This window comes from Zea mays, chromosome 5 (genome assembly GCF_902167145.1).
Source record: "Zea mays cultivar B73 chromosome 5, Zm-B73-REFERENCE-NAM-5.0, whole genome shotgun sequence".
NCBI classification, from domain to species: domain Eukaryota; kingdom Viridiplantae; phylum Streptophyta; class Magnoliopsida; order Poales; family Poaceae; genus Zea; species Zea mays.
This window is the reverse complement of record NC_050100.1, coordinates 319,606-390,705: the sequence shown is the minus strand read 5'-3', so window position 1 is coordinate 390,705 and position 71,100 is coordinate 319,606. Positions and strand designations below refer to the sequence as shown.

At 45.9% G+C, this 71,100-nt stretch overlaps 2 protein-coding genes and 1 pseudogene across 8 annotated transcripts; 2 read left to right on the top strand and 1 right to left on the bottom strand.

The window, feature by feature from the left end:
- Window positions 1–24,734: 24,734 nt before the first annotated feature.
- Window positions 24,735–25,747, bottom strand: LOC103625697 (uncharacterized). Its single transcript, XM_008646083.3, has 2 exons — window positions 25,426–25,747; window positions 24,735–25,343 (listed from the first exon to the last, which is right to left on the bottom strand). The coding sequence occupies exons 1-2, from the start codon at window positions 25,616–25,618 to the stop codon at window positions 25,192–25,194; spliced, it is 345 nt and encodes a 114-aa protein (XP_008644305.1). The 5' UTR covers window positions 25,619–25,747; the 3' UTR covers window positions 24,735–25,191.
- A 22,881-nt stretch (window positions 25,748–48,628) lies between these two features.
- LOC103627936 (BTB/POZ and MATH domain-containing protein 1-like) lies at window positions 48,629–51,093 on the top strand (annotated as a pseudogene).
- A 4,224-nt stretch (window positions 51,094–55,317) lies between these two features.
- Window positions 55,318–67,946, top strand: LOC103625696 (putative ubiquitin-like-specific protease 1B). 7 transcript variants are annotated; one of them, XR_004849299.1, is made up of 14 exons: window positions 55,666–56,061; window positions 56,531–56,702; window positions 56,782–64,206; window positions 64,280–64,420; window positions 64,499–64,553; window positions 64,664–64,735; window positions 64,917–65,023; window positions 65,108–65,167; window positions 65,257–65,468; window positions 65,554–65,626; window positions 65,730–66,322; window positions 66,694–67,027; window positions 67,095–67,418; window positions 67,519–67,946. XR_004849299.1 is itself a non-coding variant. In XM_035958909.1 (14 exons), the coding sequence occupies exons 6-11, from the start codon at window positions 64,506–64,508 to the stop codon at window positions 65,970–65,972; spliced, it is 1,017 nt and encodes a 338-aa protein (XP_035814802.1). In that variant the 5' UTR covers window positions 55,666–56,061; window positions 56,531–56,702; window positions 56,782–63,080; window positions 63,171–64,206; window positions 64,280–64,420; window positions 64,499–64,505; the 3' UTR covers window positions 65,973–66,322; window positions 66,694–67,027; window positions 67,095–67,418; window positions 67,519–67,946. The 7 variants fall into 7 exon arrangements, 5 of the variants coding, with proteins under 5 accessions (XP_020393396.1, XP_035814802.1, XP_020393398.1 ...); XM_035958909.1 differs by having other exon boundaries at window positions 56,782–63,080; window positions 63,171–64,206; window positions 64,664–65,023; window positions 65,108–65,188; XM_020537807.2 differs by lacking the exon at window positions 55,666–56,061 and adding an exon at window positions 55,318–55,480 and having other exon boundaries at window positions 64,664–65,023; window positions 65,108–65,188.
- The last annotated feature ends 3,154 nt before the right edge of the window (window positions 67,947–71,100 follow it).

Genomic DNA, 71,100 nt, shown 5'->3' with positions numbered 1-71,100 from the left:
TCCGTAGGCGTAGGCGGGTGCGTATTCATCGTGAGCAAACCACATACCAATGCGTGGCAGCGGGCCCACACTCGATGGCCAGAGCTACCGAGTACACTGCCGAATGCGCGAGAGTCATTGGAACTTCGAGTACTCTTTGTTTGATAATAAAAAGAGAAAGGAGTAATGTCTTATAAGGATAAATCATGTGCCTTATTCCTGCATTGCATATGCTTTATCTTATGTTTTCTTTACATTCCCTTCAATCGTTTTTTTTTCACATCTTCATCCTCTAATCAACCCCATTCTTCGAAGGGGAAAAATTAAAGTATGAAAACCAAGCTTGATCTAATCATGTTGCCTTGTTTTTGATATACTGAATGAATAAAAGAACAAGTGGTCAATATTGGCGCTCACCTCCGGTGAACTCACGACGACAGCAATAAGCTTCATCATGCATCCAAAGAAAACAATTGGTGTTGTCCTCGTTCACCTGAATCCCAACCAAGGAGAAGAGGTGGTTCTTCGAGAAGCACAAAACTAGAAGAGGAATGTTATCAACCCGACACCACAAGATGATGAGCTTGATCAGGAGATTCCCAACCTTGAAACCATCCACCAACAAGTTGAAAAGCTGAAAGAGAAGATGCTTCGACTTTCTGAGCTTCAGAAGCATATTGATGAAGCAACCGAGCAAATGCACAACATTACACAAGACACTGATCAACAAGAACACCAATACCACTATACGGATTGTTGGTCACTTGTTCACAAATGCTGTGAATCAAGAACAAGCCAACACAATTGTTAAAGGTCAAGGACCTTCGTCCTCTGAAGTATTATCTCCTCTTGGATATAATGATCTTCTGATGAAGGTCATGAAGGACGTGCCTTCATGATTCATAATAATTGTGATATGAAAAGACAATGAATGTAATCAATTGGCTCATACACATATGTATTCCATAACACACATATGAGCATTAACAGAATTTATATTACACTGGTACCTTTGGCTTGTTCGAAGGTGTTGATGAGAGAGCAATTACAATTCAGCGTGAATAGTACGGGGATACTGTTCACCTATTTATAGGCACGAGATGCAGCCATGGTAAAAGTACATTCATAACCGTATCATTTGTTCATAATTGTAACATAAATCATTAAGGACTAACTAGTCTTTCCTCCTCGGCTTGAGCTAAGCCGAAGTTATCGTCCTTCGGTGATAGCTTCGGTAATCGTCGTCGTTGCTTCCAGACAAGACCTTCGTCTCAAGGACCTTCGATAGAGAGAGAAGAGAGAGTTCTCAAAATCACTTTTCCGTTGTTGTCTTTGTCTTGAGGACCTTCGGCGGAGAAGACGACCCCCAAAAGTAGCCCCTTCGCGGTGCTAGATCGTTTTTAATAACGAGTTCGATCCGCGAAAAATATGAAGGCTTCAGAATGTCGAAGGTCCGAAAAACACCTTCTTTGAGCTTGTTATTAAAAAACGAATAAAATATTCACAACACTTATTGGTCCACCGATCAGTTAGTACGAGCGTCTTGGTGGTTCGCCTTCTTCTCCTGCAGGGCTATATAAACAGATAAGTTGGTGAGAAGTTACCACAACATTGATTGCTATTGCGCCGTTGTGCTGCTGAAAATTTTCACCGAACCTGAAGCTTTTTGCATTACGTTTCGAACAAGCATTTCACCGCTGAAGCGCAACTTCGTCTGCTTGAGTCTGAACAACGAAATGACCAGAGTTAGATCAACTGCTAGGGTGACCCGCGAGGGAGATGAGACTGAAACGACTGAGACAGCTCCCATCTTAGAAATGATGAGGCATTCTAGGTTGGTTGTGCGGAAGAAACTATTGCCGAAGGTATTACTGATGCCGAAGCTGAACAAACCGTGGCTGAAGATAAAAGTGAAAATGAAAGTTAGGATGATGATAGTATCATATGTTCGACTAAGCCCAGCCATATTGAATTTGGGAGATCCACAGTTAAATCCGACGATTTAGTTCTAATGAAGAAACTGTGATATTTTGGAGAAAACGATGATGAACTGGTTCGTTTCGTTGGAGAGGAGACGATTCCAAAGCTGAAGGAGGATGAGGTTGTAGTCTTCAGGAGCTTCTTTAGGGCAGGACTTCGGTTCCCCCTTTATGAGATGATTGGTGAGGTTTTGAAAAAGTTTGAAATCTACCGACACCAGCTGACCCCCAACGCCATCGTTAGACTCAACGTGTATATTTGGGCTCTTCGAAGCCAAGGAAAAAGTGCCAACACCGAAGGGTTCTGTCGGGTGCACGAGCTTCATTATCAGACGAAGGGAGAGCCGATGGCCTGCACAAGAACTTCGGATGCTACAACTTTGCATACCAGAAGGACACAAAGGCCCCCGTGATTGGTTATCGCACCAAGTGGCCGACCGGGTGGACAAACGAGTGGTTTTACGTGAAGGCCGATGACAAGAAAAGAGAGAAGCTCATGAGCATGGTAATGAGTCCCTTGAAACTGAACTTCGGCATGACTCGACCTCTATGCAATATGCAACTAGGGTCCCCATGCCAACTTGCTGAGGTGGAGTTTAGAGTTGTGGCTGAGCACATTAGCACCAGGGACTTGGTACAAGAATACTTGGCGAACAGGATATTTCCAACCTCTGGTGGTTGGGGAATGCCGAAGAAAAAGAAAGAAGGAAAGAAGTATGAACTTGTTCGACTCCCTTACAAGTTTAAATTCTAGAAAAAATTTAGCAAACCATGCACTGAATGGCTAGAGTTGATAGAGACGATGTGCAATGAAATTCTTGGAAATTATACAAAAAAAAGAGGATCAATTGATGACTGCTGCCTTCGGCACCTGTCCAAAATGAAGGTTGAACCGTGTGATGGACGCTCTAAATTTTGAGTATCCTGATTACGAGAGACTTGATGAAGGGGCCTGAGGAGCTAAAAGGAAAAGAGTTGTCAGCATTCTGAATAGACAGGCTTTCCGGTCAGTCAAGGAGGACCATAAAGCTTTGAAGAAGCAAAAAACTCTATCGGAACCAAAGGATTTGGCTCCTAAGAAGCGAAAACTCGTTAGGATATCTTCTGTTGAGACGAAGGTACAAGATGTGCCATAGAAAACTATAGATCCTTCTTCACCTTCTGCTACTGATGTTTCAGAAATTTTGAAGGTAATGACTGAACCCGTCCCATTCATAATGCTAAGCCCTCTAAGGTTAGATCTGACTAGCCTCTTGCAGTCAAAGGAAACTGTTCCGACTGCCGAGGGGAAAGCCGAGGGGTAGAAGAAACGGTGAATGATGAATGTGATGCAAGCTATTGAACAGACTCCGTCTCCAGCTTCGGCGGATAAAGCTATTATGTCTGTCGATGTTGAAGATGCCCCTGGAGCCGAAGCTGATAATCTTGCAACCACAATGTCAGAAATCAACAGACTTATATCGGATGTGCTTGCTGAAAAAGATGTAGCCGCAACACCTTCTGATAAAGGGAAGAGAATTGAAGAGACCTCTTCGAAAGATAAGAATTTTGACCTTCGGCACATGGGTGGCCAACAACTTTCTGAAGAGGACATATCAGAATTGAAGGAGTTTGCCATATCCTGCGGCTACCAGCCCGGATCCATGCTCTTTGGCGGGGTTGATGAAGAGATTTTGGGATGCATTCGCGATCGCGTCGGAGCTAAAATCATAAGCATTTTATCGAAGAGCATTGGATTCCCGAAGCTAGAAAAGGACATCAGTTGCTATAGACGACAACACATCATTGGTAGCTTGTTTTAATCAAACTTCAAAGTAAGATTCTATTACAACTCATTATTGGTATCTTCGTGCCGATTTAAGTATTCTAACCATAATTCGTTATTCAGAGTCTTTTGCTGAGCAAGGTTTTGAAGATGCAGCAAGATGATGAAGATAGAAAAAATGAAATCGTTATCGAATGCTTTGAAGATAAGATTAAAAAACTTGAAAATTTTTTGAAGGAGAAAGACAACCTGCTGCGTTTAGCCGAAGGCTCACTCGCCGAAGCGCATTCTCAAAATGAAAAATTGAGCAAAAAGCTAGAAGAAGCTCGGACACTTTTGGAAAAGAACTCGGATCGCTTTAACCGCGAGTCCAAGGTGCTGAACACGAGAATTGAAACATAAATTGAAAAGAATGTTAAACTGAGCGAAACAGTCAAAATTCTTTGGGATAAATGCTTCAGTTTTGCTACTCAATGTATTGCTCGGCTGAAGGGGATCTTCAATTCTGTCAGAGTCGTATCTGAAGAAGTTACCCTTTCTGCTGAAGACATTCCCGGAGCTCTTGAATGTATTGAAAAAGAAGTTGACGTTCTCGACGAAGTCATAATTGGCCACAGTGATTTCTATGCGCTAGTGGCCTCTCGTGGTACGGCTGCTGCTTTCATGAAAGCCGGATGCAATCATGTGAGAGCCGTTAACAGGCCAAACTTCAGCCTGTCGCCATCTGACCTAATTGATATTCCATCCAAAGCCCAAAGCATAGGCAATAGATTTATCACCCAAATCTGGGCGAAGGGCGGCCGAGAGCTAGCTGGAGACGAAGCTCAAAACCTACTCAACAAGGTATAGAAAATCTCTTTACCTTTACGCTTTTATTTTATATTTTTTATTACCATATTTCTCGATACCCTTGCCTTTGTCATTCTTCAGGGTGACGATGCCAAAAGCTAGTGAGACAAAGCTAGATCTGAAGCATTGAAGAAGACTCCGGAAGTTCCCTTTGTTAATATCTGTAGAAACACTTTTGGAAGCTCTTTGTGCAAAGAAGTGTATTATTTGACAAAGAATTGTAATTGAATGTGAAAAGACAATTGTAAATATTTGTAAATGCTTTGTAATGCTCATTTACCTTTCATTCGTGTGTCATCTGCTTTGCTATGGACGAAACCAATGCTCGTAGCTTTTTGAGCCAAAGGCGAAAAACACCTTTCCTTCATTTCGTTGACATCGAAGCACCTTTTGAGCAAAATCAAAGATCGGCTCTCTCATATACAACAAAACTTTATTTGAGATGAAGCATCTTCATATATACGAAGTGTTTTCTCATTGGAGGTAGAAACCCTCGCCTTTCCTGTTAATGTTTTATGCTTTATGTCATGATGGTGAATCTACAGATGCCTAATGCATGTTTGTATGAATGCAAAAGATGATGTGATGAAGTATGCAAATGTATGCCGAAGGTAAAAAACTTACGTGAATACACACCTAGACTCTGCATCCCCTTAATAATGACTTTGGAGTCTCTTCACCTTTTACTTAGGTGGTACTTCAGCTCTGCATTCCCTTAGAAACGACTTTGGAGCTAAGCTCTGCATCCCCTTAGGAACGACTTTGGAGCTTCTTCACCTTTGACTTAGGTGGCATTTAAGCTCTGCATCCCCTTAGGAACGACTTTAAAGCTTCTTCACCTTTCACTTAAGTGGTATTTTAGTTCTACATTCCCTTAGGAACAACTTTAGAGCTTCTTCATACTTTTTTACACTCGATGGTGTAATCTGAGATCTTTATATTTTACATGTGGGGGAAGCTGGCCCTTGTATTGCACAGGGCTGCACAAGAAAAAAAATGAAAATTACAACCTATGGCCCCATTAAAAACCTTTCTCCCCTCTTGAAAGGAAAAGGGTGCCATAGGGAAAAGTAAGAAAATTACAATGTTTACACATAATATCTCTGAAGCTCATCTGCATTTCAAGATCTTGGAATGTCATTGTCGTCCATGTCTTTCAACCTTTAAGATACAGGTCTTGACGAAGACACCACCAAGAAAGGACCTTCCCACTTAAGCTGAAACTTACCCATTGTATCCGGGTTGGCCACTCTTCAAAGCACCAAGTGTCCTAGCTTGATATTTTTTAATCTTGCCTTCCGATCCCGCCATTTAACTATTTTGGCTTGATATTTATTGATGTGATATATTGCCTGAAGCCTAGTCCCTTCTATGGTGTCTTTTGTTATTTTACAATCCTCTTCGTCTTCTGCCGAAGCTGAGGTCCTTATTGAACCTGTTCTTGCTTCTTCCGGCGTTATTGCTTCATCACCGAATAAAAGATTGAACAGGGTAAATCCTGTTGACCTTGAGACAACAATGTTGTGGTTCCTTACCACTTTTACCAATTCATCTGGCCACTTTCCTTCTAGCAGATTCAAGATTGACTTCATTATTCCTGTTATAATGATTCTGCTCCTTCTATGATCATGTAAGGCCTTGTCCTGGCTTGCATTCTTTTTATGTAAACTTCGTCGTCCAAAGGATGATTACCTTGCAAGAAAGATACAATCTCAGTCCTCCAATCTTCACTGTGTATTGGTGAGATTGTAAGCACCACTCGCTCCATAAGCTTGACTGAAGGTGCTTTTATAGTTTCAAAGAATACTTCCAAAGGGATTGGGAGCCCCTGTGTCGCTGGTTTAGCTAATAAATCTGCATGCTCATTTTCTCCTTTTGGGATATTCTTCACTGAGACGCCTTCGAAAGAGGCTTCCATTCTTCGGACTGTATCCAGATACTTCTCAAGCTTCAGATCTCTTGCTCTGCTGCTTTTGTCAATATGGCATATGATAACCTATGAATCAGATTTGAGTACTGCCCTTCTTATTCCCATCGCCTTGAGCTTTCGAAGCCCCAAGAGAAGGGCTTCGTACTCTGCAATGTTTTTTTGTACAGTTGAACTCCAATCTAGCTGCGTAGCAGGTTTTGATCTTAGATGGTGAAATTAGGATAGCAGCTGCACCTGCGCCTAAGGTCCCCCATGACCCATCACAAAACACTGTCCAAGCTTTGTTATATTTTGTGCTTTCTTCATCCTGAGCCCCTCGCGTGCAATCAGCAATGAAATCTGCTAACGCTTGGGATTGGATCGAAGACCTATGAACATAATCAATAGTGAATTCATTTAGCTCTACAACCCACTTTCCAACTCTTCCCGTGGCCTCTCTATTCCTAATAATGTCCTTGAGAGGTTGAGATGAAGGTACTATAATATGGTATGTCTGGAAATAATGCTGAAGCTTTCTAGAGGCCATCAATACAGCATATAGTACCTTCTCCAGCTCTGTGTAATTTCTTTTTGATGAACTAAGTACTTCAGAGACAAAGTATACTGAAACTTGCTTTTTTGCTTGGCCATCTTGTTTCTCCTACACTAGCGCTACACTGACTGCAGCGTGGGAAGCAGCTACATACAGTAGCAATGGGGCTCCTGATGAAGGTGGAGTCAATGTTGTCAATTCTATTAGATATTGCTTCAGCTCTTCGAAAGCCTTTTGCTGAGTTGGTCCCCATTGAAAGACTTCGGCTGATTTTAGCACTTCAAAGAATGGCAAGTTCCTCTCTACTGATCTTGAGATGAATCTATTGAGGGATGCCAGTCTTCCTGTTAATCTCTGAGCACCTTTCCTTATGCTTGGTGGCTCCATCCGAAGTATAGTTTCTATTTTGTTTGGATTTGCTTCAATTCCTTTTGTTGACACAAGACACCCAAGAAATTTCCCCTTCTTCATCCCGAAGACACATTTCCCTCGGTTGAGCTTGAGACCGACCTTTCTAAATTTTGCGAATGTTTCTTGTAAATCGGCAATATGATTTAATTTTCTTGCTTCGTGCTTTTCACTATGACGTCATCGACATATGTCAGAACATTCCTGCCAATCTAAGAACTAAGGACTTTAGCAGTCATTCTACTGAAGCTTCCTCCGGCATTCTTGAGCCCCTTGGGCATCCAAAGGTAGCAGTAGGTCCCACTAGAGGTTATGAAGCTTGTCTTAGGCTCATCTTCCGTCTTCATTCAGATTTGATGATAGCCTGAATAGCAATCCAATAGACTCATGAGCTTCGAAGTGGCCACTGCATTAACAAGGGAGTCTATTCTTGGCAAGGGGAACTCATCCTTCGAACACATTTTGTTGAGATTCGTAAAATCAATGCACATTATCCACTTCCCATTAGTCTTTTTCACCAGCACAGTATTGGCTAGATACTCTGGATATGTCACCTCTCTGATTACTCTAGCACTCAGGAGTCTTTTGACTTTGTTTCTTGCACCTTCGGCTTTGTCATCGGACATCTTCCAAAGCTTTTGCTTCCTTGGCCTGATAGCTGAATCTACATTAAGTGAGTGTTCAATGACATCTCTGTTGACACCACAAAGATCATTGGCTAACCAAGCAAAGGCATCCTTGTTGTTGAATAGGAATCTCAACAAAGTTTTCTCTTGTTCACCAGACAATTCGGACCCCAGCAACACCTTCTGCTCGGCTATGTCTTCGCACAGAAGCATCGGCTTTGGTTGATCTGCTGAGGCAACCTTATCTCTTTTATGTTTATACTGTTGATGAGCTTCAGCTTCATCTATGTTATGGATGGCCTATGAATCTGTCCAGTTCCCTTCGGCCCTTCTAGCAGCCTCTTGACTTCCATGCACAGCGATGGGACCCTAGTCAGATGGTATCTTCATGCACAAATATGATGGATGGAGTATTGCTTCGAATGCATTTAATATCCCTCGACCAATGATTGCATTGTAGGGATATTCCAAATCAACAATGTCAAAAACAACTTGTTCTGTCCTTGTGTTGTGAACATAGCTGAAGGTGATTGACATTGTTATCTTCCCGAGTGCCACTATCTGTCTTCCTTCGAAGCCACACAAGGGGTGTGTTGCGTCATGTATCTTATCATCCTGCATCTGCCTGAAAGCTTTTGCAAAGATGATATCTGCTGCACTGCTTATGTCTAAAAGGACATTGTGAACTAGAAACCCCTTGATGACACACGATATAACCAATGCATCATTGTGAGGATAATCCTTGAGCTGAAGGTCTTCCTGGGAGAAGGTGATTGGTATATGAGACCCCTTGGACTTGATGAAGGGTCCCTACACTCCAACATGTTGCACCCTTCTCTATGCTTCCTTCTTCTACTTCTTATTGGCTGGTTCAGAACTTGAGCCGCCTGTGATTGGGAGCACTAGCTTCATAGCCAAAGGTGCCACAACTTGGTTGCCTTGCGAAGCCATCGTCGCGGTCGTGGAAGTGAGTTCACTGGAGGTGGGCGCTAATGTTGGTCACTTGTTCTCAATGATGTGAATCAAGAACAAGCCAACACAATTGTTAAAGGTCAAGGACCTTCATGCTCCGAAGTATTATCTCCTCTCGGATATAATGATCTTACGACGAAGTTCATGAAGGACATGCCTTCATGATTCATAATAATTGAGATATGAAAAGACAATGAATGTAATCAATTGGCTGATACACATATGTATTCCATAACACACATATGAGCATTAACAGAATTTATATCACACTGATACCTTCGGCTTGTTCGAAGGTGTTGTGCGAGAGCGATTACAATTCAGATTGAATAGTACGAGGGTACTGTTCACCTATTTATAGACACGGGACGTAGCCCGGGTAAAAGTACATTCATAACCTTATTGTTCATTCATAATTGTAACATAAATCATTAAGGACTAACTAGTCTTTTCCTCCTCAGCTTGAGCTAAGCTGAATCTGTCGTCCTTCGGTGACAACTTCGGTAATCGTCGTCGTTGCTTCCAGACAAGACCTTCTTCTCAAGGACCTTCGACAAAGAGAGAGAGAGAGAGTTCTCAAAATCACTTTTCCGATGTTGTCTTTGTCTTGAGGACCTTCGGCGGAGAAGAAGACCCCCACATGGATCTTCGGTATGAGGGTCACAATCATGATCTTCGGCACGAAGCCTACAACCATGATGATTTCCTGTATGATGATGCTTCCCTCTTGGTTGTAGAGCTACAGGCCATGCCTTGGCCACCATTATATAGACCACCTTAACTGCCAATGTACGATGGTAATTCTAACCCAAAACAATTCATGATGGGCTACGAAGCTACAATATCTTCGTATGGCAACAACACAACAGTAATGGCCAAATCATTTGTCATCACGGTCAGGAGCGTCGCCCAAACATGGTATTCCTCTCTTTGTCCGAACACAGTAAGCTCATGGCAGAAGCTGAATGACATATGCTAATGACAAGCTTCCAAAGCTTCTAGATGAATCCAGTCACTACTAAAGCCCTATTCCTGTGCACCTAGGACCATGATGAATATCTGTAGGCCTTTGTCCGAAGGTTCCTTCGGCTTCGAGCTCAGGCGCTAACAGTCCCAAATGAGATAGTCACCGAAGCTATGATCAAGGGGCTTCGTCGAGGACCAGCCGCTCATTATTTTGCTAGAAAACTTCCCCAATCCCTAGATAAGCTTCTTCGAAAGATGGATGAATATATCATAGAAGATAATGACTTTCGCCAAAGAAGGGAAGAAGCCTAGAGTTATGTAGAGATGCCTAGGGGATTCAGAGGAAGGTTCCATCCAAAACATATAAAAAACATTCATAATTAGAACCAGAATGAAGACAAAATAGCCAGTCCCAGGGGCAGAAGAATTAACCTCAGGCAATGGACTCAACAACAATCTTCTCAGAACAACTTCCTCCCACTAGCTCCAAGAGGAAGAGGAGGCTGAAACTTTGGAGGAAGATACAGCTCCCAACCAAGGAAACGGTTCTACCTCTTATGTGGAGAGAACAAAGGCCATACCATGAAGAGGTACCAAGTAACTATACAAAATCAGACAAAGCAAGTTTTTCACACATCTTCATACTACCCCCTACATTCCAGAACATGACCATCACCAGCATCCAAAACCACAACCTCCGGGCTCCATTGCTTCGACAAATCTATCACCAAGTCACTGGGTGATGCCCCAACCCTTCATACTAGGACCTTTTCCATATGAACAACAACTTGCAGGCCAATCACAAGTCCAATGTCACACCCAGATTTAAGGGCAAATCCAGGCGCGAATCAAATGTGTGCTAGGATCAAGTCTCACACATATGATGACTCATGGTATAGGAACGAATGTCACATCTTTACTATATGAAATGGAAATGGGCTTAACCATTTCCTATAATCGATTTTGTTGGTTGACGTCCATCACAAACCACGTGGACTAACTAGTTTGCCTAGTTTTCATTTATCTCAGGTGCATAAAGTTCAACACAAACCAACAAAGAAAATAAGTTGGGGAACTCTACAAGGTTTGGAGCAAAGATAAGCATTGGTGCTTCCAGTGGCGCACCAGACACTGTCCGGTGCCAAAACCGAGCACCTCGTGAACTGACCGCTCTCGGGTTTTTCTGGGAGTCGCTCCACTATAATTCACCGGACTGTCCGGTGTGCACCGAACATGTCCGGTGAGCCAACAGAGCAATGATCAACTATACCGGACGGTCGACTGCGATGAACAGTGCACAGTGCAGAAGTCAAAACTGCAAAATCAGAACGCACCGCACTGTCTGGTGCCGCAAGAGGACAAAGTACTTCAATGGTCAATCGCTCCAAACCCAACCGGTCTGCTGACGTGGCAGGCACCGGACAGTGAAAAGTGCCATGTCTGGTGCGCCACCGGATTGTCCGATGTGCCCGTCGATAGCAAAGGCAGCCAACGGCTAGGAAGTGGTTGGAGGCTATAAATACCCCCCAACCACCTCCATTCAAGGCATCCAAGTTTTCTGAACTCTACATTCAATACAAGAGCAAAAGCATTCACTCCAAGACACATTAAAAAGATCAAATCATCTCCAAGCCTCAAAATCAACTCAAACGTTTAGTGACTTGAAAGAGGGTGTTTAGTGTTTATTTTGTTGCTCTTGTTACTTGTATTGCTTTCTCCTTCTCATTCTAATTCTTCTAAGTGCTTTGTAAATCTAGCAAGGGACACCTAAGTGTGTGGTGATCCTTGCGGGGTCTTAGTGGCCGATTGAGAGAGGGAAAGGGTTGGAATAGACCCGGCCTTTGTGGCCTCCTCAACGGGGACTAGGTTCTTTGGAACCGAACCTCGGTAAACAAATCACCATGTTCATTTGTGTTGATCCCCACTCGATTTGTTTCCCCTCTTTCCTCTCTCTAAAGTTTCCTTGCTCATATTGATTTGAGTTGGCTCCCAAAGTTATCCGCATTGATTGAGCAACTCTTAGCAAGGAGAACTATCTTCCGCACTCCAAATTATTTCCTACACTAACCCTAGGCATAGTGCGTGTTCAAAGTTTATAAATTTTAGGTTTCGTCTATTCACCCCCTCAAGGCAACTTTCAATTGGTATCAAAGCCCGGTGCTTCATTAGAGTCTAACAACTGGAAGTGATGTCGGGAGAACACGCCAAGAGGGAGATGGTCACCGGTGAAAAGCCTGAAGCTCAGGAAGAAAGAACGATGAACGGACTCTGTCGAAGGAATCTGCTCCTCCATCAAGTCATATAGGAAGGGTGACAAGAAGAAAAATAAAATGAAGAAGGTGGTCCACATCCAGCATCGAGTCTACAACTTCGAAGCGCCAAGAGTGCAAGAAGTATAGTAAGATGCCTCTACGCTATCCTTGTATTCCAAAACACACTCCTTTACTTTCGGTACCCCTAGGCAAACCACCATATTTTGATGGTGAAGATTATTGTATGTGGAGTGATAAAATGAGGCACCATCTAACCTCACTCCACGAAAGCATATGGGATGTTGGTCACTTGTTCTCAAATGCTATGAATCAAGAACAAGGCAACACAATTGTTAAGGATTAAAGACCTTCGTCCTTCGAGGCATTATTTCCTTTTGGATTTAATGATCTTCGGACAAAGGTCATGAAGGATGTACCTTCATCATCTTAGTATATAATTATGAATATGAATATAAATATAAATAAGAACGCGAAAGAACATTAAAGAGTAGAAGATGTTGATCATATCTTCACAATTTATTTATATTCATACCCACATATAAAATTTAACATTAATGATATTTATAATACAATGGTACCTTCGGTTCGCCAGAAAGTAGGAATGCAAAGATGACGCGAGAGAGATTACAATCCAGCGTCAACAGTACGGTATTACTGTTCATGTATTTATAGGCGTGGGACGCAACTCGGATAAGATTACATTCATGCCCCTGACATTTACTCTTAATTATAATACGACTTATCAAGGACTAAGTAGTCTTTTCCCCCTTAGGTCGGTTTTGCCTTTCATCCAAGCCGAAGCTCCTTTAGTCACAGCTTCGACATCCATCCATGTCACCTTCAGGTTGTATCTTCATATCACACACACCTTTATCATGAGAGAACTTTCATCCCAAAGCTGAAGCTTCCTGTAATAGTCTATATCACACTGAAAACATATGGTTAGTCACGTTTTTAGGACCTTCGAAAGATGAAGGCCCTCAACAGTAGCCCCTCGCAGTATTAATTTGTTTCTTTGTAACAAATTTAGACTGCGACGCGAACGAAGACCTTCAGCCAAGGTCCGAAAAAACACCTTCCCTTCTCTAGAATAGCGAAAGACACTGACATGTAGGACCCACCAAGTTGTGAGGCGCTGGGCATATAAATAGGGACTCGCATTGATAGCATTTTGCTGCACCATTTTAGCTACGTATACTGTGTTCATCGTTCTAAATTTTCTTGCTCTTCCGAGTTTTGATTGAATTGTGAGCTTCGACATTCCAACAAGACTTGATGGCTGACGAGAAGAAGACTGATGACCCAGCTCTCTCCAGGTTTTACAAAGCCATGGAAGAGACTAATACAGAAAAGATTGCTCGTGAGACACTTGCTGGAATATCTGAAAGTTCTAGCAACAGTGAAGATTTTGACATAGAGAGTGGGAATGAAGGTGCTGAAGATCGGCCCTGGCAACCAAGTCATACTATCTTCGGGAAATCAACCATCAAAAAAAGTCAAATTGATGCAATGATGGGAAGGTACTTCCGCGATATTTCCATTGTGAGGGCTAGGGGAGATAGTAGTGCCCCATTGCCCGAAGCTGATGAAGTAGTTGTTTACAGAAGTTTCATGAAAGCGGGACTTCGGTTCCCTTTAGATAAATTGTTAGTTGAAGTTTTGAAGACTTTTGAAATATTCCTTCATCAAATCAGCCCCGAGGCTATTATTAGAATGGGGATTTTTATTTAGGCCATGAGGAGCCAGGGGTTAGAACCAAATGCAAGATATTTTTGTAATATTCACAAACTGTCATACGAGATAAAGGCCACTGGCAAAGAACAATATCACAATAATTTTGGTTGCTACAGCTTTGTGCCTCGCTCTGGTGCAAGCTATCCAGTTCCAACGTTTCGGAAGAGGTGGTCAGGGTCCTGGATGCAAGAGTGATTTTATGTGAAAATGACCTGGTCAAAAGAGAAGATATTAAGGATATCATTCAACACCCTATCTGGTCTCGCTTCGGCATCAGAAGGCCGTCTCTTGCTCTTGGGAATGACGTAGAAGCATGCCAAGCTACGTATAACACAATTTGCACATATATTGGCACCAGGGATTTGGTCTAGGAGCACATTACGTACAGAGTGTGGCCTCTTGGAAGCGGCTGGGAGATGCCGAACGAAGCTGCCTCTGGGTCCAGCCAGGATGATTTAGTTTACCTAAAATACACCTTCAGATACAGATATCAATTCGATGAGCCGAACGATGACTGGCTAGACTATATTGAGGCAACTAGTGATGAGTTGGTTGGTGCCTACATGAGGGCCGAGGATGATGCCCTGACAGTGGCCTTCGGAGGATGAGGCAAGAAGAGATTGAACAGAGTCTTTGATGTTATTGGTTTTATGTACCCAGACTATTGTTATCCCTCGCGAAAGCAGGGAAAGAAGAGAAAGGCTGCTGCTTCAGCTATTTCTACCACGCCGAAGGGAAAAAAGGTAAAAGTTTTGACACACCAGCCCAGGTATATTGAAATGGCCCAAGTGCCAAAGCTTGCTGAGGGGCCTTCTTCTGCTGTTGAGCCAGAGTACTCTGCTCTTGCTGAAGCCAAGGGAGAATCGGCCGAAGTGCCGAAGCCGATGGTGATAGCGGAACAGGAGAAAATCGAGATGGTCGAAGTGCCAAAGCGACCTGCCGAAACTAAGGAAAAAACGGCCAAAAAACCAGAACCAAGGAGGTTGGTAGAGCAACCAAAAACCCTAAGCCCACCACAAGAGCTGGAGCTGCCGAAGGTGTCCAAAATTCCTGCAATAACTCCAAAAAGGAGGAGAATTACCAGCGTACTAGACATTGTTATGGAATCTTCAAAAATACAAACCCCCGCTTCAACGCCTGATAGAAAAGGTGAAATCCCAAAGAAATCTAGCGAAGCTGGTTTGTCACTAGATACTGTCGAAGCTAGGACATCAGCTCCCATCAAGGCATATGCTTCGGAAGCTACTCCTTTGACCTTGGAAGAAGAAAATGTGCCCAAGAAAGTTAAGTCTCCTACTCCCAAAATGCTTGTTGAAGAGCTAGACTTTATTGTGCGACATGCTTCGGGGAAGCAGCTATCAAAAGAGTAGATTGCCAAAGCTAAACAATACGCCAGGGATCTAAAGTACCCGAAGAGATCCTTGATATACAACGGTACTGACGAAGACGAATTTTGTATTGCCTTCCGGACGATAAGGAGGTATCTGTCTGCCGGGAGATGGCAGATAACATAGTATATCCGAAGCTTGAGCTTGGCTTGTCTGTAATGTCGAAGGATCAACTTGCAAACAGTCTTGCTTATAACAGTCTGAAGGTGAGATCATTTAGCTTATAAACAGATTATCTTTTGTATCTTCTCTTATTATTGTGTGTTGACCCTTTTTTATTATATATTTTTTGTAGGGCTTAATCCTAAGCAAGGCTTTGAGCGCACAAAAGAACGCAGAAGATGAAAGCTACCAAATAGCCCTTGGTAACCTTCGGTCAGAAGTTATTACGCTAAGGAATGAAGCCCTTGAAAAAGATAAAATATTGTTTCCTTAGTGGATAGGCTAAAGAGCAGCGAGGCAAAACTTAACACACTATCCGAAGCTCATAAAGCCGAAGTTGAAAGCCTAAAGAAAAAGCTTGCTAAAATAAATGAAGATTTTGAGGTTGCTAAAGCAAAGCAAGAAATAAGTGAATGGACAAGTTCAAGATTGCAAAAGAATGTGGATGAGCTTCGAGAATCCAAGGAGAGATGTTATGAAAAATCCTTGGATTGCGCCAAGAAACTGAAAGACAATTTTACAAAGGTGGGTGCATACTCATCGGAGCAAAAAATTATTCGAGGCGATCCCGAAGTAGTCATTGAATGGATCGGCAAAGAAGCTAAAGCTTTTGAAGAAATACTTAGCGACCATGGGGATTTTTGCGCCTTCGCCGGTGCCCGAGGGGTTGCAGCAGTTTTGGAAAAAACTGGCTGTGAACATGTTAAAGTTGCAGCCAAGGCAGAAGTTACCTTCTCCATAGACGATACAAGGGAACCTTCAGCCGAAGCTACTCTGATGGGTGGGAAATTTTATTCCAATGTTTGGATGAAGGGCGGCCGCGAGATAGCAGACAAAGAAATAAAGAAAAATGAAAAAGAATCCCATGATGCCCGAGTAGAAGCAAGGGAAGCTGAAGAAGCTGTCGAACGTGCATTAATTATAGGTACCTCCATTTAATGCCCTTCTGCTTTATTATTCGTTTATGGCTTCAGACCCTAATTATTATATACTTTGCTACAACCGACCTTTCGCCACCTTCGGAGCCATTCAATCCTAAGGTTGACCCCGTCATAAAAGAGGCTTTGGTTGTGATAAAGGTCGCCAATACAATCGTAGACGAAGTTGTTGACAAGCTACTGAATGAAGCTGCCGAGAGAATACTCAAAGAAGACTAGATTCTTGTTAACTAGAAAATGTAATATTAATGTATGGATCAAACATCAGACATTTGTATATATATGAATGTATTTTCTTTGCGATGTATGAAATTTGTGTACATACCATTTTTGAGCCTTCGGTGAAAAAACACCTTCCCTTCTTTTCATGCTTCGCAAAGAATTAAAACTTCTATGCCACAACTGTTGTTCAATATCGCTGTTGACGAAGATTTATGTCTGCAAAGGTATACTTCGTGCTTCAACACATTTTTCCGTAATCCACATATCTTCGTAGGATCATTTCCCTTTCCACAATTTTCTTAATGATGCAATATGATGTATGAAGTGATGCTATGCAAAATGATGTTACGGTATGATGCAGCATGATGTTTATGCCGATAGCACACCCACTCAAGAGCACACCTAGTCTCTACATTCCCTTAGGAACGACTTTTGAGTCTCTTCACCCTTTACTTAGGTGGTATTTTAGCTCTGCATCCCCTTAGGAACGACTTTGGAGCTAAGCTCTGCATCCCCGTAGGAACGACTTTGGAGCTTCTTCACCTCTGATTTAGGTGGTATTTTAGCTCGGCATCCCCTTATGAACGAATTTTGAGCTTCGGAACTTACTCTGCGCTCCCTTAGGAACGACTTTGTAGCTTCGGAACTTACTCTGCATTCCCTTAGGAACAACTTTGTAGCTTCGGAACTTACTCTACGTTCCCTTAGGAACGACTTTGTAGCTTCGAACTTACTCTGCGTTCCCTTAGAAACGACTTCAACAATCGATGATGTAACGAATGTATTATTATTACATCAAATTGGATATTAATTCTTCCAGAATTGTCTTTCTTGCAAGAAAATATAAAGGCAGAAAATTTAAGATACATCTGATCAGGATATCGTTTGGTCGCACCACTGTAGCCTCTAGTAGATGTCCTTTGATTCAGGCACAGTGCTATTGACTGTGCGAGCTTCTGACTCCACCCGAAGGTTGCGTTGTTGCTGAGCGTGGTGTTGCCCTTCTGGCTATTGACTGTGACCCAAAGGTGCTAGTGGTGGTGGTGGTGGCAGCTGGGCCCAGGAAGCTTGAGAATGGCTTGCCGAAGCAACAGAGGTCGTAGGCTGTTGGTTGCCTAGATACTCCAGGACATAAGGAGAATAGCACAAAGCAGTGTGGAGGACTTGCTTCGACTGACTCTGCCGCGCTTCAGCTTTAGCAATTTCCTTCTGCTTTTGAATGGTAACATGGCATGTCCTTGTTGTGTGGCCCTTGTCCTCGCCATAAAAAAGGCAATATAACTTTTGAGGTTGATTGCCAAACCTTCCACCACTGAAACTTCTTCCTCCTCTACCTCTTGGAGTTAGTGGTTTGAAGGAAGTCTGTTGCATGCTCGAAGTCTGAGAACTTTGATGGCTATGTTGAGCATTGCTGGCCCTGTCATCGTTGGTGTTGGAGTTATGGATTGATCGGACATGCCTGGGGTGAAGTCTTCCTCCAAAGCCCCTGGTCATCCCAGAAAACATGTAGGCCTCCTCCCTTCTTTAGCGAAAATTGTTGTCAGCCTGGATGTACTCATCCATCTTCTGAAGAAGCTTCTCCAGAGTTTGTGGAGGCTTCCTGGCAAAATATTGAGTTGTGGGTCCGGGCCAAAGCCCCTTGATCATGGCCTCAATGAAAATTTCATTGGGCACTGTGGGCGCTTGTGCTCTTAAGCGCAAAAACCTTCAGACATAAGCCTGAATGTATTCCTCATGGTCATGTGTACATTGAAACAAAGCTTGAGCTGTGACTGGCTTCATCTGAAAGCCTTGGAAGCTAGTGACCAGCATGTCCTTGAGTTTCTGCCACAACGTAATTGTCCCTGGTCGGAGAGAAGAGTACCAAGTTTGGGCCACATTTCGGACTGCCATGATGAAGGACTTTTCCATGACGACAGCATTACCCCCATACGAAGATATTGTTGCTTCGTAACTCATCAAGAATTGCTTGGGATCCAAGTGCCCATCGTACATGGGCAACTGAGGTGGCTTGTAGGATTGCGGCTATGCGATAGCCTGCAATTCTGCTGCCATAGGAGAAGCATCATCAAAGGTAAAGCTACCATGATGGAAGTCGTCATACCATTCATCCTCGTTAAATGAGCTCTCCTAACAAAGCTCCCTGTGCTGAGGCCTCTAGTCATGGTCATCTTAGGTAAGATGACACATTTCTTCACCGGCTTCGTCGATCTTCTTCTGAAGGTCGGCCAGCCGGGTCATCTTCTCCTTTTTCCTTTGCACCTGCTGATGAATGACTTCCAGGTTCCTGATCTCCTGGTCTAGCTCCTCCTAAAGCGTTGGGCTGGTAGCCTTTCTTTTCGGGCTTCTGGCTTCTCGGAGAGAGATCGTCTCCTGGATTGTGTCCAGTGGCTACAGTGCAGCCTCTGGCGCTGCTGTCCTCTTCGGCAGCATGACGAAGGTTGATGCTTTGCCGAAGGTTGTGGAATTGAGAACACTGGAGGTGGGCACCAATGTTGGTCACTTGTTCTCAAATGCTATGAATCAAGAACAAGGCAACACAATTGTTAATGATTAAAGACCTTCGTCCTTCGAGGCATTATTTCCTTTCGGATTTAATGATCTTCGGACGAAGGTCATGAAGGATGTACCTTCATCATCTCAGTATATAATTATGAATATGAATATATATAAGAACGAGAAAGAACATTAAAGAGTGGAAGATGTTGATCATATCTTCACAATTTATTTATATTCATATCCACATATAAAATTTAACATTAATGATATTTATAATACAATGGTACCTTCGGTTCGTCAGAAAGTAGGAATGCAAAGATGACGCGAGATAGAGATTACATTCCAGCGTCAACGGTACGGTGTTACTGTTCATCTGTTTATAGGCGCGGGACGCAGCTCAGATAAGATTACATTCATGCCCCTGACATTTACTCTTAATTATAATACGAGTTATCAAGGACTAAGTAGTCTTTTCCCCCTTAGGTCGGTTTTGCCTTTCATCCAAGCCGAAGCTCCTTTAGTCACAGCTTCGACATCCATCCATGTCACCTTCAGGTTGTATCTTCATATCACACACACCTTTATCATGAGAGAACTTTCATCCCAAAGCTGAAGCTTCCTGTAATAGTCTATATCACACTGAAAACATATGGTTAGTCACGCTTTTGAGGACCTTCGGAAGAGGAAGGCCCCCAAGATGGGATATTGTTGAGTTTGGAGCACAGGCACCACAGGTGGGCGACGAGGACTATGACTCGGATGAGCCCGCCCAAATAAGGCATTTTAATTCCCAAGCAACTTCTATATTCCTCGCCTCCTTGTGCCGAGAAGAGTATAATAAGGTGCAAGGGTTAAAAAATGCCAAAGAAATTTGGGATGTCATCAAAACGGCGCATGAATGGGACGAGGTGACTAAAATCACCAAGTGCGAGACAATCGAGGGAGAGCTCGGTTGATTCATCCTCAACAAAGGAGAGGAGCCACAAGCAATGTACAACCGACTCAAAACAATGGTTAACCAAGTGCGCAACCTCGGGAGCACCAAATGGGATGACCATGAAATGGTCAAGGTTATTCTAAGATCTCTTGTTTTTCATAATCCTACTCATGTTCAATTAATTCGTAGAGATCCTAGATACAAACAGATGTCCCCCGAGGAGGTAATTGGCAAGTTTGTGAGCTTTGAACTTATGATCAAAGACTCCAAACACATTGTTGTAACACCCTGAATTTGGGGGTGTAAAATTTCTTTCTAAATATCTACCAAATTTAGGTGTTACTCTTGTCTCTCTCTCTAGTCTCACTCTCTCTCTCTTTTTCTTTTAGCTTGAATTGAGTTAATTAGGTGATAGATTAATTATTTATTTTGTCAAAACAATGAGTCATGAAATGTTGCATCATGCTGAGCTTCAAATATTCTTTGAATTATTGCACATGTTTCAATTTGAAACTTGGTCTGAATTTGAATTGAAAACCCTAGGGAAAATAAAATAGAAAAGCATTAGAAATTCCAGGAAAAAGGGAAAAGCCATTCCGGCCCAAGCCAGCCTAGTCGGCCCAGCACCCGCGCGCCCCCCTCTCCCTCTCTCTTTCGCTGCTCTGTGGGGTCGGCCTGTCAGCGCTGATCCCCTCGCGCACGCGCTTGTCCTCTCTCTCTCTCTGCCCCACGGACCCCACTCGTCAGGCCCCTCATCCCTAACCTCCCGCCCGCGCACTACCGCTGTGGACGCGCCCACGTCCGCGTATTTCCCGGCCACCTCCGCACGCCCTCGACCCCTTTAGAGTCCGCACCCCGCTCGACCACTCCCCCTGGTCATTTGCGCCCTCAACCGAGCACTCTCTCTCTCTCTCTCTCTCTCTCTCTCTCTCTCTCTCTCTCTCGCCCTGCGTGCGCGCCCAGGGAGTTTCACCGCTCGACGTGGTTCCGCCACCGTTCTACGATCGTCGTTGAGCTCCCGCCATGTCCGTTGCCCCGGTAAGCCCCGCCTTGTCACCCACAACCTGAAACGCCCCTCGGTTCGCCCTCTCCTCCACTGATTTGCCTGGTCTGCGCTCACCGGAGCGTTTCTTGCACAGCCGGAGAGCCACCGTCGTCGACCCGCGTCCTCGCCGCGCCCTAGACGCCGTTCGTGAGCCCCTGAGTCTCCACTTTGTAACACCCCTGGTGTTACTGGCACTAAAACTTGAGCATGACATCATATGCATTGACATTTCATTTTGTTTGTTACCCCTAGAAAGCATTCACTAGGTAAAATTTCAAAACAAGTTGTGATATGGTGACTTGAAGTGTCCTTAACCCTAGGGTAGGGTACTTAACCCTAGGATTAGGGCATGTGGATAGTAGTAGCCCAAAATGAGTAAAACCTCAAAAGCCATTAAAAATGTTCAAAGGATATCATATTTGGTGAACTTTTGTGGCACAAAAACCCTAGTGTGCCCAAACCCTAAAAGAAACCCTAGAAAACCCTAATTGGAACCCTGGGGTGAATTCAAATTCTATTCACTTTGGACCAAAGTGCAAATATCAAAGTGATAGAACACCAAAAACCAAGTAACTTTCACATTGAAGGATTTTTCAAGTAGTGTGGAGGAAATTGGACTTATTTGCAAAAGGACCCAAGGACCCTAAGTGGTTAAGTCTGAATTTCAGTGGAATTGGGTCAACTTTGGAGCCTTGTATCTCTAAATTCATAAGGATTTTGCCCTAGGTCAATGCATCAAATTTGTAGAGCTATGATAGGAGTACAACTTTGCTTAAGTGACTGAGCCTTGATGCTGTGCAAAAATTGAAGTTAATTGGACCTGAAGTTGGGTTGTCAGTCAGCCCTAAGGCTGAATTCTGACTAATAGTGAAGTTAGATGAACTTTGAGATTAGATTTGAGTAGGATCCAGTGACTGTTCGATTGTGGGTGCTATACCAAAATTAAAGATGGATTATAGGACAACAAGTTTGCTACAGACAGATGGTCAAGTTGCTACATAAAAATTGGAGAAAATCATCCGCCCAAATTGTTCTGTTAGATGCTCTGATGGAGATCGTCATGGTACAGTACCTGCAAAAGATCGCTGGTGCATTGAATCTCGTCGCCGATGACCCCGCGCCGTGATCCTCGCCGGCGTTGTGATTCGTGCCCAGTGGCACGCGGATAACTTCGCGGGGTGAAAGATCTTTGGCAAGAGATGAAGATAGGGCACTGTGGTCGCTCTGTCACCGTGCCCACTTGCGCTGCGACGTGGCTGCGCGACCATCGCCGTCATGCCGCTGTTCCTCATGGTCATGCCACGCCGTCAGCCATTTCACCACATCGCAACAGACCGCAGTAGATGGCTAGTCTATCGCCTAAGTCATTACCTCAGTGAAAGCCACGACAGCTTGCACCAGTGAACTCCCTCCCTCCACGGTCGCCAGCGCATCTTCTCGAAATTGGGCACCACTGCTGATAACTTCTATAAATTGAGTGATCAACCAGGTCCGCTAGGTTATTACGCGCCCAGTGCACCAGCTCTCGCCCCTGATAGTCCACCATAGCATCCCAATTTCCTTTTTCCCCCAATTCTGTTTTTCGCGCCGCCGTGAACGCTTCACCGTGGCCAGCTCTCTGCATCTTAGTTCAAGCTTCTCTGCTTGATGTTCTAGCCTCCCTTAAGTCCCCGGCTACTTGTAGACCCATTTAATTGAACTAGACTGCCCTGAATCACCAAGAACACCTCGAATTCCCCTCGGGTTTCGCCGTCGTCGTGGGTAGAAAGGATCCGGGCCGGGATTGTGCAATTGATGGTCGGATTAGAGTCGCCAGGGGTAGAAATAGGTGTCGACCGAGTTAGGGCATCAATCGTTGCGTATCCCGGCCGGTACAGGCTCACCGGAGGGCGTGCTCACTGTCGTTCGCCGTCGGGGACCTGGGGCTGCGAAGAAACAGAAGTGCAGGGGCCTAAGTGAGAATGTCAGAGAGACAGTGAATAGTGGCTAGGGATTCTTTACTAATTATTTGAACAACCAGGGTCCTCTGCGCAAAGTCGTCAGCGCGGGCGTGCGTGCGGGCGCGTTTTCCCTGTCCGTGGGCTGAGTTGGGTTGGTTTGAGCCCATTACTGTTTAATCTTTTTCCTTTTCTTTTTCTGCCAAGCTTAGGAAATTTTTAGAAAATTCTAGAAAAATGATAAAATAATAGGACCAATTTTACTAGACTCCTAAATTCCTCTAGAATTTAATAAAAATAATTCCAAGATTTTTAGTTCCAACCATGAATTATTTAGCCTAGTCTTTTAGAATTTTAGAAATTGACTACTAGCTCCAAAAATTATACAACTTTTTAAGTATGCTTAATATAATAATCAAAGCCCTGAGTAAAGTTTGGTATGTTTTGGACATTGTTTGTTCCCAAACCCAAAACCCTAATTTCCTATAATAGAACTTGCTTAACAATGATAGGGTACTAACCTTGGAAGCCCTAGTGACTTAAGAGTATTGTGAAGGAAAGTTATATTGAAGATATAACTTAATGTGTTTTATCATAACTGCATATTCATAGCATCATATGGGCATTTATGTATGTATATTGTTATGTTTAGAAAACGAAGAAGAAGTAGTAGTTGAAGATGAAGTTGCACCACCGACTGAAATTCCACCTGTCGGGGACAATTTCTACTTTGACATTTGTGGAACAGATCCCGAGTCCCCTACGACACAAGGCAAGCCCCGGTGCATTTACCCTTTCCTTGTTGTTTTAAATTCTTTATCACTTGAAATGATGCATTAGGTGATAGGAGTTGAGTGCTACACCGTTGCTGCATTTTCTACCTTGAAATTGATTACCATCCCTTGATACCTGTTTTACTTAAAAGGTTTCTGATGCTTAGTCTTGCTTTAGAAAAACAAAATGTTTTGTTTTAAACAAAAGATGATGCTTTAGCTGGAATGAGATGTTTTCAAAATTAAAACTTGATGGTGAACCCATCATGGCCGTGATGGGTTCAACGTCGGAAAAGATGTACCTCTGTCAGGAACCAAACTTTGGGATTGTAAATGATAAAGACGAGACCGGGCGGGTGACTTGCACGAGAAGGAAGTCTCGGTGTAGTGTCTCCGTCTGAGTCGCTTAAGGACCGGGTCGATGTGGGCCTACTGACCGAGGACCCTTTAGCTAGTCACATGTCTCGTCATGGGTAAGCTTTGCCTCGGACAGACCAATACCATAGGACAGAGGCAACGTCGGAGAGGAGCGATAGCAGGAGGAGGGTAGGGAGGTAGGCGAGAAGGTAGGGGCGGTGCTACCGGTGGGGGCACGTGCGCGGGTATCACGCGAGAGTTTGTTGGTGGGGATTAGGGGGGCAATGCGCAAGGGGGGGCAGGAGCGCGGACGAACAGTCGAGGCAGTGGGTGCCGGGGCGTGCACGAGATCCGAGGCGAGGGTACGGCGGAGGCATAGGTATGGACGTAGGCGGGGCGTGGATCGGTGGACGCCTATGTTACTATCTTAATAGAGTGTAGTAAAGATATACATAGACGTAATCGAAACGATGGATACACTTAATAACTCAATTGCATTGCTAGTACGTACTCCCTCCGGTTTCCTATTAGTTGTCGTTTTGGATAAGGTTCGAGTCAAACTTATAAAATTTTGACTACAAATAACTATTTTGTTATTTAGTTTTGGAACCTAATATTTATATGCACCAATTTATCATAAAAAGTATTTTTATAAAAGTATAAATGTATTAAGAGTTCATTTGTATTTTAACAAAAAACATTGGTCAAAGTTATATTTTGGAGACCGTGTCGTTGTCCTAAACGACAACTAATAGGAAACCGGAGGGAGTACGTACGTACGTATGTACTACAGTAGTACGTAGGGCTCGTTTGTACATGCTGATTGATGATGATTAATTAATATCTGCATGCATGCATTGTAGAAGCAAAGAAATGGGAGGTAGCTTAGGCATGCATGCATGATGCATGGGGCCTTAATTAATTCATCCACGGCCACGGGTCGTCGGTGATGATAGCTTGAACCCTCTGAGCGCGGACACGCCGGCGGCGGCGCCTCGCTCTTGTGCTGCTTGTGGTGCTGATGCAGGCGCTTCTGCTTTCGCTAATACAGCCGACGTACCTAAGGTTGTGATCCCTGAGTGTATGTATGTGGTATTATTATTATTTGTTAGTACGTACGTAGTGTTGTGTTGGATACGACAAAAATGAAAACTTACCGACTTCTCCGTAGCATGCGCTGGCACAGGAGAGCTGGCAGACGATGGTCCAGCCGTTGCATGCAGCCATGCAGTCGTCGCGGCAGTTGCCCAGCGCGACCCGCGTAGACGCCGCCAACACAACCAAGCACAGCAGCAACGCCGCCGCCTGCTGCACCTGCATCATCTGCATCCCCGTCGTCGTTGCCGCCATGGCGCCGATCTTCTTTTAATTAATTTCCTTGCTTGCAGTTGCAGATACAGAGAGACAGCGAGGAGGAGAGGTCGTCACATGCATGCATGCTAGGCACGCACCACGACGACGCATATCCTATATATCTCTCCTCCTCATATATATAAATAATAACCATCTTAATTAGGCATAAATGCATGCAGCCACAAACTAAAGGACGACGATATCTTAATTAGGCATACTATACATGCATGCAGCAGCAGCCACAAACTAAATACAAAAACAACATTTATAAAACACAGTGTCCATCTCGTTCGCTTTATTATATAACTAGCTGGTCTATCAATCGGTTCCAAATCACATGTCCTTTTTGTTTTTCTCGTGAATTAACTTCTCCAGTTGTTGAACACACTATCGGAATCCTGCTCTGTCGAGTGCTTGAAGCTTTGCCGAGTATTTTTTATCGGACACTCGGCAAAGAAGTCTTTCCCGAGTGCCGCGCTCGACAAAGTCTTGCTGTCGGTAACGACCACATTTACCGAGAGCAGGACTCTCGGCACAGGAAAACACTCGGCAAAGACATCTTTGCCGAGTGCTCAATACTCGGCGAACGGCAACACTCGGCAAAGGGCTGTTAGCCGCCGTCTAAAGCTGACGGCCGTTATCTTTGCCAAGAGCCGAGTCCTGGCACTCGGCAAAGAATCTTCTATGCCGAGTGTCCCCCGTCTGACACTCGACAGAGCAAGCTGTGCTGAGTGCCCCTGTTGGACACTCGGCAAAGTATTTTTTTTATTTTTTTATTTTGCCAACCAAACTTTTTGTGGTATGTTCCTACACTATGTAGACCTACATGTACCATTTTGGGACAATTATAAAAGTGTTTTTTATAACTATTAGATTTAGTTCGTTTATTTGAATTTCTTCGGAAAATTCACATTTGAACAGCAAGTCACTCGAAACTTGGAAAACTGTGCATGCGAAAATGATATACATGTTATTTAGCACAAGTTACGGTCGTTTTCAGGAACAGACAGGAATCTTCGTGCACCATGCTCACTAAACATGGTCGTCAACTTGCCATCCAGCTGTTTAAAAGTTGTATAAAACACAAACAAAGTTAGAAAATCATGAAACTTGTCCACATGTCATGATATCATATATAGAGTCTGTGATAAAAAATTAAGAATGTTTCGAGAAAGTTGTGAGGCACTATATGTAGAAACCTAAGCGACCTAGAACACTCGGCAAAGGCACCGTCTCCGTCACCCGGCGCTGTGACGACCACTTTTCTTTGCCGAGTACTGTCTATGCCGAGTGCCCGATAAAAAGTACTCGGCAAAGAAGTCGTTGCCGATGTACTGTTCGCCGAGCTCTCTTTGCCGAGTGTTTTTCACGCTTTGTCGAGTGCTTCAGGTACTCGGCAATGCGCTCGATTCCTGTAGTGACACACCAAATTTGGCACCTAGATGGTCGTCGGATTGTCCGACCTTGTGTCCCATATGGTCCGTGATTAGGTTAGTTCAAGTGAGTCCTTTATCCCATGCGTGGTTATCCTAACAGACTCGTGAAAACTGTTGGACTTCACCTAGGAACGGATCCAGAGCTCCTCCTACATATATAGTTTGTATATTTGGAGCCGTGACTTCCAATAACTAGAGGAAACCCTGGTTCAACGGTGTCATTTTGTTTAGCCGCACTAGGTTCAAGCGGCTATAAAAACACCCCCAGGCCGTCAGGGATTAGGTTTTAGTGGGGGCGGTGGCTTCCTTGGACGTGCGAGCGGCGGCGATCCCGGGGGCTAACAGCGCTGCAGTGGTGGCGCCGCGAGGAGGGTGATCGACAGCGGCGCTCCCCTAGGATCGAGCGACAGCGACGCTCTCGAAGCGGACGAGCGGCTGCGGCACACCCTAGGCTCGGTGGCGACGGCAGTGGCGCGAGGCGCGGTAGGCTTCCGCAGAGGCGGCGGTGACCCTAATGGAGCGTTGCGGCAGCGGATCAGGGAGGCGCACGTGCGACGTCAGCTCCTCGGAGGCGCGTGCCCCGGAGTGGCGCCCACTGGCGTCCCACCTCCGGCGACGACGCCAGCCTTCCCTAGGCACGAGCGACGATGACGGACTTCCCTAGGCGCGAGCGGTGGTGGATTGACAATCCTTTTTTATGTGATTTTGTATACATATTTATGCCAACGTCAATAGGCTTTTATGATACATTGTCAGTTCATGGCTCTCCTTCCAACTTTTGTATGTTTATGATATTTCTATTCACATTTTATGTAAATGCTTGTTGTTTTTTACATAGTGTACCGCAATGCATAAATAAGTTCCACATGTAGCATATTCAGTATCAATATATATCATAAATTAGTTCTACTAAGCCTAACTGCATGGCTGTTGGAGAAATCCTATATTTATGGACAAAATAAAGCATTAAAATCATATTTTTGTTTCCATGCGTGCCAATCAATTTCGTTTCAACTCACACTCTTGCCATCCTAATTTTATGCGCATGCAACAGAAAACATATTTTTGTAGATAGTGTACCGGAGTGCATAAATATCTTCACCGTGTACTATAATTAGTCTCAGTATATATCATAAATTGGTTCTAACGAGCCTAGATGTATGGTTGTTGAAGAGATTCTATATTTATGGAGAAAATTAAGCATTTAAATTAGATTTTTTTGTTTCCATGCATGCCAATCCATTTTCTTTTCAACATACATTCTTGCCATCATAAATTTGTGCGCATGCAGCAGAAAACAGATTTTTTACGCGGTGTGCCACACTGTATAAATATCTATACCATGTAGCATAATTAGTATCAGTATATGTCATAAACTGGTTCCAAAGATCCTAGCTGCATGGCTGTTGTAGAGATCATACTTTTATGAACGAAATAAAGCATTTAAATTAGATTTTTTTCCATGCATGTCAATCCATTTTCTTTCAACGCACATTCTTGTCATCCTAAATTTGTGGACATGCAATAGAAAACAGATTCTTGCACGTCGTGTAGAGGCTCTAGGGTTCGTTGGTGTTTGGCCCAAAAAAGTGACAACACACTTTTTGGTGACTCCTCTGAGGATAAGTGCATTTCGGACTATTAAAATCAGCCAAAGATGGCTTGTTTTGAAGATCTCACCAACGTCCCAAGGCAACATCAGGCCGACTCTTGAGAGTCTATCGGTCGATGCACGACAATAGTTTGAAGACTTCATGAGGCAACAAGATGAAGAAGAGTTGTGACGACTCACCTGTATACGTGAGGAGGCAAAGGAGAAATACTTGGCTCACTTCAAGATGTACCGGTACTAGAAGATCATCAAGGAGGGAGAGATCGAGATGGCATCTATCTTGCCTTCGCCTCAAATCCCCACTATAAGTAAATCTGATACTGATTAATATATTAAGGCTTATATAGATTAGCGGGGGAACATTTGAATCAATACATTAGTCAATTGTAAAATTCACACGTACATATGAAAAGTCTATTAATGTTCCTAGTTTTCCACCTCAGGGCTTCGTAATCAAGGCAGTCTCGCCAAGCACATTGACAACAAATAGGCTTTCTTAGTCCCAGCCATATTATGATATGCCGATAAACTGATATCTAGGACAACCGTTGCCACCCACTTCATTATATGATAGATCAGCTCTGAGCATGCTTGGATAGTCCCTTCATTATATGATAGATCAGCTCTGAGCATGCTTGGATAGTCCGAGCATGATCTCGACTGTCCGGCAACCTATGCTAGACTGTCTGGAGCCACACCAAGGACACCACGTGGATTGCAGGTGATGTCGGGCACAACCGAACAACCCGGGTATAACCTCAGACTGTTCGATCCCTTCATAGACTGTCTGACACCCTACGCCGGATAGTCCAAAGCCACACCGAGCCTACCACGTGGCTCACAGGTGATGCTCGACACAATCGGACAGGATGGGTATAATCTCGGACCGTCTGGTCCCTTCGGAGACCGTCTGGCCACCTAGACCAGACTGTCTGGGTACGTCTACGCAGAATAGAGTGTTGCCCACAACACATAATTTTTTCCACCCATCTCAGCAGCACTACTCTCTCCCACCTACGGCACATCAAAGCTGCAGCATGCCACCACCCGTGCATGAGGCCGAATATTTTTCACCCCCTTGGGAGCCAGAGAAATTCACCCCAAAAGTAGAATACAATATTGGTATGCCTGAGGGGCCTACATTGTATGCCACCTTTGATTGTCTTAGGGAGAAGGCTAGCATAATGATAACAGATCGCTTGAGCCCCACGTTCTGAGGATCGGTGGGTTAGCATCAACCACTATAAATGAAGTTCGGGAGGAAATAACCAAACTATTTTAGGATAAATTAGGAGTCAGTGTGTTCGATCCAGGACAATCCTATCAAAGGCCCTACTACCCTCGATGGGACACTGTTCCGTACCCCTTCGGGGATTAGTGTGCCTGATTTCTCCATATTCTTGGGCGAGGGCGGTAGAAGCACTCGCGAACACGTGGCCAATTCCTAGTACAATTAGGGGAATTGGCCGACATAGAAGCTTTTCGTGTTCGCCTGTTCTTGTTATTCCTAACTGGCACTACATTCACTTCATATGTTGCCTGCCTCCTAACTTAATTAGTTCCTAGGATGGTCTAGAGCATAAGTTTCGTGAGCACTTTTTCTCTAGGGATTACGAGTTAGATTTAGTTTATCTGTCATCGCTCCAAAAAGGGGGTGATGAATCGGTTAATGAGTATCTTTGAAGGTTCAGGGATACTAGAAACCGATGTTTTCGGATCCATATCACAGAAAAGCAACTAGCAGGGTGGGTTGTTGATGGGTTGCGACCATTCTTGAAAGAAAAACTAGATGGTATCTAGTTCTTTTTGCTAACTCAATTGTATTAGATGGCGTTGGCTTGTGAAAGTCGAAGCAAAGAACTGCCTTGTCGTGATGAGCATCATGACAGTAGTTGCTCAGATGACGAGTCAAAAGAGTTACATGTCGCTGAGCTTGTTTCGCTTGCTTTCTGGTTGCTCTTCCCTACAACCTGTTCAAAAGAATCAACAAGGAGAAGTTAAGTTCAAATTTAATGTTGCTCAGTGTGACAAGATATTTGATGAATTGCTTAAGAGTGGCCACATTAAATTGTCTCACACGGTTCCTTCGACAAATGAATTAAAATGGCGTGCTTATTGTAAATGGAATAACTCCTTTTCTCATGCCCCAATGATTGTAATGATTTTCGCCGGTAGATACAATTGGATATAAATGAAGGCTGGTTGTGTAACGCCCTTTTTCTTCTTTAATACTCACCAAATTCAGGCGTTACTCTCTTTTCTCTTCCTGTTTCGCTCCTTCTTCCCATTTTCAAAGCAGTATAGCGACTGGTGTCCGTATCGCGTGTAAACAAAAATCTAAGTTGACATGGGTGTTGCATCATGCCGAAGCATTTTTCTTTTGTCTGATGTTGTGTTTAATCGCGCGTTCGTCTCGCCTCGTTTCGGATTTCGATTCGCAGTTGGATTCCGATCAGTGGTCGGGTGTGCGGTGAGTTTTCGACCTACGACGCGACCTAGTCCGACCCGACCTAGCCCAACCTGACCCAACCCGACACGGCCTAGCGCGCCCCCACGCACCCCTGGCGCCCAAACCCCCCATGCGCCCCTCCCCTCTCTCTCTCATTTGATTGTCCCACACAACAACTCCCTCTCCCTCTCTTCCACCTCTCTCTCCCACCTCGTGCCCTAGGTGATCCAGTGACGGTTATCGTTGGATTTCGGATCCCAAGGTGAGCCTCCCCCTCCCCCCCTCTCTCCCTCTCTTTCCCTCTGCCTTCCCTTTCTCTTCCCACCGCGCGCGTCCCAGCTCTCTCCCCCTCGCGCGCGCGTCCTGGTGGCGCGGCCCCTCGGCACGGCCTCCCCAGCCCCCAGTGGCATGGCTCCCCGGCCCCGGCGGCGCGGCCTCCCTAGCCCACGGCGTGCGGCCCCCAGCCCCCACGGCCCCTCGCGCGCAGCCGTCCCGACCCCTGCGCGCGGCCGTCCCGGCCCAGGTGCGCGCCCCCCCTGCAGCGCGGCCCCTCGCGGCTCGCCCAGCGCGTTCCTGCGTGCGCAGCCCCAGCGTGCGTGGTGATCAAATTTCAGTTTAATTAGTTTTGAACTTAGTTTAATTAACGTGCTACGTTGCGCACTTCGTCGCGCGATGAATTAGTTTAAATCCGAATTTATTAATGTGCTGTCGTGTGCTTCGTCGCGCGACGATTCAATTTAGGTTTAGGTTATTTAATGTGTGACGTCGCGTGTTTAGTCGCGCGATGTTTCGTTTTAAATTCAGTTTAAGTGATAATTGTTGTCGTGCGCTTCATCGCATGACGCTTGACGTTATTTTCTATAAGTAATTCAAATGTCTTGTTGCGCGCTTCGTCGCGTGATGACTCGTTTTATTCTCAATTTAGTTCGCGTGTGCCGTCGTGCGGTTCGCCGCGCGACAATCCTATGCATAACGCGATTGCCAAATTAATACAATTATGTTTAGACGAGAACTTTAATCTATAATCGCTTAACGTGATTGCTCTTCGACCGTAACCTCGGCCGTTGTTTTCTCTTTCTCGCTTAGTCGTAGATGCGAGCCCTGCGTCGAGCGTCTACTTATTACTGTACTTTACTGTCTCGTGTATTGTTCCTTTTATATTGAATTTTTGGAATGTATGTTTGAACTCGTATAGATAATAATCAGTTGGCGGAGTCTGAAGGAGTTACAGGTGAAGACCCTGAGCAGCAGCTGGTTGGTGAAGGCAAGTGTCCCTTGACCCATCTATGTCCTATACATTTTTATAATTTACTCCCCACATTTACACAAATTATACCTAAGGATTGACTAGCTTTTATTTATCTTGTCCTTGTTTACCTATTTGGGTTGGGTTATTTTGGTTTAGCTTTATGCTAGTGCTTCACATTAATCAATGAACATGATGAGATTATTTATGATACGTTGTTTTCCCTTTTGATTATGTTGATGATATTGTGACATTTAAGGGGACTCGAGCGGTTTCTCGAGTGCCTCTCCGTAAGGACTGGTTCGTTGGATGATCGCCCGGGAAAACAGTGCAACCATGAGGGTGGAATGGGACGCCCTTAGCTGAATAATTAGAGGAACTGGGGTGTAGTTCGCTTCGCCGTTGTGCCGTCAATGGGGCTCATTGTATGCGGCTCACTCTACCGAGGGTGGATTGCCCCTTGGGGAGGAGTGCGGTACATTTAGGAAACCTAACGGGCGGCTACAGCCTTAGGGAATCTTTGTAAAGGCTACGTAGTGAAACCCTGCCTGTTCACCTTGGTAGTGTTTAAGGGTTTGATCGGCCCGAGTAAAGAGGGAATCACGGCTTGTGGGTAAAGTGCGCAACCTCTGTAGAGTGTTATGAAACTGATATATTAGTCGTGCTCGCGATTATGAGCGGCCAAGGGAGCTCCATTGATTAGAGATGCTTTGATCAGAGATGGTTGGTTTACAGGTGGTGACGAGGATGATGGTTTGATTATGCTTATGGTAAAGTTTTTGGTATTCTTTCCATTTGGAAAGGGTACTTTTGGGTTAACAACTTGGGTTAATACTAAAACCTGGCTCTCTACTAGTAATAATAACCTGACCAACTAAAAGTAACTGCTGGACTTTAACCCCACATAAAGCTAGTCCACTACAACCAAATGGGACAATTGCTGAGTATGTTGATGTGTACTCACCCTTGCTTTACCCACCAAACTCCCCAGGTTGTCCACGTTGCAACCACTGCTCAGGAGAAGACGAAGTCATGGAGGAGGACCTCCAGGAGTTCCAAGAGTACGATGAGTTCTAGGCGTGGGTTAGCGGTAAACCCCTAGTCGGCTGCCTGTGAAGGCTATGTGTATCTACGTTTCTTTTCCGCACTTTGATAATTGTTAATGACTATGTGGATGTCTCGGACATCATGATGTAATCAAATTTTACCCTCTTTTATGTTATTATTTGAGCAATGTGTGATGATGTCCAGTTATGTAACTGTTGTGTACGTGAATTGCTGATCCTAGCACGTGCATGGTTCACATTCAGTTTGCCTTCTAAAACCGGGTGTGACATAGGTGGTATCAAAGTCGTGCTGACTGTAGGACCGCTAACCTAGAGTAGAATGGTCGTTCTAAGGACTATAGACCCCTATCATCACCTTGACTTTGGTATCCCTTCAAAAGTTGGTCATATCGACCAAATCTATGTTCTATTATATATATATATTATACCTTGCCGAAAATTTTGTTTATTTCTATTTCCTAATTTTTTATGGTCTACTTGCTGGTCATATTAGTTCTGTTCTCACTCTTATGCTTACGGTGTCTTTTGTAGATGGCTCGTCTTAGACACACCGCACGGAAGTCAGTCATTCCTTTCTTGCCTTCTCGTCTCGCGGAGCGTCCGCTTCGTCGTCCGGTGACTGGTCAGTCTAGCCATTTTGGAGAGGCTGCACCACCGCCTACACGAGGAGCAGGAGCGTCGACGACAGGAGTTGGAGCAGCAGGGCTCTTCTTCCTCGTCTCAGCAGGAGGTAGAGTCTGTGAGGAGCTGCTCTCCTGTGCCCCCGCTAGAGGCGCCCCCTGCACCACCACTGGGCGTCCCGGCCACTAGAGTAGTTGTTGGAGGAGACCCCAACGACAGAGGTGACGACAGTAGCTCGAGCCACAACACCGACCTTTCAGAGGAGCAGGAGCCGGAGGGATGGGTTGCTCGACCCATCACTCGTGATGCCACTCGCGGGTGTCACTTTCACGATGCGCTCGACACCTTGCTGCGCTAGGCACTTGATCGGCGTACTTGGTCTATCGAGTATCGCTGTTTTTTCTTCCAGCACGGTCGCTGGGTTTACCCGGACCGCTGGGAGGCGACTTGTTTGGTGCGCCGTCCGAAGACTAGTCTCCGGGGTGTGGAGGTCTGCTCAGAGCATTACTCTATCTCTGAGCGGGACCCAGCTAAGGTGGCCATGCAGGATGTCGCACGGCGTGCGCTTTCGCACTACTGCCTAGTGCTCGGTGGGGTGGCCGATGGTCTTGACTTGAGGTATTACCCCCGCCGTCCATCTGGCAGTACAGGAGGCGTGGTTGTCTCACCTGTCAGCGAGGTCAATCCTAGGTTGAGCAGCACAGTCAACCTAGCCGCCGTGCTAAACACGGAGCTAGACCATGCTTTAGATGAGCTGAGTAGGGATCGTGCTGAGATCACCCAGTTGCGGGCTGAGCGCGCGGAGTGCCGTCACCTAGAGGATGGTTCCCCCGCCCCCGTCAGGACTCAGCACCCGTACCGCTCACCTCAGCGTGGGCACCATGCCTATGGTAACCCCGACTGCAGGACTAGGATAAATTTAGAACCATAGATCGTCAGCGTTGGATCTTGTAATTAATGTTTAAAATAGAAGTCTTAGTCTTAGCCTTAGTCTTACTCTTAGTTAGTTTTAGTTAGACAAGGTAGTTTGCTTATCCTGTGTTTTTATGTTTGTCATGATGGACTATGATGGATTTGGATCTTTGTAATGCCTGTTGCTAGAGTGTGGGTATCCCCTGCACTTTGGTTTACCTGTTAATGTTAATAAAATTAGTTATCTAGTTGGGAAGCCTTTTTATTCTACTTTCCTCTTTATCTAAGAAGTTGTGCTTGTCTGTGTTGGGAGTCAGTGAAGATGTTCATCTATTTAATATTGTGGAAGAATTCTATATTCTTTTCTTATGCTGCAAGTTTCGCAAGATCAGTTCTGATGTGTGGTTGCATTCTGCAGATGCCAGACAACAGGCGCAGAGGAGGAAGGCGTGCTCAGCAGGAGCAGCCAGCACAGCAAGATGAGGCACCTCAGCAGCAGTTGCCACCACCGCCCCCGATGACAATAGAGCAGATGTTCTTGATGCAGACTCAGGTAGTCCAAGCCATTGGTCAGACTCTGGCCGCTATGCAGCAGCAGCATCAACCCCCCCCCCTCAGCCTCAGATGCCTAGAGACAAGCGTGCTGAATTCATGATAGGTCATCCCCCAGTGTTCGCTCACTCTATTGACCCCATGGATGCTGAATATTGGCTGCGTACTGTGGAGCGAGAGTTGCACACCGCTCAGTGTGATGATAGAGAGAAAGTTTTGTATGGTCCCCGCCTGTTGAGGGGAGCAGCTCAGTCTTGGTGGGAGTCCTACCTCGCCACCCACGCTAATCCCGACACCATCATCTGGGAGGAATTCAGAGATAATTTTCATCACTATCATGTTCCAGCAGGTCTGATGACAGTGAAGAAAGAGGAATTTCAGGCGCTCAAGCAAGGGCCCATGTCTGTCAGTGAGTACCGAGATAGGTTTCTGCGGCTGTCCCGCTATGCTCCTGAAGATGTCAGCACAGATGCCAAGAGGCAGTATCATTTCTTGAGAGGCTTGGTCGATCCCCTACACTATCAGCTGATTAACCATACCTTCCCCACATTTCAGCACCTGATCGACAGAGCGATCATGACAGAGAAGAAGTGCAAGGAAATTGAGGATCACAAGCACAAGATTGGTGGACCTCAGCCTAGAAGCAGCAATCACCCTCGTTTCTCAAGCAACCCACCTTAGCAGTTCAAGCAGAATCAGCGCCCACCTCAGCAGCAGTTTCAGAGGTAGTACCCCCCAGCACCAACAACAGAATCGCCAGAACAGTCAGACAGGAGGAAGTTAGTTCCAGAGGCAGAATCAGCAGGCATCTCGCCTCCCTACCCCAGCAACCAACCAGAGCAGTCAAGCAGCCACAGTGCAAGGCGGAAGCATAGCATGTTTCCATTGTGGAGAGCAAGGCCATTGGGTGATGCATTGTCCAAAGAAGACAGCCCAGCAGCAGTCAGGCCCTAGTGCCCCAGCGAAGCAGAATGTGACTCAGCTAGGAGCAGGCAACCGCGTCTAGACACGCTATAACCATGGGAGACTGAACCATTTGGAGGCTGAAGCCTTCCAGGAAACACCAGGCATGATAGTAGGTATGTTTCCAGTCAATTCCCATATTGCAGAAGTATTAATTGATACTGGAGCAACGCATTCATTTATTACTGCATCATGGTAGAAGCTCATAATCTTCTAATAACTATCATGTCAACACCCATTCAAATTGATTCAGTCGGTGGTAAAGTTCGAGCCGATAGTGTTTGCTTGAATGTAAGCGTGGAAATAAGGGGGATAGAGTTTCCCGCTAACCTCATAGTAATGGGTACTCAGGGAATAGATGTCATCCTAGTGATGAGTTGGCTAGATAAGTACCAAGCAGTTATCAGCTGTGATAAGAGGACAATTAAGTTGGTGTCTCCACTAGGAGAAGAAGTCGTGACTGAGTTAGTCTCACCCAAGCCAAGGAAAGGAGGTTGTCATCAGATGGCTATTGATAGCAAGGAGGCAGATCCACTTGAGACTATCAAGGTTGCGTCAGAGTTTCCGGATGTGTTTCCAAAAGATTTACCAGGTATGCCACCTGAGCGAAAAGTTGAGTTTGCCATAGAGCTTCTTTCTGGCACCGCCCCCATTTCTAAAAGAGCTTACAAGGTATCTAGACCCGAGTTGGTGGAACTCAAGAAGCAAATAGATGAGCTGTCAGAGAAAGGTTACATCAGACCAAGCACCTCACCTTGGGCCACCCCTGTCCTATTCGTGGAGAAGAAAGATGGTACTAGGAGGATGTGCATCGATTATCGAGCTCTGAATGAGGTCACAATCAAGAATAAGTACCCCTTGCCCAGAATAGAAGATCTGTTCGACCAGCTGAGAGGAGACAGTGTGTTTTCAAAGATAGATATGAGGTCAGGTTATCACCAGCTTAGGATTCGACCTTCAGACATTCCGAAGACGGCATTTATGACCAAGTATGGGTTGTATGGGTTCACCGTTATGTATTTTGGCCTAACGAATGCACCAGCCTTCTTCATGAACCTGATGAACAGTGTATTCATGGATTATCTCGACAAGTTTGTGGTGGTATTTATTGATGACATTCTTATATATTCTCAAAGTGAGGAGGAGCATGTGGATCATTTGAAGACAATATTGCAGAGATTGCGAGAGCACCAGCTGTATGCAAAGTTGAGTAAGTGCGAGTTCTGGATCGATGAAGTCCTGTTCTTGGGTCACATAATAAACAAAGATGGATTGGTTGTGGATCCGAAGAAAGTGGCAGACATTCTAAACTGGAAAGCGTCAATAGATGCTCGAGGAATCAAGAGCTTCATTGAAATGGCCGGATATTATCGGTGATTCATTGAAGGATTTTCGAAGATTGCGAAACCGATGACAGCTTTGCTAGCAAACAAAGTGGAGTTCAAGTGGACCCAGAAGTGCCAAGAAGACTTTGAAGCACTGAAAGAGAAGTTGACTACATGGCCTGTCTTAGTCTTGCCTGATGTGCACAAGCCCTTCTCGGTGTATTGCGACGCTTGTTACACTGGCTTGGTATGCATGTTGATGCAAGAGGGAAGAGTTGTGGCTTACTTGTCCCAACAGCTGAAAGTTCACGAGAAGAATTATCCAATCCATGACCTAGAGTTGGCAGCAGTGGTTCATGCACTGAAGACATGGAGGCACTATCTGTACGGGCAGAAATGTGATGTTTACACAGACCACAAGAGTATGAAGTACATATTCACCCAGTCGAAGCTGAATATGAGACAACGAAGGTGGTTAGAATTGATCAAAGACTATGAATTGGAAATTCATTACCATCTAGGCAAAGCAAACGTGCTGGCAGATGCTTTAAGCAGGAGAAGTTAAGTCAATATGATGGTCGCTCATCCGATGCCTTATGAGTTGGCCAAAGAATTTGACAGGTTGAGTCTTGGATTCCTGAATAACATGCGAGGAGTAATAGTTGAGTTAGAACCCACCTTAGAGTGGGAAATCAAGGAAGCACAAAAGAATGATGAGAAGATCGGTGAAATCCGACAACTGATTCTAGAAGGAAGAGGCAAAGATTTTTAGGAAGATGCAAAAGGTGTGGTATGGTTCAAGGACCGTTTGTGTGTTCCCAATGTCCAGTCTATTCGAGAGTTGATCCTCAAGGAAGCTCATGAGACAGCTTATTCCATACACCCTGGAAGTGAGAAGATGTATCAGGATCTGAAGAAGAAATTTTGGTGGTACGGAATGAAAAGGGAGATCGCAGAGCATGTGGCCATATGTGATAGTTGTCAGAGGATCAAGGCAGAGCATCAGAAGCCAGTTGGGTTGTTGCAGCCGTTGCGAATTCCTTAGTGCAAATGGGATGAAATCGGGATGGACTTCATAGTCGTATTGCCTCGCACTCGAGTCGGCTACGATTCCATTTGGGTAGTGGTGGACCGCTTAACCAAGTCGGCCCACTTTATACCTGTCAAGACTAGCTACAGCAGTGCAATATTGGCAGAGCTATACATATCTCGGATCGTTTGTCTTCATGGTGTGCCAAAGAAGATAGTGTCAGACAGAGGAACACAGTTCACCTCTCATTTCTAGCAGCAATTGCATGAAACCTTGGGTACACATCTGAATTTTAGTTCAGCATATCATCCGCAGACAGACGGTCAGACTGAAAGAACTAATCAAATACTCAAAGATATGTTGAGAGCCTGTGCGTTGCAAGATCAGTCCGTATAGGATAAGAGGTTACCTTATGCAGAGTTCTCCTATAACAACAGTTACCACGCCAGCTTGAAGATGTCACCATTTCAGGCGCTTTATGGAAGGAGTTGTAGAACTTCGTTGCAATGGGATCAGCCTGGAGAAAAGCAAGTGTTTGGGCCAGACATTTTGCTCGAAGCTGAAGAGAACATCAAGATGGTTTGGGAGAACCTGAAGATAGCACAATCAAGACAACGAAGTTATGCAGACACAAGGAGAGAGCTGAGTTTTGAAATCGGAGATTTTGTCTACCTGAAGGTATCGCCAATCAGAGGAGTCAGAAGATTCGGAGTCAAAGGCAAGCTAGCACCCTAGTATGTTGGTTCATATCAGATTCTCGCAAAGCGTGTAGAAGTGGCCTATCAGCTCAGTCTGCCAGAAGGTTTGTCAGCGGTGCATGATGTCTTTCATGTGTCTCAGTTGAAGAAGTGTCCGCGTGTGCTAGAAGAGCAGTTTCCAGTGGAAGGTCTAGAAGTCCAAGAAGACTTGACCTACATAGAGAAGCCAACGCAGATTCTTGAGACTGTAGATAGGGTCACCCGGAGGAAAACTATCAGAATGTGCAAAATCAGATGGGGGCACCACTCTGAGGAAGAAGCAACATGGAAGCATGAAGATGATCTGATGGCCAAGTATTCCGAACTCTTTGCTGGCCAACCTTGAATCTCAAGGGCAAGATTCTTTTAAGGGGGGTAGGTTTGTAACGCCCTGAATTTGGGGGTGGAATTTTTTTCTTTTTTAATACTCACCAAATTCATGCGTTACTCACTTTTCTCTTCCTATTTCGCTCCTTATTCCCATTTTCAAAGCAGTATAGTGACTGGTGTCCGTATCGCGTGTAAATAAAAACCTAAGTTGACTTGGGTGTTGCATCATGCCGAAGCATTTTTCTATTGTCTCATGTTGTGTTTAATCGCGCGTTCGTCTCGCCTCGTTTCGGATTTCGATTCGCAGTTGGATTCCGATCAGTGGTCAAGTGTGCGGTGAGTTTTCAACCCGCGACGCGACCTAGTCCAACCCAACCTAGCCCAACCTGACCCAACCCGGCTCGGCCCAGCCCGGTGCGCCCCCGCGCGCCCCTGGCGCCCAAACCCCCATGCGCCCCTCCCCCTCTCTCTCTCATTTGATTTTTCCCGCGCAACAACTCCCTCTCCCTCTCTTCCACCTCTCTCTCCCACCTCGTGCCTTAAGTGACCCGGTGACGGTTATCACCGGATTTTGGATCCCAAGGTGAGCCTCCCCCTCCCCCTTCTCTCTCCCTCTCTTTCCCTCTCCCTTCCCTTTCTCTTCCCACCATGCGCGTCCCTGCTCTCCCCCCCTCTCGCGCGCGTGTCTTGGCGGCCTGGCCCCTCGGCGCCCCGCGGCGCGGTCTCCCTGGCCCCGGCGGTGCGGCCTCCCTGGCCCCCGGTGGCGCGGCTCCCCGACCCCTATGGCGCGGCCTCCCTGGCCCCGGTGCACGCAGCCCCCGGCGCGCGGCCCCTGCCTTCGGCAGCGTGGCCCCTCGCGGCTCGCCTAACGCGTTCCCGCGCGCGCAGCCCCTTCACGTGCGGTGATTAAATTTTAGTTTAATTAGTTTTGAACTTAGTTTAATTAACGTGCAGCATCGCGTGCTTCGTCACACGACGAATTAGTTTAAATCTGGATTTATTAATGTGCCATCGCGTGCTTTGTCGCGCGACGATTCAATTTAAGTTTAGGTTATATAATGTGTGACGTCGCGCGTTTAGTCGCGTGACGTTTCGTTTTAAATTCAGTTTAAGTGACGGATGTTGTCGTGCGCTTCGTCGTGCGACGCTTGACGTTATTTTCTATAATTAATTCAAATGTCTTGTTGCGCGCCTCGTCGCGCGACGACTCATTTTATTCTCAATTTAGTTCGCGTGTGCCGTCGTGCGTTTTGCCACGCGACAATCCTTTTAAATTTACTTTGAATTGTTTATAATAATTAAACACGTAGTGTGACTTTATCCTATGCATAACGTGATTGCCAAATTAATACAATTATGTTTAGAAGAGTACTTTAATCTATATTCGCTTAACGTGATCGCTCTTCGACCGTAACCTCGGCCGTTGCTTTCTCTTTCTCGCTTAGTCGTAGATGCAAGCCCTGCATCGAGCGTCTGCTTATTTAATGTACTTGATTGTCTGGCCTTGTTCCTTTTATATTGAATTTGTGGAATGTATGTTTGAACTCGTATAGATAACGGTTAGTTGGTGGAGTCTGAAGGAGTTGTGATACCTGGTTTGCAAAGAGGAGAAGTGGAGGTTATTCTTTTTGTTCTTTTTCCTCATTCAGGTGATGCGCTTTGGGAATTTGGAATTTGTGGAAAACATTCACCTGTAAGATAGTAGAATTTCTTTGGTTAGTTGCTTGTGATAGGGTCGGGAGCTGTCACGTGGGCAATTTGGGCCTTGAACCTTGATCCAGCCCATTAGTCTCCCCTTAACCCTAGCCGCCCTCCCCCTAATTCCCCCTCCCCTTTGTGCAGCTGCCTTGGCCGCCGCCCCCACTCCCCTAGGCCTTGGCCTTGGCCGCCGCCCCCACTCCCCTCTCTCATCTTCTTCCTCCCCAAAACCCTAGCCGCCTCCATTCTCTCCCCCCTCCTCCAAGGTGCAGCCCTCCTGCGTGGTTCTCCGTCGTGTGGTTGCAATCTCAATTGGAGTTTGGAGGGAGGAAGAAAGAAGAAGGAAGGGAAGATCCCAAGGTGAATCTGTGATTAACTTTTGTTGTTTTTGTGCTGCAATCAATTTGATTATGTGTTTATCTATGCGAATCGGTAGAGGTGCTGTCCAAGAATTTTGTGAGTGGGTGAACAGCAGTAGTTCTAGGGATTTCTGGCATTTTCGTGGGTTAATTAGTGATAACCAGTATGATAATCATGTAGGGCTTTGTCTTATCTTTCCAATGAGTACTTATGCGCTTGATTTAGAATTATATTTTAAAAGTTATCACTGTTTGAATCCGGGTATGTTGCTGTCCAAAAAACAGATTTTTTCAGGTGGGTGAACAACAGTAGTATTAGCAGTTTCTGGGAATTTTTCGTGGGTAATTAGTGATAACCAGTATGATAATCATGTAGGGATTTGTCTTATCTTTCCAATGAGTACTTATGCGCTTGATTTAGAATTATATTTTAAAAGATATCGCTGTTTGAATCCGGGTATGTCGCTGTCCAAAAGAGAAAAAAACAGATTACAGGGTTTATCTTGTGGGCTATTTTGGGGTAATTAGATGTTGGAATTTAATTATAAATTGTATACAAAACTCGTGGGGAATTTTATGTAGTTGCCTCTGGAGTTTTTATTTGTTACCACTGCTGTCATAATTTTAAAGTTATGAAGTTATTAAGCAGAGCTGCTGCAGTTTGGTGGGTGTGGGGAGAGATGTTACCCGCGGCGGGGTGTGAGATTGTGCGTAGGTGCGGCGTCGTTTATGAGCCTGATTGTGTGAAATTGGTGCACTAAGTTGTGTGTCAAAAACAGGTGGTGAACTTCCGGATCGTACTTAGGGATTTGCCCAAACTTCCGGTGAAGGCAAGTAAAACAGTGATGGTTATTCCATCTGTTAATTGAAGAGTCTTATACTTGATTATGTTTGTGCCATTTGTGTTCGTATTTATATTCCTAATTGGGTACCGTCGTTTGAATTTATTCATGTTTATTTATTATACATGTGGAGGTTATGGTTTGATCATGTTACCCATGTGGTTTATTATATGAAATGGGTGGAAGTATATGTCTAGCACATTTTATTTGAGAAGAACTCATGTTGTTGACATGCATAATGCATTCATCATCCATTGCATTGAAGTTTCGTCGCGATCTTATGGTCCAACCGTACCGGTACAATGAGCATCATATGTTGACCGAGAAGGGGTATGATGCAGCTTCATATCCTTAGAGGTATGAAGGCAGAAGTCATACTGCATCTGTAGCCATGTGCATTCATGGGGAAGTGTGGAACCTATTATGGTGATGAGGATGATGTGGATCTTTACTTTGTGATTCATCTTGGTATTAAATAATTGATTACTTGCTTACTTGCTGCAAATTAATATTTAAGATAGAAGTTGTGAACCACGTGGTTGCTTATGCACGGTTGGTTTACATTGTCCAACTGTTGTTTGCTCTTTTACTTGTTGAGATGTGTCATCTCACTCTTGCATTGTCTGATGCAAGCACCTAATCTTTGCTTTGGGAAAGAAGAGACATAGCAGCACGGCCACCACACCTTTAAATAAAGGAACCACTGCTTAATAATGATGTTTAACAGGGAGGGTCAAGTCTAGGGGATTATTACATTCTAATCTTTCATGGTAGTTGAACTGTTTAGTTTGGTGGGCTGTGTTGTCTATCTTTTGTCTGGTCATGAATGCTCTTTTCTACCGTTGCATCTCGATTATACTATGTCAATTATCTTTCTTTTATATCCTGTATAAACTCTATGTTTCCCTTGTTATGCTTCTTTCAAGGGAGGTGCTGCCAGATTTTGCAATACTTTCTTTCTCTATGTGTTGCATAAGTTTTGTAGGAAGGTTTTTTGGTAACATCCATTGTGTGGGATCAGTGGGGTGTTACAGTTGGTATCAGAGCAATAGGCTGTAGGTCCTAGCAAGTGGAGTAATAATAAATTGACACACTGCACATGTAGGCTGGGTTTTCTGCTTTACTATTGATATGTTATGTTATTGTCTAAGCTAGTTTGACATTATCTGAAGAGATTCTATGTCAATCTTATTTACTTATTATTCTCATCCCTGTGGCTGCAGCTATGCCGCCTCGTAGGGCTCGGGGTAGTCCGCAAGTTCCTAGTGGGGACTCGATGAGTCCGGCGGCAATGTTAGCCGCGATGCAGGCCATGCAGCAGGAGTTGGCCATTCTGAGGCAAGCTATTCCTGTTGCCCCTGCGGGTGCTGCTCAGGGTGCTGGTGGTGGAGGAGTGCTCGGGGGCGCTGTCCCTACGGGTGCTGCTCTAGGTGGCGGGGCCGAGGGACCTCTTCCAGTCAGTGGTCTTTCTCTGATGCAGTGGATGGGCATGAAGTTGGATTCTTTTGATGGCAGTGGTACTCCGGTCAAGGCGGCAGATTGGCTAACTTACGTGAAGGATGAGATGAATGTCTTTGAGGCTGTGTATGGAGATCGAGTTCGCTTTGGCACACAGCTGCTGAATGGAGAGGCTCAAAATTGGTGGAGAGGCGTGCAGGCAGCGCACTCCTCCTCACCAGGAGTCCTGTCTTGGGATGTCTTCATCAGGCAGTTTGAAAGGAGATTCTACCCGGTCACCTTCCTGGAGAAAATGAAGATTGATTTGCAGTCCTACAAGCAGGAGAAGAAGTCTACCACAGAGTATGAAGTGGGCTTCAACAAGATGGTCTGCTTTGTCCCTCATGTGGCTTATAATGAGATGGAGAAGGCGAGCCAGTTCCGTCAGGGCCTGAAACCTTCCATCAGGCATGCCCTGGGAGCCTTTCCATTGGTGGACTTCCGTACTACAGTGGAGCTAGCACTGGGTGTGGAGATGCAACACCAGTATACCATGGAGTCGCAGAAGTCATCGGGTGTTGATCAGCATCGTGGCCAGGACGCGAGGAGGGGCAACACTGGAGGTCCAGCCCACAAGAGGGGCAAGTCTCAGCATCAGCGCCACCATCCCTACCGTGGGAAATCGTCTAACTCGGGTGCTTCGGGAGGAAGTACTCAGAGGTTTCGGGCTGTTCCTAAGCCCAGGCTGGGGCTGGTGTGATTCCGTTGTGGTGATGCGCATCGCCGTGTAGAGTGCTAGTGGAACGGCAGGTGTTCAATCTGCAGTCAAGACCACAAGGATGTGGTGTGTAGGAGGAATCCCAATGGGAAGCTCAGATGGGAGCCAGTGACTTCCTCCTCTTCTCAGGGCACTGTCAACATGATGTCAAGAGCTGAGCAGCAATTTTCAGTTCCACTTCCTCCGCAGCAGTTTTATGTGCTTGGGACTTCTCAGTTCGTGCCGGTGCAGGGTTTTCCTCAGTATCTAGCTGCGCCTACTCCTGCACCGACTACTCCTATGCCATCTTAGTTTGGAGCTCCGCGTCTACCTCACCCAGCGGCTCAGTGGGGTTCTTCTGTTAATTTCACTCCGGGAGCTTCCTCTTCTGCGGGTATTTCCGGAGCTTATGTGCTACCCGCTGTGGATGGCAGAGAGCAAGGAGACGTGGTGACAGGTACGATTTCAGTTGATTCGTTTGTGGCCCATGCTCTTTTTTACTCTGGCGCTAGCTATTCGTTTGTTTCAGAGGATTTTGTGTCGCGGGCTGGTCTTTCGGTGCAGAGATTGGGTCACCCAATTTTGGTTAGTTCTGCTAATGGATCCATTAGTAGTTGTTCAGTTTGTTAGGGGTGTTCCGTTATTCTTGCTTATGAGGTCTTTTCGGCCAATCTTGTTGTGATTTCCTTGGGGGCATTCGATGTTATCTTGGGTATGGATTGGTTATCTCAATATCGCGCAGTTATATCCTGTTTTTGGAAGACAGTGTTATTGCAGGCGCTGTCGGGTAGGGAGGTGGTATTCTTGGGAAGTTCCCCAAAGTACATGTTATCCTTGTTGGCGCAATTGCTTCCGGATCGCCTGTCAAGGAAGTCGGGAATCTTTTTCTCCATGGTGGTGGAGGGTGAGGCTGCATTGCGAGTACAGGACATCCGTGTGGTGTGCGACTTTGCTGATGTGTTTCCGGCAGAGCTTCCAGGCATTCCTCCGGAGCGCGATGCAGCTTTTGAGATCAAGCTGATCCCGGGTACGTAGCCTATTTATAAGGCCCCGTATCGGATGGCCCCAAAGGAGCAGGTTGAATTGAAGCGGCAATTGGATGATCTGCTGGCTAAGGGTTTCATTAGGCCTAGTAGGTCTCCATGGGCTTCTCCAGTATTGTTTGTTGAGAAGAAGGATAAAAGCAAGCGGCTAAGTGTGGATTATCGCGCTTTGAATCAAGTGACAATCAAGAATAAATGCCCACTTCCCCGTATTGAGGTTCTATTTGAACAATTGAGGGGTGCCGAGGTGTTCTTCAAAATTGATTTGAACTCTGGTTATCATCAATTGAGGATTCGTAAGGAGGATATTGAGAAGACCGCTTTTTGCACCAGGTATGGGCATTATGAGTTCATAGTCATGTCTTTTGGCTTAACTAATGCCTCTGCTGCTTTTATGGAAGCAATGAATAGGATGTTGCATGAGTTATTGGATGACTTTGTGGTCGTGTTCCTGGATGATATTCTGATTTATTCAAAGACTGAGGCTGAGCATGAGCATCATCTCCGTCTCGTTCTGGGTGCCCTAAGGAAGAATCAGTTTTATGGCAAGTTGAAGAAGTGTGCCTTTTGGCTGTCCGAAGTGGCTTTCCTGGGGCATGTGATTAATCAGCAGGGCATTGCAGTTGATCCCAAGAATGTTGCAACTGTGGTGGAGTGGAAGAGACCCTCTAGTGTCTCTGAAATCCGAAGTTTCTTGGGGCTCACTGGATATTATCGGTGCTTCGTACCAAATTTTTCCAGCATTGCTAAGCCTTTGACTAGACTCTTGGAGAAGGGTGTTCTCTTCGTCTGGTCCAGTGATTGCGAGGTCAGTTATCAGACATTGAAGAGCAAGTTGGTGGACGCCCCTATCCTAGCTTTGCCTGAGAGCGGTAAGCGTTTCACAGTTTATACGGATGCTTCGTGAATTGGTCTTGGCTGTGTGTTGATGCAGGAAGGCAGAGTGATTGCTTATGGCTCAAGGCAGTTGAGGAAGCATGAGGGGAATTATCCAACTCATGATCTCGAATTGGCCGCGGTGGTTTTTGCTCTAAAGTCGTGGAGGCATTATCTTTATGGCGAGGCTTGTGACATTTACACCGATCATAAAAGTCTCAAGTATATTTTCACTCAGAAGGAGCTGAATTTGAGGCAGCGTTGGTGGCTCGAATTGATTAAAGATTATGATTTGTCTATTCATTATCACACGGGGAAGGCAAATGTGGTGGCTGATGCCCTTAGCAGGTCCGGGGTTCCAAAAGTGGCCTTGCAGTTGATTGCTGATCTGGACCGTTTGGGGGTCACTTTGTGCTATGTCGGCACCGCTAGTGAGGAGACTCGTATGCTTATTCAATCTTCCCTCATGGAGAGAGTGCGTGCGGCTCAGCAGCAGGATCGTTTATTGCAGGAAGCTCGAAAGAGGGTTGGCGATGGTAAACCCCGGGAGTTCTCTATTGATGAGAATGATTTGGTTCATTTCAGGGGTCGCCTTTGTGTGCCTCAGAAATCAGAGGTGAAGATGGATATCTTGAGAGAAGCTCATAAAACGCCTTACACCATTCACCCTGGTGAAACCAAAATGTACCGAGATCTGAAGCAAAACTTCTGGTGGAAGCGGATGAAGGTTGACGTTTATAAGTACGTGGCCGCTTGTGAAGTATGTCAGCGCGTGAAGGCTGAGCATAAGAGGCCTGCAGGTTTGCTGAAGCCACTGGAAATTCCGGAGTGGAAGTGGGAGCATATCACCATGGATTTTGTGGTGGGCTTACCTCGTTCTCCTCGGGGCAGGGATGCTATTTGGGTGGTAGTGGATCGCTTGACTAAGTATGCGCACTTTATTCCCATGAAGACCACCAATTCAGCTTTAGAATTGGTCCCCTTGTATAAGAAGGAAGTAATCAGGCTTCAAGGGGTACCTAAGTCCATTGTTTCTGATCGATACTCCAAATTTGTATCCAAATTCTGGGAGCGTACGTTGCATTCACCAACTCCGAAAGGCTCGTCAGCGACACCGCCAAGAACCAGGTCGCCATGACCCCATCAACCAAGGGGCACCACCATCCCGACCAAGGATTAGGACTTCACCTATTACGACAACCTGCTCGGCAAGTTCGAGCTCTCTGGCTTCCCTTCGGTGCCTGAAGAACAAGATCACCATCACCAACGACAAGGGCCTGATCCAGTTTTGATTACCATTGATCATCCCGAATCACAAAACCCCATCCTCGACTCTTCGTATTCACCAACGATAAGGGCCGGCTGAGTAAAGAGGAGAACGAGAAGATGGTGCAGGAGGCAGAGACATACAAGGCCGAGGACGAGGAGCACAAGAAGAAGGTGGACGCCAAGAACTCGCTCGAGAACTACGCCTACAACATGCGCAACACACGCTATGCCTGTGCCTGTGCCTGTGCATGTGGTTCCCGTCTTCGGTAAGACCTGGTTCTTTGGCTCTGAGGTCGGCGCCGTAACCAGCCAGGTAAATACTCGACGCCGATTGCGGAGCCAGCCTAGCGTCGAACTACCATGGCGTCGACCTCAGAGACAGCTTCCCATGTCAGCGAAGGAAAAGACCACCGGCCAGAAGATGGTGCAGGAGGTAGATCGAGAAGATGGTGCAGGAGGTAGAGACGTACAAGGCCGAGGACGAGGAGCACAAGAAGAAGGTAGTGTGTGTTGCACATGTTGCACATCGGGCGCCGCGACTCAGATGAGAGAAGCTGAGCGAAGGGAGGTAGATGGAGCAACATTTATTGATCGGATTTGGCGAATAGGTTGAAGAGCTCGCGCCGGCGAGTGGGCCCACGAGTCAGTGAGGGAGAAAAACGTCCCTCACAAGGAAGGGAAAGCTGGCACAGCAGCAGGAGACTGATAAGTCGATGGAGTGAGCGTACCCGTGAACCGTGAAGCAGCAAGGAATCACTGACATCGGCAAAGGCGTCCGTCTCGTCCAGTCCTGTCCCCGAGCCGGACGCCGCCCTGGATCCGGGCGGCACGACATCCGGCGGAGGAGGGTCGGCGCGCGGCATCCGGCGGAGGAGCACCGGCGGTGCGGCATCCGGTGGAGGAGCACCGGAGACAGAGTGGATACAGTTACCGTGGAGTGCCTGACTAGGGGTGTGATTGGTTGTGTTTCCCAACTCAGCCGGGCTAGCTGACCGTACCCTAGCGAAAGGCAGCCAGATTCCTAGATGCGATCAGATGCAATCAAGGTGTCGTTGGTTCACGAAATGTAACGTAAATGGTAACGGTAATGATTCCCACTCGATTATCAGTGGTAACAAGTTTAAACTTAAAATACAGAAAATTAATGTGGTTGACACTAAATTGGACTTCCTCACTAGTACAAACAGTGGACGGCGTCCGAGTTCCGACCCAAGTCAAACTAGGGCCAGCGGCAGGCCAGATCCGTGCGACCCTCGCCTTCTCGGAGAAGCTTCGCACCTCTCCTTGCTTTGAAAGCCATGTACGACGAACTTTACTTTTGACGGTCAGTTTTTCCCGCTCCCGCTATTTAAACCCCCACCAATATTGACGACAAGACCAGAGAATCACCGTCTAGTACCTCCGTACTCGCTCCTACTTTATTAATTTAATTAGGAAGTGTTCCCTATTCAAAGTATAGTGCCTTTGGTACATTGGTGCATTGGGGATTCCCAGGTAGTAGGTCGGTTGAGTGAGGGCCCCATCCATAACTGATATCGCTAGCACACAGAATCTCCCTTCTGCGAACAAAAGGACAAAAGAGTCGGATCGGGCGTTGATTCGTCGTTGCTATCAATTGGTCTACTCGTGCTTGCTTCTTACTTTCTCGATCGATGGAAGTCTCAATCGTAGCTCACTCGTTGTCTTACTCTCCCACAAGATCACACTAAATACAATAGGTGCGTGATCTACTAGATTGAGAGTTTGCATTCACACATCAGCTTCAGCCTGTTTAACCCACACCTGTCAAAATTGTAGATGACGTCATATAAATTGTTGCTACCATATTACATGATAACTCGTTCTGAAAGTGGAAAAGATTGAAAGAAAGATTTAAATAAACCTTACCTGTCAGCGGCTACCAGTAGGTGCTGAGCCCTGGCCACCGCCGCGCCTCAGGCTCCTGGTCACCGTCGAGCTCTGGGGCCATGTAGAACAGATCGGATGAAACAAGCTCGGCCCAGCGCGGCCAACGGATCGGATGAAGCAGGCTTGATAGATCGCAGATCGAAGGAAAAGTAAGTTTCGGCCCAGCGCGGCCTAGCCAAGGCCCATCAAGCTGGCCAGGCCTGCCTAGCACACGACGGCTCCAAGTTCTATCAATAGCACGCAACGGCTCCACGTTCTGTCAATAGTGACAAACTCGAGACACTTGGCTTTGAGCAGCGAACAGTTGTGCTACTCGGCGAAAGCCAACATCGCAGCCGCTGTGCCGGTGTCGATGCCACCAGAGAGCTTGCATTCACACATCAGCTCCAGCCTGTTTAGCCCATACCTGTCAAAATTGTAAATGTCGTCATATAAATTTTTGCTACCATATTACACGATAACTCGTTCTGAAAGTGGAAAAGCCAGCGACACCTTGATGCCTCCAAGGAGAAGAGTGTGCTTCATGTATTTACTAGTAACTCCAAATGCTCGCCTGCAGTTTCTCCTTTTCGAAAAAGGAAACTACAATCATCAGGTTATCTCGTGAATGATTCCCTGACCGTGGAATGCACGATCACCGTGCTACGCGACTTGGACGCCCCGGATAGGGAGCAGCCCCTGCCAGTGCCACCACCCTCGGACCTACACCAGCACCTCGGCGAGCTCCTGCAGAGCAGCGATGGAGCAGACGTCACGTTTCATGTCTCCGAGGAGTCCTTCACCACCCACAAGATCTTCCTCGCCGCAAGGTCCCCGGTCTTCAAGGTCGAGTTCTTCGGAGGCATGAAGGAAGCTCTGCTTCTGTGGAGATCGGAGACATGGAGGCTGCTGTGTTCAGGGTCATGCTTCACTTCATCTATACCGACATGGCCCCAGAGCTCGATGGTGACCAGGAGCCTGAGGCGGCGGCGGCCATCGCTCAGCACCTACTGGTAGCCGCTGACAGGTAAGGTTTATTTAAATCTTTCTTTCAATCTTTTCCACTTTCAAAATGAGTTATGCAAATTGAGATTATAAATATGCAAATGGAGACTGAACAACATTAGAATAAACTTGCAGTTCTCCTTTTTGAAAAAAGGAAGCTATGATCATCAGGTTATCTCATGAACGATTCCCTGACCGTGGAATGCACGATCACCGTGCTACGCGACTTGGACGCCACGGATAGGGAGCAGCCCCTTCCAGTGCCACCACCCTCGGACCTACACCAGCACCTCGACGAGCTCCTGCAGAGCAGCGATGGAGCGGACGTCACGTTTCATGTCTCCGGGGAGTCCTTCACCACCCACAAGATCTTCCTCACCGCAAGGTCCTCGGTCTTCAAGGTCGAGTTCTTCAGAGGCATGAAGGAAGCTCTGCTTCTGTGGAGATCGGAGACATGGAGGCTGTTGTGTTCAGGGCCATGCTTCACTTCATCTATACCGACATGGCACCAGAGCTCGACGGTGACCAGGAGCCTGAGGCGGCGGCGGCGGCCATTGCTAAGCACCTACTGGTAGCCACTGACTGGTAAGGTTTATTTAAATCTTTATTTCAATCTTTTCCACTTTCAAAACGAGTTATGCAAATTGAGATTATAAATATGCAAATGGAGACTGAACAACATCAGAATAAAAGAGTTGTTTCTAAGGACAAGGCATCTTTGTCTGTACAACCACTGATTAATCCTAAATCCAAAACTTCTGTATTCCTAAATCCAAATTGGTGAGCACATTTATGATAACATTCAGCAAGAAATGTTGAGTGGCGATTTCTCTTTTGCTAGGCCCAGCGCTAAAAACCTACTTTCTTACGATTATGGGGTTTATTCGAAGATGAAATTTCATCTTGTAACCACAACATTTCTCCCTTTTATTCTACCTCAGGCTTTGCAACCTTTCGAAATCAGGAAATTGCAACAGGAGCGGGTGCTATTAGAGAACAATTAGCAGATTTGGATTTGCGAATTATTATAGAGAATTCCATGGTGGAATGGAAGGAATTAGAAGACGAGGGGTATAGTGGAGATGAATGGGAAGGGATGGCAGGAACAAGGTAGGGTTTCATCTCTTCTTTATCGGTATCGGTAGTCTTTCTTGCTATAGGTAATGTCTTGACTTCGTTGATGGTTGCAGGAACTGCTTCAGTTTCACTGGCCCCTTTCAGAACGATATGTAGTAGCTCATCCTAATTGAAGTATTTCATTCTGGCGAGCGTTCCTTTCATTGGAGATCTTATGAGTGTCTTTCCTGGTTTTTAAAGACGGGTTTTCATATACCGTCTGCGCTTGGCTTTGACTGTAGCAATTGTGAGACTGAACAACGCGTTACCGCTAGCCTTGAGACCCTAGACATAATCTGGGGAGGTGTTTCATCTCATTTGCTTGACTTGACTTTAATCCAATGTTTTTTGCAATATGAGTCCTTTTTCCAAATTGTTTCAAGTTTACTGGGTATGAGTTAATTGTTGTCCTGTATTTGTAGATTGTAGTTGGTGGAAGGAACAAATATCTTATCAATGGTCATCTTGCACAATCTTCCCAGGTGCAGACGCTCTTTCACTCAGTGCAGCTTAACGTAAAGAGATTCTCAGCGGCGTGCGTGAGGGGGAGGTGGCGGCGGAGCAAGCGGTGGGGCAGAGGAGGGGGCGAGCAGCGGGGGTAGGGGGTGGTGAGCGGCAACAGCAGGCGGGGCGAGCGGTGGGGGTAGGGGAGGGGCAAGCAGTGGGGTGAGGAGGTGGCGAGCGGCGACGGTAGGCGAGGCAGCAGAGAGAAGCGACCCGAGTGGATGGTCCAGGAGCTATTTGTATAGGCCGCATCCTATGGTAGTAAGTTAGGCACCTCAAGAGATTCTCAGCGGTGCGCGCGAGGGAGAGGTGGTGGCGGGGCAAGCGACGGGGCAGAGAAGGGGGCAAGCAGCGGGGGTAGGGGGCAGTGAGCGGTGACAGCAGGCGGGGCGAGCAGTGGGGGCAGGGGAGTGGGCGAGCAGTGGGGTCCGATAGAACCATGGATGCAGAGGATATGAATAGTTGTATCTTGACTGATAGAACCATGATGTCGTCGCTTCTCTCGGACCGCTTCTCTCTACTGCCCCACCTGCCGTCGCCGCCTCCTCCTCACCCCACTGCTCGCCCCCTCCCCTGCCCCCACCGCTCGCCTCGCCTGCTACCGCCGCTCACTACCCCCTACCCCCGCTGCTTGCCCCCTCCTCTGCCCCACCGCTTGCCCCGCCGCCACCTCTCCCTCGCGCGCACCGCTAAGAATCTCTTGAGGTGCCTAACTTACTACCATGGGATGGGGCCTATGCAAATAGCTCCTGGACCATCCACTCGGGTCGCTTCTCTCTGCTGCCTCGCCTATCGTCGCCGCTCGCCGCCTCCTCACCCCGCTGCTTGCCCCTCCCTGCCCCCACCGCTCGCCCCGCCTGCTATTGCCGCTCGCCACCCCTACCCCCGCTGCTCGCCCCCTCCTCTGCCCCACCGCTTGCTCCACCGCCACCTCCCCCTCGCGCGCGCCGCTGAGAATCTTTTTACGTTAAGCTGCACTGAGTGAAAGAGCGTCTGCACCTGGGAAGGTTGTGCAAGATGACCATTGATAAGATATTTGTTCCTTCCACCAACTACAATCTACAAATACAGGACAACAATTAACTCATACCCAGTAAACTTGAAACAATTTGGTAAAAGGACTTATATTGCAAAAAACATTGGATTAAAGCCAAGTCAAGCAAATGAGATGAAACACCTCCCCAGATTATGTCTAGGGTCTCAAGGCTAGCGGTAACGTGTTGTTCAGTCTCACAAGTAGGTTCTCCTTTCTTGCACTTCGATTCTCCATCGACCTGCTTGCCGGGTTTTCCTCGGTTGTGGTGGGAGACTTTTTACCCTAGATTCCCTCACTGACTCATGGGCCAGAGGCTTGCTGGACCTACTCACCATGGACACACCGACGCGAGTTCTTCCCCCTGCTGGGCAAATCCGATCCATAAATGTAACTCCGGGAAGGCTCACCGATGGCTTGTTACCCTTACCAATGATGAACATGGGCCCAGATTTGAGCCGGGTCTGGTCATGGTTCGTGGTCCCATGCAGACTTGATGCGTGTAGGCACACAACAGCAAAACAGTATGCGTTGATACGATATGCTACATGTCTATAAAGGTAACACAGGTTAACACATGTTTAAAATCGATAAGATAAGGGTTGTATCATTCGTGATCAAGTCATCGAGCGCATGTTTGGAATTCAATAGCGCTTTCTTTGGCAAGGCGGGATATGAAAGGAACGGAAATACCATTGTTTCCATAGAGGATTGAGCAGTGCTAGATACGGAAACAATAATGGCAGTCAATTCCTTCTGAAATCTATTTATACGGGGCCATTCGAAGCAATACCTTGTAGTTAGAGTCCTCTGGAAAAGCAGAATCTTAATAGTTTGAAATGGAGGACATTTGCGCTTTAGCTGGTTCGTCCTCGCACCAGCACAGCGATAGACCATATCCTCGCTGGACCGGTGCCCGGCTCAAATCTTCGCGGTCTTTACCGGGTCGATTGTCAGGCGGTGCCCGGCTCAGATCTTCGCGGTCTTTACCGGGTCGATTATCAGGTAACTACAATCTGTAGCAACTATTTTGTGGCTAATTTCATTTCTGAACATATATAGCCTCATGTATCGTAAGCGATGCCTCAGCAAGGACGACACACAAATGTGAATGGTTGTATCATGATTCATAGGTAATACCCCGTGGATGCCCCGCCTTAGGTAACTGCCATAACTTCACCGCCATTCTCTCTGCTCTTTCCCTGACTTGCATTTGTATCTATTGTCCATCTCTCTCGAATGTCCACTTCAGTGCCATTCTTTCTTCTTTTCCCCGAGCTGAGAAAAGAGCAGATCATGGTCCATTTGACATGGAATTTCACTCTGGGTCTAAACCGAGAGGGAGTGGTTGATTCTTTCTTTTCTTCTTTCGATTTCCTCCGGTATTCAAAGATGATATCCGATTTCAAGTGCAGCATAGCCTGTAGGGTTAGGGTGGCGAGCAGCAGGGTTGTAGGGTGTAGGGTGGCGTGTGCAGCATGCTGCTGAGTGGCGTGCAAGCCTGGGCAGGCTTTACTGCAGCCTATAGGTGGCGTGCAAGCCTTATCTGCAACCTTAGACATTGAATCCACCCAGACACGTGCCCCCATAGTCTTAAATCTGTGTCCATAGCAGTGTTTGCAACCAAAATTTTGGCATTCTCAATTCTCTTAGGTTGCCCAATGCCAATTTTCTTGTCAAGAATGAACCCTTCATCCAAAAAGGAGTCCTTAAGAGATCCTCCAGGTTTCTTCAGAATTTGAATGGCTTCCAGGTTGGTGCAGCCCTTAAGCCTTAATACAGCATCAACTGCAAGTTCAGCAAAGTACTCCTTATCCTGGGAAAGAATTTTTGAACTAAGGGTAGTCATAGCAATGTTCATGAGATCAGCTCTGAACTTATCTGAACATACTGTACATGTTAAATCAGTCCTTTACTTTGAACCAGTGTTTTCGGATCGTCCGATTAGTCACGATTAATCGACTGATCGGTATCACGGACTCGATAAGCAGCAACTACGCGATTAGAGCGATCAGGAACCTGGTCGTCCGATTAGTCGATGATTAATCGTAATTAGTCGTCCGATTAGGTCGTGGACGATTAGTTTGTCTGCGATTGAGAACTTCCGATTTTGGCCCAGTTCGTTTCTTGGTTCGTTTCGGCCAAGTACAGCCCACTACACCGTCCACACTCCACAGCCCACGCAAGCATTGACCATTGAGACACAGACAGAGCAGCTGAGCACCGCACACACGGACGCCATACCCTAGATTGGAGCGCACCACGGGCGCCGGCGGCCGGCGGCCCGCCACCGGTGATTGACGCCCCCTCCTCGGTCCCCAGCGCGGCGAGCAGGTGACTTCTTCTCCTCACTCCCCAGTCCCCGACGCCCGACTTCCTGTAATCCTTGTTTATCGGCCGACCTGCAGGCTGCGAGTGGCCTGCTCCCTGCGAGTGACCTGCAGGCTGCGAGTGTTGTGCTCATGTGCTGTGTTGGTTGTTGCTCACTCGCTCGTGTGCTCATGTGCTGTAGTGCTCCTTTCTGTTCGTGGTTGCTCATGTGCTCATAGCGAGTGGCCTTCTCCCTCCTTCCTGTTCGTTGTTGCTCATGTGCTGTAGTGCTGTGCTCATGTGCTGTAGAGGCCGATTAATCGGGCTAGTCGTCGATTAATCGTGATTAGTCGGCTGATCGCCCATCTGACGATCAGAAACGATTAGACGATCTGAAAACATGGCTTTGAACTAATAAAACACCGTTAACTTATGTTTTCAGTGTTCTAAGGATTGAGCAAACTGGTAATTTATCATTGCTATGGTCTTTTAGGCTATTTGAGGAGATGCCGTCATTGTCATCCTTACTCTCTGGCTCCAATACTGCGAGTGCTGAGCTTCCTCTAATCCCTTGCAAGCTCTGCAATGGGGTGGTGATTGAGCGGGTCTCCAAACAACCAGAAACCACGTCGAGGAAGTTCTACCGGTGCAGAGCCAAGAAAACGGTTATTTCTCAATTTTTGCTCAATTGGTAAGTTATATGGTTTGGGTAATTTTGAGGGCCCAAGTCTCTCTTCTTTACAGGATGGGTCTTAATGTGATTTTTTCCACTGGCAAGCGAGCTATGTTGTTTTGTTAATCGAGGATGGGTTTGTCAGTGGTGATCGACGCCTTGAGTTGTTAATGATCGCACTTAATGATCATGGCAAAGCCGTTGAATCTCTAACCAATTCCATCAGAGAGATGAAGAAAAAGCTGTCCAACCTGGAGTTAGTGATGGAAGAGCTGGATAACGTGAAAAATTTGATGAAGGCAGCCATGGTTGAAATTGAGGAAAACAAGAAATCGACAGCTGCTGCATTGAAACTGATGGAGAATGAGCTGCAAAAGCTGAAAGGGTCAACTAAAGTGAAACCTAGGAATATGGCACAGTGTTTTCTGCTTTTGGCATTGATTGGGTGGTTTGTGGTGGGACAGATGAATTGGGGGGAGGAAGCATCCAGCCGATTTCTGCTGAGAGGCTAATGAACATAGGATGGACTTTTCAATAGCTAGATGTAATCAGAACTGGTTTATATTTTCTCTGCTAACATGGCGTAGTAGCCAGGACACTTTGCTTGTCGATTATTATTTTTAGCAAGATGTTGGTGTGAAGTTGGAAAGGCTTCCCACGGTCCGAAGCCCGTGTCACTTTCCAGAGTCTACAGTGTTGCGTTCTGAATGCTAGTGTTATGTTCCATGTCCCGTGTCACTTTCTGGAGTCTACCGTGGTGCTCCTGCTAAGTGTTGAGTCGGATGTTGATTTTGGGAGGACCCACGGGCGAAGGGCGTGTCACTTTCATGAGGTATAGTGTTGGGTTCCTTCTCAGTGTAGCGTTCCTTCAAGGTGTTGAGTTTTAGGGTCCCATGTTGATTTTTGGGAGGACCCACGGTCCGAAGCCCGTGTCACTTTCCGGAGTCCACAGTGTTGCGCTCTGAATGCTAGTGTTAGGTTCCATGTCCCGTGTCACTTTCTGGAGTCTACTGTGGGGCTACTGCTAAGTGTTGAGTCAGATTGGCGGATGTTGATTTTGGGAGGACCCACTGGCGAACCCCGTGTCACTTTCATAAGTTCATAGTGTTGAGTTCTGGAAGGTAGTGTTACGTTCCATGTCCCGTGTCACTTCTAGGAGTCTACAGTGTTGCGTTCCTGATCAGTGTTGAGCTCTAAACGATGGTGTTGCGTTGCTGATCAGTATTGAGTTGGGCGCATGTTGATTTTGGGAGGACCCACGGGCCAACGACGTGTCACTTTCATGAGTTATAAGTGTCGGGTTCCAGGTCAGTGTTGGGTTCTGAACGATGGTGTTGCGTTCCTCCAAGGTGTTGAGTTTCAGGGGCCCATGTTGATTTTTGAAGGACCCACGGGCCGAACCCCGTGTCACTTTCATGAGGTATAGTGTTGGGTTCCTTATCAGAGTTGCGTTCGGATATATAGAGTTGTGTTCCTCCAATCTGTGCTGGGTTTCAGGGTTCCATGTTGATTTTTGGGAGGACCCGCGGTCGGAAGCCCGTGTCACTTTCCGGAGTCTACAGCGTTGCGTTCTGAATGCTAGTGTTATGTTCCATGTCCCGTGTCACTTTCTGGAGTCTACCGTGGCGCTCCTGCTAAGTGTTGAGTCGGATGGGCGGATGTTGATTTTGGGAGGACCCACGGGTGAAGGGTGTGTCCCTTTCATGCGGTATAGTGTTGGGTTCCTTATCAGTGTTGCGTTCCTTCAAGGCGTTGAGTTTCAGGGTCCCATGTTGATTTTTGGGAGGACCCACGGTCCGAAGCCCGTGTCACTTTCCGGTGTCTACAGTGTTGCGCTCTGAATGCTTGTGTTAGGTTCCATGTCCCATGTCACTTTCTGGAGTCTACCGTGGGGCTCCTGCTAAGTGTTGATTCGGATGGGCGGATGTTGATTTTGGGATAGGACTGGGCGTTCGGGTTACCCGATTAGTTCGGGTCGGGTAGTTCGGGTTTTGATAAATTCGGGTAATAGAAACTAATACCCGATCACAGCTTTAAAAACCCGCGACCCGTAATTTCGGGTACCCGTAATTTCGGGTTCGGGTTTGGGTATACCCAATTTACCCGAAATATATAAAGCACATGCGAGGGCGCGTTTGGCTGGTGGCGCGGCGGCTTGACAGCGAGGCTGCGTACGCGTGTGGCCGCCTGGCCGCTAGGTAGTGCAGCGGCTTGCCGGCGAGGGCGCTGTCCGCTGTCTGCGCTTGGTCGCCTGGCCGGTGGCGCGACGGCTTGCCGGTGAGGCAGCCTGTTCGCTGTACGCCTGTCCGCTGTCTGCGCGTGGCCGCCTGTCCGCCTGGCCGGTGGCCGCCTGTCCGCTGTACGGCTGTACGCGCTTCGGCGCTTGGCTGCCTGGCGCCTGGTGTGTGGTTGCTAGTTACCGTTGTGCCTTGTTGTGAGTTGCTGTTGCCGCCATGCCTTGCTGTTGCCGGAGAACAAAGATCTGAAGTGCTCCTTGCTCTGGAGTACTAGCCTTGAAGTTGCAGGTGGCGATAGCCGATGGGGATTGGGGGACGTCGTAGCCAACGCTGGACAAGGCAGCGGCTGTGGGGCTAGCGTTGTGCCTGGACGATGTTGGTTATTTCGGGTCGAATGGGTACTTCGGGTACCGCGGGTTAATACCCGATTAGGCCCGAACTTAGTTCGGGTATTTAGTTTCGTTACCCGCTAGAGCTGTTCGGGTAACGGGCTTCGGGCTAAACGGGTACGGGTTCGGGTATTTCGGGTATAGGGCTTCGGGCTCGGGTTTTATGCCCAGATCTATTTTGGGATGACCCACGGGCGAACCCCCGTGTCACTTTCATGAGTTCACAGTGTTGAGTTCTGAAGGTAGTGTTACGTTCCATGTCCCGTGTCACTTTCAGGAGTCTACAGCGTTGCGTTCCTGATCAGTGTTGAGCTCTAAACGATGGTGTTGCATTGCTGATCAGTATTGAGTTGGGCGCATGTTGATTTTGGGAGGACCCACGGGCGAACGATGTGTCACTTTCATGAGTTAGTGTCGGGTTCCAGGTTGAGTTTCGGGGGGCCATGTTGATTTTTTGAAGGACTCACGGGCCGAACCTCGTGTCACTTTCATTAGGTATAGTGTTGGGTTCCTTCTCAATGTGGCGTTCGGAACTATGGTGTTGCGTTCCTCCAATCTGTTGGGTTTCAGGGTCCCATGTTGATTTTTGGGAGGACCCGCGGTCCGAAGCCCGTGTAACTTTCCGGAGTCTACAGTGTTGCATTCTGAAAAGCAGTGTTAGGTTCCATGTACAGTGTTGGAGTCTACCATGGGGCTCCTGCTAAGTGTTGAGTCAGATGGGCAGATGTTGGTTTTGGGAGGACCCACGGGCGAAGGGCGTGTCACTTTCATGCGGTATAGTGTTGCGTTCCTCCAATCTGTTGGGTTTCAGGGTCCCATGTTGATTTTTGGGAGGACCCGCGGTCCGTAGTCCGTGTCACTTTCCGGAGTCTACAGTGTTGCGTTCTGAATGCTAGTGTTATGTTCCATAACCCGTGTCACTTTCTGGAGTCTACCGTGGGGCCCTTCTAAGTGTTGAGTCGGATGGGGGGATGTTGGTTTTCGGAGGACCCACGGGCGAAGGGCGTGTCACTTTCATGCGGTATAGTGTTGTGTTCCTTCATCTGTTGCGTTTCAGGGTTCCATGTTGATTTTTTGGAGGACCCGTGGTCCGTAGTCCGTGTCACTTTCCGGAGTCTACAGTGTTGCGTTCTGAATGCTAGTGTTATGTTCCATAACCCGTGTCACTTTCTGGAGTCTACCGTGGGGCTCCTTCTAAGTGTTGAGTCGGATGGGCGGATGTTGGTTTTGGGAGGACCCACGGGCGAACGACGTGTCACTTTCATGAGTTCGTAGTGTTGAGTTCCATATCCCGTGTCACTTTCAGGAGTATATAGTGTTGCGTTCCTGATCCATGTTGAGTTCTAAACGATGGTGTGGCGTTCCTAATCAGTATTGAGTTGGGCGCATGTTGATTTTGGGAGGACCCACGGGCGAACGACGTGTCACTTTCATGAGTTATAGTGTTGATTTTTGAAGGACCCACGAGCCGAACCCCGTGTCACTTTCATGAGGTATAGTGTTGGGTTCGTGCTCAGTGTGGCGTTCGACACTATGGTGTTGCGTTCCTCCAATCTGTTGGGTTTCAGGGTCCCATGTTGATTTTTGGCAGGACCCGCAGTCTGAAGCCCGTGTCACTTTCCGGAGTCTACAGTGTTGCGTTCTGAATACTAGTGTTATGTTCCATGTCCCGTGTCACTTTCTGGAGTCTACCGTGGCGCTCCTGCTAAGTGTTGAGTCAGATTTGCGGATGTTGATTTTGGGAGGACCCACGGGTGAAGGGCGTGTCACTTTCATGAGGTATAGTGTTGGGCTCCTTCTCAGTGTTGTGTTCGGAACTATGCTGTTGCGTTCCTTCAAGGTGTTGAGTTTCAGGGTCCCATGTTGATTTTTGGGAGTTATAGTGTTGAGTTTCAGGGTCCCTTTTAGACTGGAAAAGTCTTCTGCCATAATCGTCAGATTTACCTAAATGATGTAAAAAATGGTTTGGAAAACTCTAAAACATTAAATAAAGATCACATAACATTAATTAATAAAAAATGATATAATACACAAACATTAAGTAAGAATTATAGAAAGTTGAGGCACCAGTTTGTATGCAGGATTCTTCCTCCTAAGATGTGGAAAGCTAATTAGTTTTAAACCATAATCCACCTCAATATATATGAATTAAAGTGCATAGATGTGGCAACAACGTTGAAGATAAACATCTATTTGTACAGCAAACGCAGGCTTCCCAAAGCGGCATGGTCAGTTCGAGCTCGCCCTGGGGATGCCGCCGCTCTGCCCATCGCAGACGCCGTGGAGCATCGACGGCGACGTCGCAGGACATGAGGTCGCCTACCAGCTGGTGACCCGAAACACCCAGGCGGCCCGCCGCCACGTCGAGATAACGGCCCTGACGGTGCCGACATTTTGGGGCAGCGGGCATTGCCCGGAGCCGCTCGTCATCCTAAGAAAGGGCAGCACGGTGGCCTGCTAGTACGTGACGGGATCTGGCAGCGCAGGGAACGGAGGGACAGACGGCAAGAGCATGCACCACATCGACGTGAACATGGAGTGAGCGAGCCAACGGAGAAATGGCGATGGGAATGGAGGTGCAGCTGGTGGGAGCAGTTGGCACGCCGATGACCGGACGAAGCAAGTGAGGCAAGGGATGGACGTCGCACTTCAATACGTGCCTGGCGGCACCGACATTCCGATGCAGCGGCTACCCCCGGAGCCACTCGTCGTCCATGAAAAGGGCGACGAACTGGCCTGGCAAGATCTGGCGGCGCGGGGATCGAATGGACGGACGACAAGAGCGAGCGAAGAAGTCCTGGCGGCTTGGTGAGAAAATGGTGGCGCTGGGGGCGATGGGAACGGAGGTGCGGATGGTGGCAGCAGTGGAGTGAGCGAGCGTGGCCTGGTTTCTTCTTGAGGAAATGGCATTGCAGAGGCGATGGGAATGGAGATGCGAATGGGGGGAGGAGTTGCCGTGCCGACGGCCGACCGCGATTTTTTTGGGAAGAATCGTGAGAAGGGATAACACACAGAGAGAAAAATGAGTGTTACCTTCGCGTTACAGGAATGAAGCGACGGCGACGTCGAGACTGATTGTCGTCGTCCGCGGCCATGGGGCGGAGCACCTTCCGGAGAAGTCGAGACTTATACGATTAAAAAAGGTAGGCGAAGAGTCGGCGCAGCATTTCACACGCAGTAGTGACTGACACCTGGATGGTTGGATTAGTGGCACGGACAAACGATCTTACGGCTACGGAAATTTGGACGATGTGTCCACCTTCGTTTGCGAGCAGCGGACCCTGGTTTGATATATTAAAAAAAGGCAGCCGAAGAGTCGGCGCAGCATTTCACACGCAGTAGTGAGTGACACCTGGATGGTTGGATTAGTGGCACGGACAAACGATCTTACGGCTACGGAAATTTGGACGACGTGTCCACCCTCGTTTGCGAGTAGCGGACCCTGGTTTAATATATAGAAATAGTGTTGAGTTCTCAACACTGTATACTCCTGAAAGTGACACGGGCCCATGGAATGTGACACTATCGTTCAGAACTCATGAAAGTGACACGTTGTTCGGTGTGAAAGTGTTGATTTAGGGTTTAGTGTAACCGCCCGTTCGGTGTGGAAGTGTTCAAATTTCTCTACGCGCGTTCGGTAGCCTCACCGACGGCGACGGCGACCTCACCTCACCGACGGCGACGGCCTCGGCGACGGCGACAACGATCCCCAATTCTCTTCGCGACCTGACCGTCTCCACTTCGGTAAACCCACCTTCCCTTCTCTCCTCGTTCCTTGTCAGGGAACCGCCTCACCGATTCTGATGTCGAAGGTAACCTGGTGCCGATCCGCAGGGGTGAAGAAGAAAGCCAACATGCCACAGGGGAAGAGTAAGAAGAACGTGGTGAAGGAGAAAGCCAAAAAGATTAAGAAGAACGCGGAATCGAGGTATTCACTAGGATCAGTAACAAAGTTAATCCAACTCCTTCCACCTGCTGCCCGTTAGAAAATTGTAGACCTTGATTTCCAAAACTTACTCAATCTGAAGTTAGGAAACACCAATAGAGTTTTTACCCACTTTCTCATGGATAGAGCCAAAGTTCATGAAAATACAGATCAAATTGAGATCAACATTAGAGAAGGTGTTTCAATTTGGATAACAAAGGCTGCAGTGCAAAAATGTTTTGAGTTTCCCCCTGGTACAGATAAGAAGCTGCCAATAGATCCAACTACAAAAACATTTGATTCACTCTACAGAGTATTGAGTGTTTCAGAAAAAAAAATCAATGTAAAGAAGAAGAAGATGAAGGAGAATATGAAGGAGAAGCAGGTTGAGGAGGAGAAGATTGAGATGAACATGGAGGAGAAGAAGCAGAATCTGGTTGAGGATGAAGGTAGTCAACAGGAGGAAAGTGAAGAGGAGGACGGTGAAGATGGGGAAATTGGAGAGGAGGAAGGTGAAGATGGGGCAATTGGAGATGCTAAAGTGGGGGGAGATGGAGACAAGGAAAGTGCTAAAAGGGGGGGGATAAAGGTTGCTGTCAGAAGAAATGTTTTGACTCCTTTGAACATCAATTTGATGTTACAGAACATCAACAACGATGAGATTCTCAAACTTCTTGTTAAAAGAAATGAAGACACTGATGGTACAGAACCGAATCTTGACATTGACCTGATTGTCAGATGTTTCTTTGCGGTGGTGTTGGACAGACTGTTGTTGCCACAAGCCACCTTTTATCTGAGCTCAGCTACATTGAAAGCAGTGACTGATCTAGACAGACTGAAAACAGTTGACTGGTCAATTTTATTTTCGAAAATTTGAAGAGCAGTGTTGCTGAGTTTGGCAAGGATAAGAAGAAACTGATATCAGGGTGTACAACTGTGCTAATGGTAAGTACAAATAGTCATAACTTTTGACATTATGGGTAGGAAACTGTTTATGTAACCATGTGTGTATATCCAGGTTGTTTTCTTGGACCATCTCGTGGAAAACCCTTTGGATCCTTTGACCATCCCTAGGATCAACTTGTATACTTCAGATTTTATCGCAGACCTGATAATGGTACCCAAGGATAGCCCTGGCCCTGAAAAAAAGCGTCGTAAGGTAAGTATCTGCTATTATTGTGTTGAAAGGCAGTTCATATTTTGTTCAAGCCACTTCATATTTTGTTGTACTTTTCAGACTCAAGATGAAAAAGAAGACTAGTAATGTTATAAAGAATCTCGCTACTCTCAATGTAAGAACCTTCTTTTATTATTCATCCAAGTGTTGATTCATGTTGTTTGTTTGGGGCATGTTGATTTGTAGGGTACCCAGGTTCACTTTATTTTTATTTGTATTTTTTAGTTTAAGAATTCGGAGGATACATGCTATCATGAAGATTCAGAAATGGTGCCAAGTCCAGGGAGAGCATCGCCGGTTGTTGCTTCTGTACAATCTCATAAGAACTTTGTTGATCATGCAGATTTAGAAATTGTGCCATCTCATGAGAACTCTGTTGATCTACATAGTGTTTACATGGCACATGTATTGGAAAGAAGCAGACAAAGCATAGTAGTGGACATATTGGACTACAATATACCTGAATCTACTTTTGCAGATTGTTTGCTACCTACAGGTCATATGCACACAGATGTATTTTATTTACAATGCCAACTGTTGTCAAAGGATTGGAAGGATAAAGTAATTCTTAGCTGGAAAGCTACTGTAAGTGTATCTAAAAACTTGGCTTGGAGACTTTTTTTATGTTATTATTATTTATATTTGACCGTTGATATTTTTATAACCCAGCAAGAACTGATTCATCAAGATATTGGAGTTAAGGAGCTGGACAAGGAACTTACTGCAGAGGTTATGAACAAAGTGGATCTGGTTTGTGCTTTGTTTTATATTACAGTAGAGTTTTTTCAGATTGACAGTAGAGTTTGTGCTTTTTTTAGATATTTATTCCTATCATTCATGCCGGTCACTGGTCCCTTGTTATTCTTTCCACTGCCAAACAAGAGACATATATCCTTGACTCCTACCCAAGGCACAGTGGGGTGGCCAAGGATGTTTTAACTCAACTGCAGAAGTATTTGGATAATAAACACAACTTTGACATGTCTAACTACACTGACCATGTGCCACCTGTTCAGCATCAAAAAAACAAGTAAGCGTTCAGCTCTACTAAATTATCTTATCAATATACCTCGATTTTTGTGTTTATTGCTGAATGATTACTGCATTTATTTCAGTTACGATTGTGGCTTTCATGTTTTATTGTATATTGAAGAATTCATGAAGGAGAAGATGTATAAAATCAACAAAGTAAGCATTGATCCTTTTGTTCCTCAAAAGTGCAGGAAAAGTTATTTGTTCGATTTTGACCATTTAGCAAGCAGAACTAATTTTGTGTGCCTCTAAAATGCAGAAAATGGTGTTGAAATTCAGAAAGCAGCTTTGCATGAATCTCTTGTACCATCCTTTGAACAGAATAAATCTTGTGGAATTCAGAAAGAAGCTGGGTATTACATTGAAAAGAAAACTTCCTGGTATACTTGATCTTACTATTGAAGGTGAGAGGAGTGAATCTGAGGCTGCAGTGATAATTGAAATAGAGAACAGAGATGATAAGACTCTAGAGGATGAACATATTTCAGTTGAGAAAGAGTAAGGTAAAAAAGAAGAGCATGTACTATCAACTGACACAAAGAATGACGAAGCTTCATCCCCATCTGACGAAGAGCCTGAGCAGAGTGAGTCATCTGAGCAGACTGTGTATGAAAGATGGATGATTCCAAAGGATCATTATCACCTGAGAAAGAGCAAGCTGGAGAAAAATATCCTCAAACGAAAAAAGAGGTTGGGCAAAGACAACATGTCCTCTCAGGATATGATTTCTCCAGTGTTTGGCAAGAGGCTTGTGCCTGCAAACACACATTTTACCTCTCTTAGGAAGTTGCGAAAACACAAGTTTACGTCTGATAAGATCAACGATGAGATCTGCAAACATATCTTGAACTAGTAAGTGTTATCATGTTTTAAATCCGTCCTCGTCATGTTTTAAATTGACTGCTATCATGTTTTTTTTTGAGCAATGATTCATTCCATCTCTTTGGATTGTGAAGCCATAATCTGCTACTTTACTTGGAAGATTCATATTCAGAGCATCTTCCTTTATATAATTATGAATATTTTCCTAACCTGAAACCCAAGGCTCATACCAAATTGAAACATTCCCATCAAATAATTGCCATTGCACAGCCTTGGCTAGAATACTTTGAGAATGGAGTCCCCATGTCCAGAACTTTTAACCATAAGTTGTATTAAATTGACTTCTATCATGTTTTAAACTGTATTAAATTGACTGATATCATGTTTTTTTATTGGCAAAGCAATGAACGGGAGTTGTTAAGTGTGGGGCAGACTACCATGACTGGGGGTCAGCTGGAAAAGTACGTAAATGAAGGTGACAATGGTGATAAAATACTCAGAGCATTCATCACATGCTTCACTTGTGATGAAAAGTTCAATCAAGGGAACATCACAACCGTCATCCCGCCACATGAAGTATCCGAAGAGGGTGAACTCTCCAAAGTTGATGCTGCACAACTTGTAGAAGAAATCAAAGCTGTACTCAAAGGCACCAATGTTGCACGTGTACGCAAAGACACCGAATCCACCAAAGATCCCAAAGTGAAAGTCTTTCGAAACATGAGGAGGACATTTGTAAGTAGAGATTTTTTTTCATGGAACAATGATTACACTCAGCATTCTGATAAATGTGTTTTTGCAGATATTTTTTCCTTTCTACAAGAATGAAGAATTGTTTGTATTTCATGTCGATACGAAAAGACTACCCATCATTGATGCTCTGTTTTGCAAGATGTCATCATTGTCGTTTGAAGATAGATCCTGACTAGGAAAGTCTATCATGGGCTGTCTACTCAAAGCCATGAAGGATTCCGGCTTCATGGTGAAAAAATATGGTGATTGTAGGTTCACAGTTACTGTAACTGAACTCGAATTCAAAGATAGTGCCTCAGCGCTCATAAGTTTTATTGAGAACTTCACTTCTAAGTTGGACGACAATGCCAAGAAACTGAAAAAGGGTGACAAGGTTAGTGTATTCCCCTCTTTACCTTGATATGATGTACAAAAAATTCCACACGACTGGCTGGAAACTTACAAGATTGTTTATTTTTTTTTTCAATTTGCAGGACTGGCTGGAACCTTACAAGAAGTCGACAGTGGCATACCTTGTTTGTCACACTGAAAATAAGGTGGTGTTGCCTGACGATATTGTGAAGTACAAGCAAAACAAGTGAGGTGGTTGAGTCGTTAATGGGTCCAGTGGCTGTGTTTTAAGACTTGTATCACACTACTTGTATGGCTTTATTCTCTGAAGCTGTTCCATTGTTGCCGTTAGTAACAGGTGTTGCTTTTGTCTCTGCTCAGTGGGTGATTCATTTCATCCAGAGTTGCTGCAACTTTAATCAGTCTATAGTGTTGGGTTCCTAGCTCAGTGTTGAGTTCTAAATGATCGTGTTGTGTTCCTACCAAGTGTTGAGCTGCACGACGGCGTGCGCAGCCGCAGCCGCACCGGCGAGGAGCGTTTAGAACTCTGTTGATCTACATAGTGTTTACACCGGCTCAACAGAGTTCTCATGTTGATTTTTGAAGGACCCACGTGTTGGGTTCCTGCTCAGTGTTGAGTTCTGAACGATAGTGTTATGTTCCATGGGCCCTTGTTGATTTCGAGAGGACCCACGGGCCGAACGGCGTGTCACTTTCATGCGTCTATAGTGTTGGGTTCCTGTCTAGTGTTGAGTTCTCAACTATGGTGTTGTGTTCCTCCAAGAAGTTGAGTTTCAGGGGCCTATTATATTGTCTCAGTTAATGGGTAACTCAGTTAATCCTATATATTGTGTCAGTTAATGGGAACTCAGTTAATGGTATATGTTGTCTCAGTTAATGGGTAACTCAGTTAATCCAGCATATCATTGATGAGATCAGGGTTCTCTTGAAAATAGAAGTGAACTGCCTTGTAATATAGCTCAACATTTGCAACTTTAAGATCCCATGCTAAATTATCAAACCTTGAACTGCATAAGATCCCATGCATCTGGAGAGTGGTTCATGGTAGTGGTGGCAGCATTGTCAAATTCATCAACAAAACCATTGGTTGCATGCATCAGCGCAAACAATCATGCAGAACGTACCCAGCAAAGAAAAGTTCTTTACAACTTAACACTATTAGAATGTTCTTTACAACTTAACACTAGCCACTACTTCAGCTAATGCAGGGGCTGAATCGACCAGGGCTTCCAAATTTTCAGTCCCTTGAGGAACTCCAGTTGCAGCAACAGGAAAATTACATAGCCAAACTTAATAGTAATCAACACAGGACACAACATTTTGCCATGGAAATTAAGGAAATTAACAGAAAGGAGAAAGTTAGGAAATAATCACTGGTAACATATGGAAATATTCAAATGGTTTTATAACGAGGACATACCGGGCTCATTACCACTGATTGTAGCTGCTTGTCATCCCCCATAAGCACCACATGTTTTATCCCACCAATACCGAGAGGGATCAGTGATTCACATTCTTTTAAGTTTGCTGCCTCATCAATAACCAAGTTGTCAAATTGCTGATTTCCTACAAACCTGAATGAATTACAAGGAGTGCAAAATACAAGTTTTGCCTTGCACAAGAATTTGTTCACAATATGGGGGGAATTCTTCACAGTATATTTGGGATATTGACCTCTTATTCGACAATCCAATGAGATTTTTGACATGTCATTTTCACTGTTCATAAGCTTCTCACTCCCAAATATAATGATGTCATCAAGTAAATGACTGGTTCCAGTGGACTCTTCAAGTAGAGAAACAAGACGAGAAGCCAATTGCATGAGAGCTGTGTTGGTTGGAGCACATACAAGAGTTCTTTGTGTCCTTAGAAGCTTTAGAAGCATAAGCAGAACCACTGAAGCTGTTTTAGTTTTACCTGTGCCTGGTGGGCCCCAAATTAGACGTACAGATAATTTCTTTGGACTTTTAGAGGCTGAAATGCATCCTGCCACTCCATCTTTCTGTGATTGTTCAATCCAAAATCCTTACATGTGAACTGTCCATAATCTCCATCAGCCTGCAGCATATTATCCACATTCTCCTTATTTTTAGTCAATATGAGATTGATTATTTCTGTATTGTCTTGGCAACCTCCCTTCATGACTGCCCAACTACATGCAAAAGTTGTCAGATTACACGGGTGCATAACTTTGTAAGAACTTTGGTCATTTAAACTGCCCCCATATGGTGAGTGTGACATCAAGAAAACCATTGAAGTTGGATGATTAACCACTAGGATGGTACAAAAGGAGCCAGCCTTGATAATTTTCTCTCTTGATTCCAATCCCCTTTCTGAAAATAACATGAGGTCTCCTTTTCTTGGCATATTCTTTCCATTTTCTAAATTGAGCTTGATGTTGAACTCATTTGACCTTCTACAGTTCTTGGACCACTCATAGCAATCAACATCTAGGCCTCTGGATATGGTATCCATCCTAGAGTCAATTTGATGCCAGATCTCTTCTAATGTTGGATTTTGAAATGCCTCTGTATAGACCAGATGGTTGTCAAATTTGTTGGGAATCGTCTCAACCTGTAACAGCATGGAAACCTTGAAATGGAGATGTTTCAGGTGCAAAATAAGAAATGTTGCCTGTTGGGAGAGGCTCATACCTTGAATGGGTCATGTTTCCGCTTCAAAATATCGTCAACTGACCATAATAGCACCTCTTCGAACAAAGCTTGTGCAATTAGCATTTTAATGATAAGTTGTTCACAAAAATAATAAAGCTTGTGACAATTTAATTTGGCAATATAATACAAATGGTATTTACTCTTCCCACACCTTGTACAAGGTAATTAATTTTAAAGGGGTTCAACCCATTTTTGAGCCAGAAAAAGAAAAGGCGCATCATTTATTTTTTGAATGCTATGTTAGTACTAGACTTTGGTCTGAAGTCTTAGTGATCTGGGGGGTGATAGCAGTGGGATGTGTTTTGAGAAAATATATACTTAGTAGTTGTGTAATAAGAAAAAAATTATTAGAAATATTGTGAATGCAACAGTTTTATGGATCATTTGGAAATTAAGGAATAGTATACGCTTTCAAGAGCAACGGCGACAGGGTTCGGTGGAGCTTGAACTCGCCGGAGAGGAGATGCCTAGGAGGCGCACACGACGGCGGCTAGGCGGACCTCTAGATCGGAGGAAGCGGGCTTGAAAGATCGGAGGACGCGGGCTTGATAGATCGGAGGAAGTGGGCTCGGCCCAGCAATGCCTTGACAGATCGGAGGAACATTCTGTCAAGAGCAACAGAGGTCGTGACTAGCGGGTTTGACAGATCGTAGGAAGTGGGCTTGACAAATCGAAGAAGCGGGCTCGGCCCAGCACGGCCTTGGCAGATCGGAGGAACATTTTGTCATCAATCCGACCCACGAGAATGTCACCTTGTGGCTGTTAAGCGAATTCTTAGATATTTAGTTGCTACGCCTTGCTTTGGGATCTAGTATCCAAAGGGGTCTACCTTTGACTTGATTGGATACTCAGACTCCGATTATGCTAGATGCAAGGTTGATAGGAAGAGTACATCAGGGACGTGCCAATTCCTAGGAAGGTCCCTGGTGTCTTGGAGTTTAAAGAAACAAACCTCCGTTGCCCTATCCACCGCTGAGGTCGAGTATGTTGCCGCAGGACAGTGTTGCGCGCAACTACTTTGGATGAGGC

Excerpts from the sequence above, each read along its gene's own strand:
- LOC103625697 (XM_008646083.3), bottom strand. The coding sequence starts at position 25,618 with ATGGCGGCAACGACGACGGGGATGCAGATGATGCAGGTGCAGCAGGCG. Across the intron at positions 25,344-25,425 it reads CGCATGCTACGGAGAAGTCG|GGATCACAACCTTAGGTACG; the intron begins GTAAGTTTTCAT and ends ACATACACTCAG.
- LOC103625696 (XM_020537807.2), top strand. The coding sequence starts at position 64,506 with ATGAAAAAGAAGACTAGTAATGTTATAAAGAATCTCGCTACTCTCAAT. Across the intron at positions 64,554-64,663 it reads AGAATCTCGCTACTCTCAAT|TTTAAGAATTCGGAGGATAC; the intron begins GTAAGAACCTTC and ends TGTATTTTTTAG. Across the intron at positions 65,469-65,553 it reads GTTCAGCATCAAAAAAACAA|TTACGATTGTGGCTTTCATG; the intron begins GTAAGCGTTCAG and ends CATTTATTTCAG.